This window comes from Eupeodes corollae, chromosome 3 (assembly GCF_945859685.1).
Source record: "Eupeodes corollae chromosome 3, idEupCoro1.1, whole genome shotgun sequence".
Taxonomy (NCBI): domain Eukaryota; kingdom Metazoa; phylum Arthropoda; class Insecta; order Diptera; family Syrphidae; genus Eupeodes; species Eupeodes corollae.
Window position 1 is genome coordinate 9,014,592 of NC_079149.1, and position 72,089 is coordinate 9,086,680.

At 34.8% G+C, this 72,089-nt stretch overlaps 2 protein-coding genes across 2 annotated transcripts; both read right to left on the bottom strand.

Moving 5' to 3' along the window:
- Window positions 1-8,268: 8,268 nt before the first annotated feature.
- LOC129951481 (UDP-glycosyltransferase UGT5-like) lies at window positions 8,269-15,586 on the bottom strand. The gene is made up of 3 exons (XM_056063634.1): window positions 14,819-15,586; window positions 9,065-9,233; window positions 8,269-9,008 (listed from the first exon to the last, which is right to left on the bottom strand). Exons 1-3 carry the CDS (start codon window positions 15,481-15,483, stop codon window positions 8,289-8,291), a joined length of 1,554 nt encoding a protein of 517 aa, XP_055919609.1. The 5' UTR covers window positions 15,484-15,586; the 3' UTR covers window positions 8,269-8,288.
- Window positions 15,587-28,635: 13,049 nt separating this feature from the next.
- Window positions 28,636-44,809, bottom strand: LOC129950000 (UDP-glycosyltransferase UGT5-like). Its single transcript, XM_056061758.1, has 3 exons — window positions 44,084-44,809; window positions 29,529-29,697; window positions 28,636-29,452 (listed from the first exon to the last, which is right to left on the bottom strand). Exons 1-3 carry the CDS (start codon window positions 44,755-44,757, stop codon window positions 28,727-28,729), a joined length of 1,569 nt encoding a protein of 522 aa, XP_055917733.1. The 5' UTR covers window positions 44,758-44,809; the 3' UTR covers window positions 28,636-28,726.
- Window positions 44,810-72,089: the final 27,280 nt, after the last annotated feature.

Below are 72,089 nucleotides of genomic sequence, written 5' to 3' on the forward strand. Positions count from 1 at the left end.
GGTTTTAATTTTTTGTAAAAAAAATGTTAATTCTATTTTTTCAAAATATTCCACAATGTTTCTTATAAGTTAAAATTAGTTGAAAGCCTTGATTTTAAACTTTTGAAAAGATATTTGAGTCGTAATTCAATTTTTACCAATTCTGAGTAATGGTTTTTTAGGTTTTTATTTTACCTATAGACAAAATTTTTCTTAACATCTTACCAGATGTTGAAAACGTTATTTTTCGTTGCACAAAATTGTTTTGGAGATAAAATTATTATATAATCGTAAAATTGTTGAGGTGTCAAATTTTTTTTCACTTTTTTTGAATTTTAAAAAACCCGTTGATTGGAATTTTTCCAAAAAAATATACTGGTTTGGTTTTACGTTACTTATTATATACATCTTTATTCAAGTCTCTTGCGTTTTTGGTTCATGAGATATTTAGGTTTTATTAAAATGTTCACCTTTTTTTAAACTGCTAAACCACCCACGCAATTTTCTTGACAGCCCTTTCTGCATCTTTCTGCCTTATTATCTGTAAAACAAAATTTATTTGAAATCGATATCTCTTCTGGTTTGGACGATGAAAAAAACGTCGAGAACATACGTACACACGCTCGCACAGACATCTTTCTAAAAATCTTTTATTTCGGCTCTAGGGACCTTGAAACGTCGAGAAATGTCAATATTTTCAATTTGACAAATCGGACCTATTACAATAACTTCCTATGGGAATTTTGTAAGATTTGTTGACTGAATGTCAAAATCTTGGGCTGTACGAAAAAAAAGTGTTTCAATCTTTTTTAAGTCAAAAAATTCCCTTCAAATTTTTAAAAGTCCTGTCTTCATCTTCGGTTCTCTAACTCAAAAATATAAATCATACTAAAAAGTTTTCTTGACAAAAAAGAAAGAAATTTAATTTTCTATGGAAACAACACTAAAAACTTGAAATTGCGATGAGCCGAATTTACCGAATTTCATAGTGCGGTTCCGATTTGGTTGATCGGTCGTAAGTGCAGCTGGTGGTCGATGAAAAATGGTTTTCGCGGGCCACTCTATAGTTTGCATCTGTCTTTATTTAAGAGTGCAATAATTATTTAAGCTCAGTCGTTTATTGAAGTGGTACGAAGCAACACGATTTTGTTTCTCTATCAAATACCTACAATTCAAAATGTTGAAGCGAGTAACTCGAGAAGATTCCGACTGTCCTATCTTTTAAGCAAAGTGCCTTATAAAGGGTGATTTTTTTGAGGTTAGGATTTTCATGCATTAGTATTTGACAGATCACGCGGGATTTCAGACATGGTGTCAAAGAAAAAGATGCTCAGTATGCTTTGACATTTCATCATGAATAGACTTACTAACGAGCAACGCTTGCAAATCATTGAATTTTATTACCAAAATCAGTGTTCGGTTCGAAATGTGTTTCGCGTTTTACGTCCGATTTATGGTCTACATAATCGACCAAGTGAGCAAACAATTAATGCGATTGTGACCAAGTTTCGCACTCAGTTTACTTAATTGGACATTAAACCGACCACACGAATGCGTACAGTGCGTACAGAAGAGAATATTGCGTCTGTTTCTGAGAGTGTTGCTGAAGACCGTGAAATGTCGATTCGTCGCCGTTCGCAGCAATTGGGTTTGTGTTATTCGACCACATGGAAGATTTTACGCAAAGATCTTGGTGTAAAACCGTATAAAATACAGCTCGTGCAAGAACTGAAGCCGAACGTCGAATTTTCAGTGAATGGGCCCTAGAAAAGTTGGCAGAAAATCCGCTTTTTTATCGACAAATTTTGTTCAGCGATGAGGCTCATTTCTGGTTGAATGGCTACGTAAATAAGCAAAATTGCCGCATTTGGAGTGAAGAGCAACCAGAAGCCGTTCAAGTACTAGCCATGCATCCCGAAAAATGCACTGTTTGGTGTGGTTTGTACGCTGGTGGAATCATTGGACCGTATTTTTTCAAAGATGCTGTTGGACGCAACGTTACGGTGAATGGCGATCGCTATCGTTCAATTCTAACAAACTTTTTGTTGCCAAAAATGGAAGAACTGAACTTGGTTGACATGTGGTTTCAACAAGATGGCGCTACATGCCACACAGCTCGCGATTCTATGGCCATTTTGAGGGAAAACTTCGGAGAACAATTCATCTCAAGGAATGGACCGGTAAGTTGGCCAAAAAAAAGAATACCAAGATCATGCGATTTGACGCCTTTAGACTATTTTTTGTAGGGCTACGTCAAGTTTGAAGTCTACACAAATAAGCCAGCAACTATTCCAGCTTTGGAAGACAACATTTCCGAAGAAATTCGGGCTATTCCGGACGAAATGCTCGAAAAAGTTACCCAAAATTGGACTTTCCGAATGGACCACCTAAGACGCAGCCGCGGTCAACATTTAAATGAAATTATCTTCAAAAAGTAAATGTCATGGACCAATCTAACGTTTCAAATAAAGAATTGATGAGATTTTGCAAATTGTATGCGTTTTTTTTTTTTTAAAGTTCTCAAGCTCTTAAGAAATCACCGTTTATATAAAAGAGTGCTAGCAACAATCGCTGAAGTTATAAAACACATATTTTTTTTGAGAAATAAACAAACAAATAAAAATAATGGAAAGCAGCCATCTATCACACAAAAATTTGAAAACTTAAGAATTTACATTATTGACGTAGAATACGTTATTGACGCAGAAGACTGCATCTTTTCCTTCAGTGACAATATCTATCATTAATATTTGCATTTTTTGATATACCCAAAATCGAAACAAAATGAAAACTATAAAAACAACTTACAAGACTGGAAGAATAAATCTCTTACTAAATTATTTGATATTTGTTCGTGCAAGTGCGTAAATTTAAATATTTGTGTTTCTCCAAGAGATAAGAAAGTTCCCCTACTAGAAAGTTTTTTTTTTTTTAGATCAAAGAAATTACCGAAAAATGGCTATAGGTGGGGTGGACATTTTTGAAACCAAAAAAAACTAAAAGAAAAAAGTTTGAGAAAAAAAAATCAAGTGAGAAGGTACTAACACAAGAAACTTTGTTGACATCATCAATAAGCACACAAATTAGATCAATATCTCAATGAAAATCTCCAGTTTGCCAACCTACTGATTATGATGATGACCCACAGCCAAGCACTTCTTCAAAATGCCAAGAAATTAGTGTAAGAAATCGGTTATGTCTTCTAAATTTGGCAAGAGTTGCGAGTGCAGTCTTACAGGATGTAGGATGTGCTGTGGTTACCAAGCAAATGGCGAAAACGACAAAGAGAAGTTCTCCAAACTAAAGATTGCCTTTCGAACATTGAAAGCATTTATTTTGATGGAAGAAAAGACAGGACATTGGTTTGTAAAAAGCGAGGCCAACTATTTTACAGAGTGACTAAAGTAATGGAACATATTTCACTAATAAAGGAGCCAGGATCAAACTACCTAGGACATCTTACCATATTCTGGAAAAAGCAAAACTATAGCGGATTTTATTAACTCCTTTCTTTGGACAGAGAACTGGATTTAAGTAAACTGTTTGTTGTTGGTTGCTATGGTACTGCTTCAAATACTGGTTGGATAAGTGGGGTTGAAGCTGAGGAGACCACTGCAATGGTGCATATGCCAACTACATGGATGGAACTACATTAGGACCCCAAATCTATTCAGGACACATTGGAAAGGTGCTGGAATATTGTTGTGACATTCCTGTTATTGAGTTTTTACCAATCCCAGAGAACCTACCTGCTTTGTCAAAAGAAATCCAAGATACTTTAAGTACGGATCAAAAATATTTGTTTCAAATGTGTGACGCTATAAGTGAAGGATCCTGTCCTAGAAATCTCTCCAACAGGAACCCAGGAAAAATGGCACAGTCTAGGTGGTTGACAACTGCCAATAGAATTCTAAGGCTTTATGTTGCCACACCTAATCCGAGTGAAAACTTAAAAATACTTGGAGAATACATTGTAAAGCTGTATGGCCCAGTTTGGTTCAGTGTGAAAAAAGACAGTTCTTTCCAAAATGGTCCAAGTCACGTTTTCGGATTAGTAAATTTGTCAAGATGCTTCAATTCGAGCGTAAGAAAAATAATTGACCCCGTTATTCAACGCAATTCTTATTTTGCACATCTGGAGAACATATTAATGGCAATGCTTTGTGATGAAAGACCTAACATCAGAGAACTGGGGTTAAGAAGAATTATCCAAGTTAGAAAAAAACATAGGTTTTCAGTTAGAGTCTTTAAACTACAGAAATTAAACTTCAATCCCAAAGATTATATTGACTTAATTATCTGGACCGAATCACAAATTACAGCACCCCCATTATTGGAGAAAATGAGTGATCAAGATTTAGAAGACATTCTTCAAAAAAAACTCCAATCGAGTATGTGGGTTTTAAGAAAGTGTTTCGTTCCATTTTAACCAATTACGACAGTTTCAAAAGTGACAGCTGCCAAAAGCAGTCTATAATGTCGAAATGAACATTTTTTCTTAGACATATTTAACGTCTTCATAGATGTACATTGATTTTTTAATTGATCTACAATATTATAAAAGTCAAAATTAGTGAAGTTTTAGTTCAGATGTACAAAACAAAAAATAAAACTATTTTAAAATTCTATTGTATGTCAAAAATGGCTGAAACACAAAAACGCTTCATCTTAGGTTTCAAAGTTAGTTTGAATGACGCTTCCACAAAGCGATATTTCTAAAATGGCACTTCTGTCATTAGCAGCTGTTATTTTTTCTCAAAATAAAAAAATATGAGTTTTGAAACCAATGGAAATCCCTCCACAAGCAAATGTTTTTTGTTTGTTGACTATTTTCCAGCTGTTGAGCTGTCAGACAAACCAAATGTTCAGCAAATATGAACTTCAGCTTCCGTTTGAAGTGACATTACGTAAAATTACGTTATTTCCTTACGATTGTCAAATGAAACGTAAGATCATTGAATTACTTTGGCTGAACTCTTAAACGTTAGGCGAAGCCAAAGCTGAAGCGTGTTTGGGTTTCAGCCATTAAAGTTTCAGTATTATCTAATTTTGAATTTGAACTAAAGAGTTATAACTTTATAAGGGGTCAGTTTTAAAATTGAATGAAACAGCTTAATTTTCGAAAAAGTACTGACCGATGAGGTCGCCAGCCCAAAATCCGCACTTGACTTTATATTTAGATGCATTAGCACCTCTTGTTTCGGGTGTCGATTGGTGTAGTCCAAAATTCACGTGTTTATTCACATGCCCTTTCATCCAACAATAAGCCTCATCGCAAAAGATGATTTGTTGGTCAAACTTGATATCAACTTCGAAATGCTAAAAACGTTAGTACCGAACACATGACGACGTTATTGCGTATGGTCGTTTGGTTTGAATGGTGACATGACCAAATCACTGCGACGGGCCAAGTCTTTGTGAGCTACGCAGGTGGAACTTACTGCCTTCAATTCTTTCATAAGCAGCGGCAATTGTTTCAACAGATCTTGCGATTCATTGACGTACGTTTGTTGGCTGAATGTACCGCAAGGCTCAAGTTTGGCCACCAAACATTGAAAACTTGATTTGTAAGGACAACCATTTGCCCCATTGAAATAACGCAATATGCGCACCTTTGCTACTAGAGAACACCAATTTTGATAATGAAGCATTTCTTCGAATGTGTCTGTAAAAACCATCAGGGATAATTTTACATTCACTTTTTTATTACAATGATATAACAACCCTGTTTGTTGTCACAGCACCAAAAAGTATAAGGCTTCAAGAGTGTATTGCTTAGAGCTGTTATGCTTCGCCTCGTGTTCTTGATCTACACCACATTCACATATTCTCCCCCAGGGAGTGCATCAGTTTTCGACTATACTCCCACAAAACTCCCACAAACAACAACAACGTCAAAAACTCTCCAAACAATGTTCTAGTGATGCCTCATGCCTCCACCAAGGAAAAACAGGACGAAAAAAAAAGCAAAGAAAAAAAAGATGCTAAAATTGCCTCTCACAGTCTCACACAGTGGGATATTGTTATGTTTTTAGTATGTGACGCATTTTTGGGCTCCATCCCAAGTTCAGAATTTAATGTCGAATGTTTCGCATAGTTAATTACTACACATATACATATGCGAAGCAAATGGGTAATAATTTCTATACTTGGGACTTTGTTGTGTCCTTGAAATTCTTCAATATCATCACAGCAAAGCAGAGGCCCCAGAGAGTATATTCGTACAATAGCTTGAATGTCGAGGAACGAAGGGGTTTTGGTAGGAAAGATGAAAATCCCGCATTGCAATTAATATCAATTAATTAAAACGATTTAATTGAATTAATAGGCTCATAACGAATTCATTAGGCTTTGCATGAAGTCACATTCTTGCTTGCTTGTTATATCATATATTTTAGCAGACTTTGGTAATACTCGCATATATTGTGTGTGCTGTCAAATAAGCAAGATGTCATTAAAATTGCTGTAACAACCCTCTAAAATATTGTTATAGCCTTATTCGAGTTGGTGTGTATTTTTCCTTTCAGTTTCAACATTTGGTCCTTCATCCCGGATCAGAATCATGCGACATATAGACTATTTAGCTTGGCATTTAAATGAAATTGATGCAGTTCGGGGTTAAATGGAACGAATAAATGCACGTCACCCTTTTTGAATTGGCTTCCTTTTTTTCGCTCGCCATATAGACCTACCCTACATAAAATAGTACAGTACTTGTACACTTGGAATTGCACCCAACCGACACGAGCGCCACCCTCCTCGCCAACGACAACGAAACGAAATGTTCAAATGGTTAATGTGCGAAAGAAGTTGCAACAAAAGAATCTGAAGTGTTTGACGGGGAGATTAACTCGAGTGGCTTTGGCTTATGTCCTGGAAAGAGCAAAAACAAAAAAAAGGAAGTATTTTTTTTTACTTTTTTTTATATTTTTTTGAGCGCATAACTTTCATTCCTCATCATGAATGAAATGAGGATGCTACACGGATACGGCTGCTATGGCTTGACTGGGCTACCTCTATTCAACGTTAATCTAAATGAAGTGGTCTTTCGTCGTCGTCGTGTAAATTTACTGGAAACCTTTTCTGACTGAAAACAATTCAGAGGATGTGTGCAGTGTGCCGTAATGTATATAGCCCCAAGGTACCTAATTGTATAAAGAATTATTGTAACAAGGACGAGCGTATAGAGTAAATAGGTTTTTCGCAAGGATGATAGGGATAATAATTTAGAGAGTGATTTAAGTAAAATTTACAGAGCGTGCAGTGAAATCTTTCTCTAGGGCGCAGCTTAATGAAAAATTAATAAATCACGTTGGTTTTGATAGAAGTCTTCGCCACTTTCATACAAGTTCTAAATTGGACTTTGCGAGTCAAACCTTTCTTCTAAGATGTTATGATTGTTAGAACGTCGAAAAAACTAAGGACGATGTCAAGAAGTTAAACGGCAACAGTCCGGCGAAAAGTTGGCCCTAGTGACTTACAGCTCTTAACCATTCCTGTGTGCGAGTCATATCTGGGATGGAGTGGACCTACAATTTCATATCAAATCTAAACGGCTAATTTGAGAAATAATCTTGTATGACAAGAAATTGCTTTGCAGGATTTGTCCATTCTTCACAAGAGACAATACCCGTGAAAAAAGGTGTCACAGCCAGGGATTGAACCCAAGACTTCTAGCAGTCATACGCAATACCCATCACGCCACAGTTACTACCATTTTATCGTCTTAGAGTCTCTTTAATTTTGCATTTTACTTAAGTTAAAGCTACATTCTTATTTTGTATAACTTTTGAATTTCTGACATTTCATTAAGATAGTTCCGTTTCTCAGTTTAAGGTTTGTGTGCTTTTTTCTAACAGTCATATTTAAGCAATGTGCAGTTCCTAGCCATTAAAATTCTTAGCCTTTCCATAGAGACTACTTAAAATTTTTCCTTAAAAAGGGACATTTATTAAATATCAATGGAATTTCATTTAGTATTGTATTTTTTAGTACTTGCCAAGTTATTTTTGACAGCTGTCAAAATATTACACAATAATAATAAATTTAAAGTCTACGTAACGTGTGAACTACGTTGATATTGCATTGTATTTTTTAGTCGCTGTCAAGGCTACTTATGACAACTGTCAAAATATTGCACAATGTTTTTAAACTCATCGTGTTTGGTTTGAAAGTAAGAATAATCCTTTGAACTTTAAGCCACCATCCATAGTCAGATATTGTTTTGCATTGAAATAAGGTAGCTTCAACTTGACTCCAACTTTGTTAAGAAGGTTATGATGAACAGTTTTTTTAAAAACTTCTATTTATTACTCTTTTTTATTCTTCAACTTCCTTACAAATTTTGAATAAACGAAAACTACAAAGAATTTAATAAACTTAATCACTAAATAAATAATAACGCCCAAGAATCCAACAACATCCAATGACATAAGTTGGAACTTGTTCAAATGTACTGCTGGACTCTGCATATGTGGAGCACCCCGATGTCTCAGGACATACTCAACCCAATAGACAGCTGTTTCTTTCGCACTCATCGGTCGATCTTTGTAGAGTTTGGCAAAAGTTTGAACATTTTGACGGTACTTTCCGTCTGTTAGAACATCATTGACAGCCCTGTCAAAATTCTCCTCAGTCATGGTGGTAAATTCCACCATTCGGCCGTATCCTTTTTTCTCCACGTTCACCATATTAGCGTGCTGTTCCCCGAATAAGGGCACTCCAACCATTGGAACTCCATGATACAATGACTCAACAACACTTCCCTGACCGCCATGGGTGACGAAGAGTTTGACATTTGGATGGGCTAGTACATCGTCCTGTGGCAGCCATGTTTTATAGATGACATTTGGAGCCTGACCAGGCAAATCGGTTTTTCCCCATTTCCAGAGAATTGTGAACGGAAGCTTTGATAAGACGTCGAACATAATTTTGGCTTTACTCCGGTCCAAGACATCACCTTGGATGTTGGAACCAAAACTGAAGTAAACTATTCCATTTTTGGCTTTGTCCATGATTGATTTGATATCCTGAAAGAAAAAGTTGTAGATTTTATTGATATAACTTTTTTGTAGGTTAATGTCACCTCTGGCAATGGATCAGACTTTTCTTTTATTTGAATTCCTCCAATTTCAATCAAAGCAGGAACATTTGGTCGAATAGGTCCTTGACTAAAATGATGATTTGTTAGAACCAGTGAGACATTCTTTTTCATTTCTTCCAATGAGGGGTATTTTTCTGGTGGAAAATTGTAACTGGAAAAAATTATGCATAAAATATTAATTTTTTTATAAGTGGCCTATGATTAACCTACATTCTAAACGACTTATAAGTTGTTGTTAGATAATGAGTTGATAAGAAATTATCAATCACGCAACTAAAATAATTGAACAATTAATGTCCAGAAAAAATTCAATTACGTGAAATTTTATTATTATTTGATTTTAAAATGCAACAAACAACGAATTGACGATCTTTATATTGATTGACCCTCATAGACAAACTAAGGTTAAGTGAGAAAAGGAAAAGCAACAAAGGTGTATACAGGGTCTTTCAAGAAGAGCTACGTATCTTTAAACCTAAATAAAAGAAAGCGTGTTCATGATAATATCAATAAGTATTATTTGAATAAGTGGTTTATCGATAAAATATTTTACATGAAACATTAAATTGTTAAAATGTAAAATTATCAGCAATTTATTGCAATGAAAAATCTTGTTTAAATTTTGCGGCTTTCATATATAAATATACTCGTAGGCCTATCGTTTTTTTTATCTTGATAGCTGTGGCATAAGCCCTTAACATAACTTGATAAATATTTACTTAAATATACGTTATAAAAATTTATTATTTCCCGCCAACTTTCAAATGAGTAAAATTCTGCTAATAAAATAAAATACAAAATCATTGCTCATATCTTGAAAGAGCTACACTGAAAAAAAAATAGATTTTCCTAAAAATATGAAATTCGCTTCATCAACCAAAACTTCCGTGGCTCAGAGAAAATTTTATTTTTATTTGGCAGCCAGTTAAAATAGTGTTTTCAACTCAAACCAACGAAAGTTTTATGAACAGGTGAAACGAAATACACAGGTACTTAAACCTAGAACCGAAGGCTGCATAGACTAAAGTGGAAACATCATAGCGGAACCGCAGTCAATGCTGAGGATATGCAAGGACCACTTCTGCAGACTGTATAACGGCAACGACGAACCGAATTCCGCTGTCAGGCAGGATGATCCATTCAACATAGACGACGAAAGCCAACAATCCCGTCCTCCCGACTTAGACGAAGTAAAGATTGCCATATCTAAGCTGAAGTCTAATAAAGCCGCTGGAGCGGATGGCTTGAATACCGAGCTCTTTAAAGCAGCTGGAGATAAGTTGGTTAGGAGCATCCAACAACTTTTCTGTCGGAAGAAAGCATGCCCGATGAATGGAACCTCAGTATTGTTTGCCCTGCCCGTCATGCTATGACAAAAGCTGATGAAAGCATCTTGGGTCGCTTCGAGAGAAAAAATCTTCGTGTGATATACGGTCACGTATGCATCGTAGGGGAGTGTAGGAGAAGATGGAACGACGAGCTGTACGGGCTGTACAGCGACGTAGACTTAGCCAGAAGGGTTAAAGTCCAACTACTTAGATGGCTGGGTCACGTAGAGCGCATGGAAAGCAATGTCCCTGCCCAGAAAGTCTTCGAATTCACACCCACAGGACAGCGCAGTAGAGGAAGACCGTGGATCAGGTGGCGCGCACAAGTGGAAGGTGACCTCACCCAACTTGGAGCGCGAAACTGGAGACATCTAGCTAGGGACCGAGCTAGATGGAGAAGTTTGTTGGGTGAGGCCCTAGTTCACACAGAACTGTAGTGCCACGTTAAGTAAGTAAGTAAGTAAACAAACCGAATTATTTGTCATCTCAAATACAGGCTTTTTCACCAGGGGCGCTGCAAAAGTAGAGCGACAGGGACAACAAACGACACCATATTTCTTACCACTCTTTTGAAATTTCGCTTCAGTTAGGTTTTCTTGATTTAAAAATATTGGAGCCAACAACGAGTCGAAATTTTTAAAATTTACTACCGAAATCCAGAATCAGTGGCCTCAACGTTAAGAGCGCTACGTCCAATATACGGTCGTCAAAATCGTCCTAGCAGATCAACGGTTGAGTGTCTAGTGGAGAAATTTGAATCCACTGTGTCTGTGCCGTACCAGTGAGATAACTAAGGGCCCGTAGTGTATAGAATATTACTGCCGCGAAGACTTCAGTTGCAGAAAGCCCAAATGTATCTCAAGCGTTATGCATCTCTGTGACGTCGTTGTGGCAAATTTTGCGAAAAGATCTTGGCCTACATTGTTACAAGATTAAACTGAAACTGCTTAACCACCACAAACTTCGTATGTTCAAGAATTTGGCTGAGCAACAACTTGAAACCGATTCGGATTTTGATCGAAAAATCATTTTCAGCGATGAGGCTCATTTCTGGCTGAATGACTTCCTCAATAAATAAAATATGCGGTATTGGTAAGGCAGCAATCCACACGTACTCCATGAGTCCATGCATTCAAAACAAAAATACGGTTTGGTGGCGTCATTGGACCGTATACTGCTTCCGTGATGATCAAGACCAGCACGTTACTGTGAATGGGGATCACTAGCGTTCAATGATAACCGAATATTTTTGATCCCAACATGATGATGTGGACTTGGAGGACATGTGGTTCCAACAGGACGGTGCCCCACAAGGCACACAGTGAATTTAACATCGATTTATTGGAAACCAAGTTTGGAGAACGTGTTACCTTACGAAATGGTCCATTTTATACTATTTGCTGTGGGGTACTTGAAGTCTATGGTCTGTGCCAACAATCCATCGACGATTGATGAACTTTGTACGAATACAGAAAGTGAAACTGCAGCAGTATCGGGCGATTTATGCTTTAAACCCGTCAAAACTTGTGTTGAGCATCTGGACTTCTGCAAGCGTGGCCGTGGTGGCCATGGAAAAGAACGTACTTTTACAGGAATAAAGAATTTCATTGATATCCAGTTTTTTATTTTCAATTCACTCAGCTCTTAAACCTAGTACGGTGAAGTAAATTTACAGGTGGTTTTAGTGGTCATATTTGAATTTTGGATTTGCTGAGAGAAGTGGCAACAAACCTCAATCCGTAATTTGCCCACAAAGTGTTGTCGAACAGTGCAATGTGTGCGGCAAAAACCAATCGTCACTTTGCAAACTGACTGATTTCTTCAAAACGAAGTATGCTGAACTTACTAAATCTCACACCATTATTACTTATCACTCAGAAGCAGTTAACGAAAATGTGTTGATGGCATTCTATTTGTAAAGTTTCCGAAAAGCGCAAACTGGTGAAGCCCATACCATTAGTGAAAACTTAATAAAGCCATGTGTTAAAGACATTTGTTGGGCTAAAAGGCCAACAAAATTTGTTCACACTGTACCTTTGTCAAATAACACAATATCAAGACGAATCGAAAATTTTGCGGAGAATGTAAAAGCTTCTTTACTTTAACGAATAAGTCACAAAATTTGCGCTGCAAATGGATGAATCAACAGATGTTGCAAAGTTGACTATTTCAATAGTATTTTTGCACTACCAATATCTACAATCCTTTCAAGAAGATCTGCTCTTCTGCAAGCCGCCGGCCGTAGCCAACTACTACAACTGGTGCTGGATGGAACATTTTTTTTTTTGCATGGGTTAACTGCATGGATGTATGCACGGAAGGTGCCAAGGCCATGACTGGAATAACGTCCAGTACCGTGGCAAGAATAAAGTAAAATGTTATTTTGATTGCGTTCTACACCGTCATGCGGTTTGAAATGAATGAAATACCGGTCTCGCTTAAAGACGTGTTGGACGAAAGCGTGAGAATAATTAACTTTATTATATCACGGCCAAAGAATTCAAAGCTTTTTAAAGTATCGTGTGATGACATGGGTAGTCTCGATACGTCTTTACTTCTTCACGTAGAAGCAAGATGGCTTTTTCGCGGGAAAAAAACTGACACGGGTTTTTGAAATGAGAGCTGAAGTTAGAACCTTCTTCATTGAAGACAACTTTGTTTTGGGGGCATGATGTTTAACTAGCGTTGGTTATTGGAATTTGCGTATCTGTCAGATATATTTAAAAAAAGTCAGGGACTGCTTGATACATGTAAGATGTAACTGCGAAAAATGGCATATGCGCAACGAAGTACTCTGCGTTAAATTTCTCACGCAAAAAGTGCTCCGCGACTTAAAAAGATTGGGAATCACTGACCTAGAGGTTAAATTTTCTATTACTTTTCCCAAAACTTGTGGCCTTATTTCGGGATTAACGAAACAAATGTTGTATTCCAAGAAATTTCAAACTAAACAAAAATAAATCACTTAACAGCTGACAAGATGACAGCCAGTTAAAAAAGTGTTACCAAACCAAAGTTCTGTGCCTCTTAAACTACCCGGCAACCCACCATTTTGTTTTGGTGACATCTGTCAAATCTTTTGTTGATTATTCAGTTGTGTAAAGCAAATCATCATGGCAAGTTACACGATTAAAGAGCAAAGTTCAAATGATAAACTTTATTATTAAATTTTCGTTAACGCAAACATTACGGGCATTGCTCCCGTTTGACAGTAGACGACCGGTTCAGTAAACAATTAGTAAAAGTACACCCGTACGTTCAAGGAACCCACCCTACCCTATGTATATAAACATGACACTTAATTTAGACGAATAACAGAATAATTCAATTCTACGAAAAATTACGTTTTTGACTTCTGGTAAAATTAAATAAAAATTCGATTGACAGTTTTTGCAAAAATTTCGACACAAGTATTTTGAAAACAAAAAAAAATGAGTGATTTTAAAGTAATTTCCGAATTTGCGGCTATAGAAGTTTTTCTGCTAACATTTTTTTAATATTTATGAAAATAATTTAAAAGGCCTTAAAATTAAAAATATCATTTTAAAATTTTTATTTGCCATTTATCAAAAGTTATCTGCCAATTTTCAACGTCATTTTATAAAAATGTTTCATGTTTTTTCAGAAATCAACATTTTTTTTTAACGTCATTCCACAAAAAATTCGCCTCAAACTTAATAAAAATATCAAAATAATTTTTCTTTTTGTGTTTTGTATTTTATGAATTTATTTTTGTATTTTTGTATTTATGAATTGAACACAAAATTTGGTTAGCTTTTTCTTTAGCATATAAATATTTTCATTAAATTTACGAAAAAGATTGTTACTGGACGAATGTATTTTTTAAGAATTCATGAGCATTTTATTGAATCAATCCAGAAAGAAGACTCATAACCAAATGGTCTTTTTAATGTAAATCAACGATAATGTTTAAAAGTTTGATGAATGGACAGTTGTTTCTGTGAGTTTGGTTACGGAAAAGCTGATGTAGGAAATCGAAAACCATTGAAAATTTCGTTTGATGAAGCACTTGTTTGACGTATGAAAGTAATTTCGTTAAGTCCATTAAATTTTGCAGTAACTGAACAATGTTGTTCGTTATTTTTACAAACAGTAGAATTATGCTTTATTTTTATAAACAATCTCTTGAATAAAATATTCGTTTAAAAAAAATGCAATACTCTTTAAAATTTTGCTTTGTCATCTTTAAAAGTCATTTTGTTTAACTGGCTCTCAAGAAATGTAAGCACTTTCAAGTGATTTTGATGCAAGTCATTCTAAATCAATTCAATAATGTTACACAATAAGAACATAACACAAAACAATAAAATATAATAAAACAACATCAAAACGTGTCTAACGTAACACAACAAATTTACATAAGCGTGATTGAAATTAAAATACTCACTCGTAAAATGCTTTTTGCTGATTGGTCATAAACAATCTCATCATAATCGGTTCGAAAGCCTCATTAATCAGAAAGTTCTTCAATCTCTGCCAAAAGTTCATGGGTTGTTCGTATGCACTTAACAAATTCGGCACATAAGCACCTTCCAATGGATTTCCAACAAAATGATTTATCAGCCGAACTGGTTGAACCATAAAAGATACCACAACGGGACACTTAAAATGAGCTCCCAATCCCAAATGTAGTTCATTGAAAAAGTATCCCAAAATCACCAAATCAAATCGTTCCTCAGCCATAAGCTTCCGCATTTTCGGATGTTGTAAGGTGACATTTGAACAGTCGTTTATAAATTCGGTAAGTGAGATGAATTGTCTATAGAACGGTTGAGCTTCATTGATCTTTTCAGAGAAGTAATCTTTCGGAATGGAACATCCATCGAGTAGAATGTGACGATAACGGGGATTGGTTTTTATCAATGGAACTGTTGTTACCACGGTGAGTTGGTGTCCACGTTCAGCTAGAGCATTGGTGATGGCAGTGTGAATTATAAGATGGCTTTTCACTGGGGCAGGGAAGAAGGCTAGAATTCGAGAACTTTCAACGTAATCTAGTGCTTGGAGACTGAGGACCACTAGAACCGGAAAAAACAACTTGTTGCAAAGCATTGTGCTATTCGACTTATGCCATAAACACCGTTATAAGAAAATAAGATGGAACTTCTACCGCACGTCTAACACGATCGGGCAAACGCTTTGAACTGAAATGAAAATCAAACGTTAAGAAGCTAGAAGCTACAACTGATGAGAATCTTAAGTTTGTGTGTACCTAGAAACACTTTTAGCATGAAGGTGCACCTATATAACATATTTTGTTGTTGTTGTATGGAAGCTTATTTAATTTTCTTTTATTTGAGTGTAATTAAATGAAGATAAGTTTATAATCAAGATTCAATAAGGGAACATGTGCGTCGCTCACGAAGGGGATTCAGCAGAGAGAGTCGTTGTAACCATATTTGTTTGGTTCGAACTTTTTTTGTGGGTAAAAGAGTTGAAGTATGATGTTGATTGGTATTATTTAGACAAGTTCGAAGTTCAATCGATCAAAAGTTTTAAAAAAAATATATATAAATTGTTATACAACCCGAACATGAATAAGAATACATTTTAGAAGTTATATAATAAATTTAAATATAAGAACAAACAAGAGAGTTTTAACGAGTTTTTAGGAATTTTATGAGTTTAAAAATTCGGTGATATATCAATTATGTAAAACTGACCTTAAGTCAATATAACTTTCAACACTGCTGTTTCCCAGTTCGTACAAAAACAGTCATCCCTAATGGAACACAGAGACATATTGTTTTTTGTTTGAACCTTGTAATTCGCACTCACTTTGAATTCAAATTTAATGTGGGTTTAAAACCATAAAAACTGTCAAATGTGACACTTAAAAACAACAGGGTTGCCACGTCTTAAACCAATCCGTTTAAAATAGAAGTTCTGGTAAAAACATAAAAATAAGGAAATATACTTAAGTGAAATGAAAATGAGAGCTTTCAGTGATACAAAATTTGGGGCATATGTTACAATAATGTTTATGGAGGGGAGAGGGGACATTTTTTTGTTAACGTGTTTCGAATTACAAGAAAAAATATGTGCATAGGTAAATTTCAACAATTAAAAAAAAGACAACGAAATAAGAAACAATGTATCTCAATAAATTAAAAAATATGATCGAACTTTAATATTTAAGTCGCTTATTAAAAAAGTCTTTTTGGGTCACTGTAATATTTATCCACTTTATTTTGCACTTCTTTGCAAAAGTATTTTAAGTAAAAGCTTATTTTCAATAGATAGGAACTATTAAAGTGAAATAAAGCCAAATTATTTTGAGAACTAAGACCTACTTGGGTCAATAATGGATAAAATCCAAGTTTTTTTTAAGTTCAAATAAGTCTTTTCATAACCTCACTCTTAAAACATTAATATTTACCTCCGTAAATTTCTGTCTTAAGAGAACATTGATCGTATTTGGGCTTAATCCTCTTTAAAATAAAGCCAATCGGACGATTGATTCGGTTTTAGGGCCATCAAATATACCGACGAGAAATAATACCGTAATTTCAAAATTGGCCTCATTGTACACTTTACAAAAGAAAAACAAGTTCAATTTTCAGCATTTTATCATATTGCCCTTTGGAAAAGTGAAATAAGGTCTTAATAGTTGGCTTGATTTTACTTAGCTTTATTTCACGGCGCCTTACAAGGATTTACCGTTATTTCACTTTCACAAAATTAAAAAAAGTCCAAATGATGATAAAACACGTAATTTCACTTTTGTAAAGTGCAATAAAGATGAAATTTATGCGTCGGCGTGTTTTTCTTTATCGATATTTTATGATACCGTACTTCACGGCTCCCATAAATAACACAACGTAATCACAAAATTGTAACAAATACCGATTCATGTATACGGTAATATTTTTTTTTTTTTTTGAGGACTAGACACATTTTGTGATTTCCAGAATTCGAAATTTTGTACAGTTAGAATATGTGACAAAATTTAGTACAAAAAGAATCGTCGTAAGAAAATTGTCAAAAAAAAACAGTTAAAATGTAACGTAACTATAAAAGTCCTATGGAATAAACATGAAATGTGGAAAGTATTGCATTCATAAGAAAGAGGCTAGGATGCGCCCCACACTAACAACTTCCCATCCCGTCTGTCGATTTGTCTTGCTTAAAAGTTTGTGGTTTTTCGTGTTGTGTTAAAAAAGCTGTAAGTTGAATTATTCTTAATTTTTTTTAAATTCGCAACAATATTTTTCATATCAAGAAATAGTTTAATTCGAAAATCTAGTTTTGTTAAATAGATTTTTAGTCGAAAACAAATTTTTACCAATTTTAGTAGAATTTCTTAAATATTTACAAAACTAATTTGAGATATATCAAGAACCAAACGTGAATTTTTACCAAATTTGAGTACTATTTTTTGTAGATTTTATTTTAAAAGAAAAACGGACTGTTGGACTTTTATACAAAAAAGTACTTAATGTCTAAAATAATATTTTCTGTGAAATAAAAAAGTTTGACAATATTTTAAATTTTTGAAAAGCTATTAAAATCGAAAGCTAATTTTTACTAAGGGTTGGTATTGTTTTTTTGTTCAGGATTTTTTTTTTTGTAAAAAAAAACTGTCAATTCCATTTTGCTTAAAATTTAAAAAGATAAAAGTAGTTTAAAGACAATATCTCAAAGTTTTGAAAAAAATTTTGAATCAAAAATCAATTTTTACCAAGTTTTATTCATTTTTGTAAAAGAAACCATCAATTCGATTTTTCTCACAATTTTACAGAACGTTAAAAACAATGGTTTTCATTTTTATAAAAAAAAAACTGTTAATTCGATTTTTCTCAACATTTTACCACAGCTTACAGACTTTATTTTTCGTTGCACAAATTTTTTTGAAGATAAAACCGTTTTTTATTCGTAAAATTTCCGAGGTGACAAATTATTTTTTCTTCAATTTTTTAATTTATAAAAAAACCGTTTATTGGATTTTTTTCAAAAAATATATTTGTTTGGTATCACGTTACAATATATAATATAAAATTTAATTAAAGTCTATAGCGTTTTGGGTTCGTGAGATATTGAGGGTTAATCAAAATGTCCACCTTTTTTTAAACTGCTATGGTAAAAAAAACCACCAACGTGATTTTCTTGAGAGCCCTAACTGCATCATTTTCTGTATAATAAAATGTTTTTGAAATCAAAATTTCTACCGGTTCTTGAGCTGTAGACGACGAAAAAAACGTAGAAAACGTACGAAAGTACGTACACACGCACTCTCGGATATCTTTCTAAAAATATTTTATTTCTACTCTGTGAACCTTGAAACGTCGAGAAATGTTAAAATTTTCAATTTAACAAATTGGACCCATTACAATAACTTCCCATGGGAAGTTAAAAATGTTAAACTCGAGATTAAATTCACGCATGCCATTACAAGGGTAGAGAAGTCAAAAAAGTGGGTCCTCCGATTCCGTCCGTCTGTCTGTCCTTGCCCTATGCTCTAAACCACTGGGTCCACTGACTTCAAATTAAATGCAATAAGATATTGAGGATGGAACGATTCTAGTTTGTAGTAAATATTTACACTTATGGAGCAGACATCAACGGATGTAGCCAACCTATACGCTTTGCCAAATTGGCAAGCGATTGGCAAGAGCATTAGCTAGCAGAAGACCTTTGTTCATTAAAACATTTCTTTCTCCTTTTCCAGACCAGCTTAGAACTATGAACAAGTTCTCTCAAATACGGGAGTTTCCAAAGGTGGTTGGAGCCACAGTGACTGAATTCACATAAGGATCCTAAATGGGAATTTTCGCAACGTTACATAGAGCCTACATAAAACCTTAAGGATTGTATAACTATTCATCTGTTTAGCAAATTCTATGAAATAAGACTATATTCATTTAAAAAAGAGGCTGGGATGCGACCCACACCGATAACTTCCCATGCCGTCTGTCGATTTGTCTTGCTTAAAAGTTTGTCTATAGGTACTCGTATCAATTTTTACCAAATTTTACGTACTACTTTATGTAGATTTTATTTTTTATGAAAAAACGGACTGTTGGATTTTTATTCAAAAATTACTGAATATCGAAAACAATATTTTCTGTGAAATAAAATAAGTTTGAAGCCAATATTTTTAATTTTTGAAAAGCTATTTGAGTCAAAAGTAAATTTTTACCAAGTTTTAGTATTGTTTTTTTTTTAGAGTTTTATTTTTTGTAAGAAAACTGTCAATTCGATTTTTCTCAACATTTGTCACAATATTTCTTATAAGATAAATAAGATTGAAGCCCAAATTTAAAGTTTTTGAAAAGAGATTTGAATCGATATTCAATTTTTACGAATTTTAAGAAATGCTTTTTTTAGATTTTTATTTTTTATAAAAAAAACTGTCAATTAGATTTTTCTTAAAATTTTTTTAGATGTCAAAAACATTATTCTTCGTTCCACAAAATTGTTTTAGAGATGAAATCATAATTCAGTCGTAAAATTTTAGAGGTGACAATTTTTTTCAGTTTTATTGATTTATAAAAAAAACCGTTATATTGATTTTTTTTTCAAAAAATATACCTGTTTGGTATCACGTTACAGTATATTATAGTGTTTTTGGTTCGTAAGATATTTAAGGTTAACCAAAATGTTCACCTTTTTTCAAACTGCTATGGTAAAAAAGCCATTCACGCAATTTTCTTGAGAGCCCTTTCTGCATCTTTCTGCCTTTTTATCTGTATGACAAAATTTATTTAAAATCGATATCTCTTCTGGTTCTTGACCTATGGACGACGTAAAAACGTCGCGAACGTACGGATGTACGAACGTTCGTACACACGCACGCACAGACATCTTTCTAAAAATCTTTTATTTCGACTCTAGGGACCTTGGAACGTCGAGAAATGTCAAAATTTTCACTTTGACAAATCGGACCTATTACAATAACTTCCTATGGGAAATTAAAAATGCATTTAAAAGAAACAGCTCAAACGATTTTCAAATAAAAATTTTGAAAAATTAAGTTTTTTTTCCAGAAATCAAATAACGTAGGTATACATTTTTTCATATTTTAGAAACTTCTTAGGTTCCTTTTTAAAATCTTGAGGTACATAAAATATTTTTTGAACAGACTCTTTGGATTCATGAGCAAGTTCGTGGTAAAACCTAGTTGCGAATTGTATTAGATTTAGCTTTTAAGTGTTTTATCAATAATTTACGAGATCATTGACTATTGAAAAAATTGTACTTAATAACATTACAAAAAATTAAAACAAAATTTGTTTTGTTTAAATTGTTTTCTGTCTTTTTTAGCTTTAAAATTTACAATTATTTTTGTCTCATGTGTGGATAAAATCAACATCCTTCAAAAAGTTGCTACAAAAATAGATTTCTGGCTTTGAGAAAAATTATAGTAATAATAATGTAGGTGCTGCCTTTATTTTTCAATCTTCGATTTTGTATGTCAACTCAATTTTCTGAAAAATAAACCCCCCTTCCCGCCTAAGAGGGGAAATAAAGAGACCTTATCCCATACAATTTTTTTCTTTTTTGGCCCAATTGTTAAACTCCATAGTTATGGTATACCTTATGTCAAATTGTATAGTTTTGTTTTTATTTGTAAAAAAAAAAACATATTTTAGCTAATTTTTGAACAACTGTATTTTGAAAACATTTTTAACTACAACACAAACATTGTAGTTAGCTTGTTTGGCTTATAATCGAAAAACCATGACTGTTTGAAAAAAAATCTCTTTCAGTGTGAAAAATTCCAATAAGCTAAAAAATCACAAATTTTGCGCTCAGCACTCGAGGTCGGAAACTTGGATTATTGATCAGGCCAACATCTTAAACAGTATCCAACAACTCAAAACTTCAGGATTTAACTCATGGACTGATTTATATAATTACTGGACTACTCTAAGATATTGGATTTAGTTCGAATCAAAAACGAAAATCCGTAAAGGAATTTTTGAGCTATAAGCATAGTAACTAAAGTTTCATGTAAATATGAAATATTATGATTGAGATATCATACTTTAATGGTTGTCGGCAATTTTTGAAGAAAAAAAAGAATTGATTAATTTCCGATAAGCCTAATCTCAATATGTAATTGAAAAATGTTTCTTATCGCGCATTGATACTTCCTCTCTTTGATAAAAAAAAAAACAAGTCTTATCATAAGATCATAAAGAAGAACAGATACGAAAGTACTTCCCATGGATACGTCTTTTTGCCGAAGTTAATTTGATGGTTTGAACGCTAAGTTTCGTAGAAATGAACTGACTAGTGATGCTTTTTTTTGCCTAAATTTGCTGATCTTGATAGAAGATTTTTCAGTTGCAGTTGGACTCAAGCTTATATCATTGAAGAAAGTGATAGCTGCTTTGCTGAAGTTCTGAATAAATAAATAAGAAAAACTTATACAAATGACTTCGAACTTTTCAGCTTTAAGTTTCCATTCAGCCCTCAAATATCAGCGCCACCCATTAGTCATATTCAGCATCATACAACTGAAAATAAATGATGCAAGGCAATAAGAAGAAACTTTATACCAGTTTCCTAATCATTGTGAAGAAAACCTACGAATTCATTAATTTCTCGAAAAAGGTCTTCAGCTTTCCTTTAGCCCATAACAAAAGACCTGTGTGCGTCACAAAAGGACTCACATGTTAAACAACTTGAACTTGTGGGAAGCCATATATGTATATGAAGTCCCGTCACCCCCCACATATTATGTACAATATCAATCTTCATACTTCACCCTATATTCTATACTTTAAAGAAACCACAAAGTCATTACTTCCTCCTCATCAGTCTTGGAGTTTGGTCATGCCATAAGGGGTTTCTAATGAAAGTCTGGGAGCAGAGGGGGTTTAAGCAATACAGAAACGCCTCTTCACCCTCTCGCATATGAATACTCTCCAAATGTATATATAACATACCTACTTTGTCTAATGGAAATTTTATTGATGAAAATAATGAGAAGAGGAATAATAATTACTATCCCGTTTCCCAAAAACCAAAATCCATAAATCACACTCTAGTTCCCGCAGAGAAATTAACGCCGTCGTTGTTATCGCCATTACTGTTGAATGACAATGTTGGTCGTTGTGTAGCGCCGCCGTGCGTCGTCGTTGTCCTCATACTCATGGAATGGAATGGAAGGGTGGTTCCTGAATTTTATAGCTAGGTATATGAGTTGAGTCTTTGTATTGCAAGTGCAGCCCTAACATTAAGCCTAGAGATTACATTCAGCTAGCGAGTGGATCATAAACTGGCTACAACCTAAAATACTCGAACACCATAATGTAGAGAGCAATGAAAATATTTCTGGCCTTCGTTTGTCGTTTGTCGCTTTCTCTTGTGTATAGATGTCGTGTGGTTAGGGGTGTTAATGAACCCTTAAACCGCACAAAATTACCACACTATCAAGTGAATTTTACAACCCCCATATCTGTTCGGGTTTCCTTCGCCACCATACACCGCCGATGATCGAGCTATTTGCTGGTGATGCATGTGTTGGGAATTCAGTTCTGGGTTTTTTGGAGGTGGGCGCAAATGGTATACTTACCTCCTATTTGAATGCGCCCCCCTCCTCATTCTAATTTTTTTTCTGTTGTTGTCCGCACGACTGATGAGGGTGGTTTTAGTTGTGAAAAGAATTTTTGATGGTATTTTCGAAAATTTTTGCTGGCTATTGCCGATATGGTATACGAGGACGAAAATATGTAGAAAGTATTGTGCGGTCGGTGAATGCGGCTGATATGGCAGCGCACATGTGCTCAGACCAGACTAATTTATGAAAGTGGAGTTTAATTAGCAAATTACATTGGAATTAGACTCTGGATATAATTCGGAGTTTTGATTAGGTCTTTGGAGGCGTATAAGAACATAAAACAATATTATAGAATTGCAATTTTTATTGTTGCATAAAATATTATGAAGAAAGTTTATGTGGCAACATGTGGCATGTTTTTTTGCTCATGTGACAAAATTAAATCTGGTACTTTTAGTTTCAACATTTCAAAATGTATATATTTTTTCTTCCTCGATACCTAAAGAACCAGCAGATCAATGGTAATATAAAATTGCATAAAACTAACTTTTAGAAAAAACCATTAAATACATTTTTTATGAAAGCAATTTTAGAAAAAAGTGAAAGATTGAATATATATTTTTTATAATAATTTGCAAAAACTAAAGAGGGGTTATTAGTTCACTTAACATATTTAAAGTTTAAGTTTAAGGAAGGATTTCGGATTAGATACCAGTACATATTGATCTTAACATTTTGAGTATCAAAATGAGAGCATTAAGCATTCCACATTCTCAATGTGCGGTTAAGAAAACAATCTCTATACTTATCAGTTCGTCCCAAATTAAGCTTAAAGGAAAACTGTTGAGATGTTTAAGAGGGGAATGCAACTGAAAACGGACACCTGCCAAAATGTACGAGATTTGTTCAAGTTTTGGATGTAGCCAGATAAGAAGGGTTGAGAAATTTCATGCACTGCGGCGAAATCCTGAGCATTTTTAGCAATGTCCAATATGTGATTATTGAATAAGAGGTGATATGTGATACATACAACAAGTACTGAAAATTGGCTAGTGCATCGGGAATGGGTTACGGTTTAACAACAAGACACAGATTTGAGTTTTTGAAGGATTAAATTATCCACGGTTCGTAATTCTCCATTCAACACCATCGAGATCGGAATTTAATGAGCTCAACATACGCTGCCGTTAAGTTCCTTAATCCAAAATACAGGGTTGTAAATCTACATATGAATATAAAAAGCGGAGGAAACTGTTTTCAGCAAAAGAGTTTAATGAATTAGAAGTGATGAATATAACAAAGAGGGTTGGAGACAAAATAGAGCCCTGGGAAACACCAGCATTTAATTTATGAACATCAGACCTTAATCTATCGAAAACAACTTTTATTGAACGCATTTTTGATAAGAGAGCTTGGTAAAAAAAGTCTATAAAATGTTTTTGAAATTTCAAACATTTCTCTCCTAAACCAAACAAAAACAACCCTGTGACCTCTCTGATCTCTGGTAAAATGAAGATCTTCCAACCCTTTTAATGTCAGAAATCACTGTGGACATTTTTTTTAAATGAGGTCTGACTTCTCAAACTATTAGTAAGCTCATTTCTGTTTCCGTGTTTATGTGAATAATTTGATTACGGATCCCAGACGTTCCTTCTTTTCCCTTAACATTAAAATTACTGGATACGACATCTGCCGATCATCAATCTTTAAGAACTTGACAAGAGTTTTTGTTTGATTTCTTTAAAGGTACTCTGTGCACCTGACTAACACAAATCCAAATATCAAAAGGATTATTTCTCTAATGGTACTGATGCTTTTCCTGTGATAATTAAAAGAAAATCGTGCTATAACCCTATGAAAAACTCTTTCAGAACCTTTCCCTCTTTCAATTTCTCAAGTCATCTTCCCCACATTATGGTATTTGTTTTTTAGACTCCAAACAAATTAGAGAACAAAAATGGAATGGAAGTTATTACCACATATTGAGTAAGGCCTATAATGAAATTAGTCACCATGTTATTTATATAAAGCTTAATCCTAGATTTTTCAAGCCAGTTTAGAGTTATGTTTTTGTTTTCATCTCCGATCCCACCTTTGCGAATTCGGGACTTTCTCAAGGGAGATACCTCGGTCCTTTGATATTTTTCTTAACAATTAAAGACTTTTTTTTTTTAATAATAAGCACACACTCAAGGGGATATTACTACCCTTATTATGCAGAGTCACAGTGTGATCACTAGGAAGAATAGAGAGGGTTTAAAAGGAGATGTGGGTGCACATTGGTTTTGAATTCCTGAATATTGCAAAGACTAGGAAAAACAGAGTGTGGTAAGGCATTCTACATTCACGTAGTACGGCTTAAGAACGAAACTCTGTATTTGACAGTACGGCCGAAGTTGGGTTTGAGGGTATACTGATGAGCATTCATAAAACCGAGAATATTGCGGTTGAGCTGTTTAAGGGGAGAAATGCAACTGGTTATTTCAGTAAAGCATAAACCGTTAAAATAACGGTAAAAAAAAGGCCAGACAAGAGACCTTACAACGATTTTCAAGCGAAGTAACTGAACTTATGATGATATTATCATCTATTAATTTAAATGCTCTGCGTTCAATAGTATCCTAGAGGCTTAAGTCAGTTGCAGGAGCACCAGGAGAGAGATGGTAGTTATACTCAAGCCTTGGACGCATGTAAGTCTTGTAGATAACTGCCAGATCAGAAGGGGTGAAATATTTCTTGCATCGCCTGAGGAAACTGAAACACCTTGTGGCATTTTTGGCGACATCGTGTATGTGATCGTTCCACAAGAAGTGGTTTTATGACACACATACCGAGAATATCGAGTTGTTCAGTCTCATTGATGCAAGTGCCATCCATGGATAATGACAATGGGGGTATATCTCGCTTTGACGATACAAGACAGCATTGGGTTTTCAAAGCATTAAATTCCACGCGGTTTTTTAATCCCATTGAACAATGCTGTTTAATTTGGAATTTAATGAGCCTATCATATTTTGTCGTTGCAGTTCCACATCCGAAGAAGGGGGATGTGAGTCTGAAAACGAATATGAAAAGCTAAGTGTAGTATCGTCAGCGAAACAATGTATTGGATTACGAGTAGATGTTGCAGACAGGAGATCATTAATAAAAATTAGAAAGAGTATTGGAGATAGAACAGAGCCTTGAGGCACAATAGCATTTATTTTATGGTTTTCAGACTTGAATCCAACCAATACTACTTGTATTGAACGATCCTAAAGGTAATTACTAATCCAATGAAGCAGAGAATCATGAAAACAGAAAGCACGCATTTTCAATAAGAGAGCCTGATGCCAAACCCTATCAAATACTTTTGAAATATCATGTGCAACAATCTTACTTTCTCCAAAACGCTGTAAAGATTTATTCCACTGTTCGGTAAGATGAACCATGAGATCACCAGTGAACCTATTGCTACGAAAGCGGTATTGCCGGTCATTAAGAACCTTTCGATCTTCAAGATATTTCTTGAGCTGATAATTAATCAGCGTTCCATGACCTTTGGAAGAAGGGACGTAAGTGCAATCAGTCGGTAATAAGAGGGTGAGGAAGATTCATCTTATTAGGAGATGGGCTGGACAAATGCAGTTTTCCATACGCTCGGAACGAGACCTGAGGAGTAGGATAGATGAAAAAGCTTACGCAGTAGTTTTTCCAGCGTTGAAGAACACCAGCGTTCAAGAACACCTCTCCAGGTACCATCTGGACCAGTATATTTATGTGTGTTTAGATCTCTAAGGACTCTTTCCACAGTACGAGTGCGGAAAAAGATTGGTTCCATAGAATCACTAACTCAATCAAGTACATGCGGAGTCATAACACTCACTGGCAGCGTTGAATTGGCGGCGAACTGCCTAGCAAAGAGATTTGCTTTCTCTAAAGAGCTAACAAATGGAGTGTGAAGAGTGAAGAGAAAGAATTCCTCATAGTTTTTACAAATGACCAAAAATGTTAACTGCCTTTGGGACATTGCAGTATTTTTTGCCGTAGTTTCGGTCATTTAAAATTTTGTCCGTCGAATATAGGCGTTGCAGGCCTTCCTGGCTTGTTCAAACTTTTTCCGGGTTTTCTCAGTACGGTTGGCTTTATAGCAACGGAAACTTACCTCTTTGGCCCTAATAACCTATTTACAGATCGTATCGAACAATGCGTTTTCCTTAGATCTGATGCTTTTAACGATATTCGGGATAAAAGTTCTTATTCCCAGGAGAATTAAACTTGTGATCATATCAGCGCTGGCGTCAACGTCACTATCGAGGGACCAGTTAAAGAAGTAATTATTGCGACTTTCCCAGTTGGCTTTCTCGTATTGCCAAACGGTTCTCTTAGGAGCTCTTTCTTTAACTGAACAGTTTTGACACGAGAAATTTGCTGATATAACACTATGGTCAGATGTGCCAGGAGGAGATAGAACACTAACCAATACAGATAGAGATGAGAAATAATAATAATGTCACTAATAATTCGACTCTCTTCCATCTCAACTCAAAGCAATGTTAAGTAACATTCACCCGTAAAAGATTACAACTCCCCTTCCGAACTTTAAGTCCCAAAGATGTATTAGGTAGTTCTCATGGCATGATGGTTAGTGCGTTGAACAGTCATGGAAGAGGTTTTGGGTTCAATCCCTGTCTGTGAAATCAAAAAGTGACGGATACTGCCTCTTGCGAGGAATTGACTAATCTTCCAACAGCAATTCTCCTCATGAAATTTGTTTTCTCAAATTAGCTGGTCGGATTTGGCTTAAAAACTGTAGGTCCCCTTCATCCCTGACAACATTATTCGCACACAGGAATAGTTCAGAGTTGTAAGCCACTTACTGTTGTGCCGAACAATTTATTTATTTTAGATGCAGGAGTTATTTGCAGCAGTCAGTTAAATTTTCGAGTCGATTTTGATCATCCCTTAGTTTCATCAAAACACATTCATTAGATGTCTCCTTGAGTACTCTAGCCAAGTCTAGTTTCTACATCAGAACTATTACTCTGAATTGAATGTATCAACTCAGATTTCTTTGATTTACACTCTACGCTCTTCATTGGTCTACAAATTTAATATAAGCATCTTCTAAATATTGTTCATTAAAACTTATAACTCCGCTAGTTCAAAACAATGCGAACTCGATAATATTCTCTTTCTGCATTAGCTTTTAGCAAGATCCATACACACACCATTTCTTGTTCTTCCTAGGCCCTCTTTTGTTTATTCTTATAACCCAAGATCTTCAAAGGGTCATGCTGATGTTACAAAATTTCATAAGACCATTTCATCAATACATTACTGTTCCCTTATTCAAAATGAGTTTAGCTGTTTTTCAGCTTGGTGTCTTAAAATCGACTTGGAACTTAATATTTCCACAAATCAATCATTCACTATTTCATGTAAAAGCTTAACCACTTCTCCTCGTCTCTCCCTATTGCCCTTTTAGATTAAGAATTAGTTTATTTCCAACCCAAAGGGGGATTCAAAACAAAGGAATATTTTGAAGTACTTAAACTTATTTCATCAAATACAAAATAATGTTGTTAAAATATCAATACAAAAACAACGCTTGTTATACTTAATTAGTCCCTGCCATTGACCTTTATAATCATGTGTTATCTGCAGAATTACAGATCTTATGCATGCAATGATTGAATGCAACATAAACAATCGACTTCATTCATCCATTTATTTATACAAAAATAAAGCTTACAATTTGGTTCGATACTTATTTTAAACAAATCAATAACCTAACAAAACTTAACTCTACTCCTTCTTATTTTTCTTGTCCTTCTTCGAACAACATTTCGAACACACAAACAATATTACCGTCTTCGATACCTTAAAAACTACATACAGCACAGCAATTAAAAATCCAATAACATCCAACGATGCCAATTGCCAATTATTCATGTGAACAGCTGGACTCTGCATGTGTGGTGCTCCATGATGTCTCAGGACATATTCCGTCCAGAAGACAACAGTTTGTTTGGCTGTCATTGGACGATCCTTGTACAATTGAGAAAATCGTTGAACCTTATTGCGATAGATTTTGTTCGTAAGGACTTCATGGACAGCTTTGCCAAGACTCTCAACACTGATGGTGGGAAAATCGACAGCTAGACCGAAACCAGCTTTTTCCATTGTTGCCACATTGGTGTGTTGTTCGGCAAAGAGAGGTATTCCAACCATTGGAACTCCATGATATTGGGACTCGACAACACTTCCAGCACCACCGTGAGTAATGAAGAGCTGGACATTGGGATGGGCTAGGATGTCATCTTGGGGTAACCAGGTTTTGTAGAAGATGTTGGCTGATTTGCCTGGTGGTGGGGAATCGTCCCATTTGAAGAGAACGGTTTGTTTGAGTTTCGAGAGAACGTCGAAAATTAGTTTGGCCTTTTGCTTGTCTAGGTATTTGCCTTGGACGTTTGAACCAAAACTAAAGTAAACTACTCCATTTTTAGCATTATCTAAGATGCTCTTTAAATCCTGAAATAAAGATAAAATGAAAATGTTAGGATGTGCAGAAATAGAAGAAATAGAATCAAACATTTCTGTTATTTACCTCAGGAAGTGGATCTGGTTTATCCTTAATTTGAATACCTCCAATTTCGACCATAGCCGGGACATTTGGTCGAATGGGTCCCTGACTGAAATGATGATTAGTAAACACCAACGATATATTCCTCTTCATCTCATCGAAAGAGGGATATTTTCCCGCTGGGAAATTGGCACTGAAAATTATAATTTAAAAAAAAAAACGTATTAGTATTGAGTAATACAAAATTTATCAACCAAGAAATGATTAGGTGAATAAATTGTGTGTTGTAATGAATGAAAGGTAACCAATTTAAAATTTGTCGCAGAATGTTTCAAAGTTATGGTTATTTCATATTCAAGATATTGGGGATAATTGTAAAATTAAAAAGATGCTGGGATGCGACCCACATCGATAACTTCCCATCCCGTCTGTCGATTTGTCTTGCTTAAAAGTTTGTCTATATGTACTCGTACCAATTTTTACCAAATTTGCGTACTATTTTTTGTAGATTTTATATTTTATGAAAAAACAAACTGTTGAATTTTTATATAAAAATTACTGAAAATCGAAAACAATTATTTCTGTGAAATAAAATAAGTTTAAAGTCAATATTTTAAATTCTTGAAAAGCTATTTGAGTCGAAAGTAAATTTTTACCAAGTTTTAGTATTGTTTTTTTTTTTAGAGTTTTATTTTTTTGTAAAAAGAAGCAGTCAATTCGATTTTTTTTCAAAATTTTACTGAATGTTAACAACAATATTTTTTGAACGATAAAAGTAGTTTAAAGCCAATATCTACAATTGTTTTAGAGATAAAATCATTTTATATTCGTAAAATTTTCGAGGTGGCATATTTTTTTTAAGTTTTTTTGATTTATAAAAAACCCTTCATTGGATTTTTTTCAAAAAAAATATTTGTTTGGTATCACAATATATTATGTAAAATGTTATTCAAGGTTTAAGCGTTTTTGGTTTGTAAGATATTTAAGGTTAATGTTCGCCTTTTTTTAAACTGCTATGGTAGAAATATTGTCCACGCAATTTTTTTGAGATCCTTTTCTGCACATTTCTGCCCTTTTATTTGTAAAGGTTGGTTTTTTTGAGGTTAGGATTTTCATGCATTAGTATTTGACAGATCACGCGGGATTTCAGACATGGTGTCAAAGAGAAAGATGCTCAGTATGCTTTGACATTTCATCATGAATAGACTTACTAACGAGCAACGCTTGCAAATCATTGAATTTTATTACCAAAATCAGTGTTCGGTTCGAAATGTGTTTCGCGCTTTACGTCCGATTTATGGTCTACATAATCGACCAAGTGAGCAAACAATTAATGCGATTGTGACCAAGTTTCGCACTCAGTTTACTTTATTGGACATTAAACCAACCACACGAATGCGTACAGTGCGTACAGAAGAGAATATTGCGTCTGTTTCTGAGAGTGTTGCTGAAGACCGTGAAATGTCGATTCGTCGCCGTTCGCAGCAATTGGGTTTGTGTTATTCGACCACATGGAAGATTTTACGCAAAGATCTTGGGGTTAAACTGTATAAAATACAGCTCGTGCAAGAACTGAAGCCGAACGATCTGCCACAACGTCGAATTTTCAGTGAACGGGCCCTAGAAAAAATGGCAGAAAATCCGCTTTTTTATCGACAAATTTTGTTCAGCGATGAGGCTCATTTCTGGTTGAATGGCTTCGTAAATAAGCAAAATTGCCGCATTTGGAGTGAAGATCAACCAGAAGCCGTTCAAGAACTGCCCATGCATCCCGAAAAATGCACTGTTTGGTGTGGTTTGTACGCTGGTGGAATCATTGGACCGTATTTTTTCAAAGATGCTGTTGGACGCAACGTTACGGTGAATGGCGATCGCTATCGTTCAATGCTAACAAACTTTTTGTTGCCAAAAATGGAAGAACTGAACTTGGTTGACATGTGGTTTCAACAAGATGGCGCTACATGCCACACAGCTCGCGATTCTATGGCCATTTTGGGGGAAAACTTCGGAGAACAATTCATCTCAAGGAATGGACCGGTAAGTTGGCCACCAAGATCATGCGATTTGACGCCTTTAGACTATTTTTTGTGGGGCTACGTCAAGTCTAAAGTCTACACAAATAAGCCAGCAACTATTCCAACTTCGAAAAAGTTACCCAAAATTGGACTTTCCGAATGGACCACCTAAGACGCAGCCGCGGTCAACATTTAAATGAAATTATCTTCAAAAAGTAAATGTCATGGACCAATCTAACGTTTCAAATAAAGAATCGATGAGATTTTGCAAATTTTATGCGTTTTTTTTTTTTTTTAAAGTTCTCTAGCTCTTAAAAAATCACCGTTTATAACAAAATTTATTTGAAATCGATATCTCTTCTGGTTCTTGAGCTATGGACGACGAAAGAAACGTCGCGAACGTACGGACGTACGAACGTATGTACGTACACACGCATGCACAGACATATTTCTAAAAATCTTTTATTTCGACTCTAGGGACCTTGAAACGTCGAGATATGTCAAAATTTTTAATTTGAGAAATTCTCGAATATACCTCGTCAGAAAATAATTCAAACTTAAATTTTGAATTGCATGCTTTTTTAAAATAATAATATTCAATTGTAACAACATTTTTTAGCGGACACCAATGGAATTTTATGAATGTGAGTTATGGGCCCGCCTCTTTTTAACTTCCCAAAGTCATTTTAATCATTTGAATTGAATTTGTGTATATTTCTCGACGTTCCAAAGATCTAAATCAGAGATTTTAAAGCGTGCGCTTGTGGTCCATATCTCAAGAACCAGTAAGGATATTGACTCCAAGTTTATTTTGCTAACAGATAATATTATCGAAAGATGCAGAAAGCATTTTCAAAAAAATTGAGTTGATTATTTTTGTACTGTAGCAATTAAAAAAAGGAAACATTTTAGTTGACATCAATTAAATTAAAATGAAATTTTGGAAAACAAATCTATTAACATATTAACACCAGAAAAATGTCATGCTACGAAAATTTACGTTTTTGACATCTGGTCAATTTTTTTTTTTAACTTAAAAGCCTGAATGAACAGTTCTGAAAGTTGGTAAAAATTGTTTTAGACTAAAATACTTTTTCAAAAATTAAAGATATTATTTTCAAACTAATTTTACCTTTTCAAAAATATTATTTTGCAAATTTGTTACAATTTTTAGAAGATTTTTAGACCTGTATGTTTTATTTTATATGCAAATAATAATCTACAACACATTTTGTTTTGAAAATTCAAACAATTCTGCTAAAATTGATTAATATTGGGTTTAGACTAAAAATCTCGGTAATAGAACCATATATTGCAATCAAACTTATTTTTTCATATGTTAAATGTTGTTTCTGACTTGTAATATTTTTTAGAAAAATTCAATTGCCAACATTTTTACAAAACACGAAAACCTACAAAAAACTAAAAAGAACTCAAGTATTATGAGTTATAAAATGCACTATTGGCTTGTTTCAACTTGCTCATGTATATAAAGATTATATTTTAAAATATTTACTATACTTTACGATTTAAAAATTTACCTCCGAAAAAAGAGTTCGTTTTCAAAATTTTAAACACCATTTGATTTCTAAAAAACCTTAAGTTTTCAAAATTTGTATTCTAAGCGTTTGTTTTATACATATTTTTTTTTTTGGTTTTAGCTTAAAATTATTTTTAATATGCAGTTATTTATAACTTATTAATATACGTTTTAAATTTCAATTTTGTAAAAAAATTATGACCAATTTTTAAGATATCGAATTTCAAAAAAAAAAGTTTAATATTTTTTAAAAATCAAAATTGACCTTCTATCGCAATACTAAAATATTTGTTTTATATTGAAAGAAGAAAAATGAAAAAAAATATGATTAGCAACTATTTGACAAAAAAATCTATCCGGTTGTTTTTGACAAAATATGAATCTTCGTCTTAAAAAGACATGACAACAAAATTCCATCGCGAATAAGCTAGATACCTTAATTCCCAAATTTGAAGTCAACCCTCAGAATGCTTTGAGCTGTAGAAGCCAAGAGAGACTCAGTAAATGGGGGACCCACTTTTTCGATTTCTCTACCATCCTAATGTCATATCTGATTAAAATCTCGAGTTTGAACTTTTGTACGAATGCAAAACTTGTCAAATAGTTCCCATATGTCGCAATTAAAAGGAACGATATTGACTTAAAATTGTTCATCCATTTGTGGAGTGAAGTGTTGCAACCCTAAAAAAAAGCAATTTGACAGTTAACAGTATAGGGTTATTAAAAATGGAGCGTTACACGATAGAACAACGTGTCTTCATTATTAAAGAACATTTCAAAAATAGTGAAAGCTTGGCGGCTGCAGTTCGAAAATTTCATACAAAATATAGTCGGAATAGTGTTTTAACTTCGTCTACTGTGAAGAGATTAATTGAAAAATTCATGGAGACTGGATCCGTTGGAGACGCCAAACACACTAGTCGTCCAAAACAAGCCTTTCAAATGTGAATGTCGAAGCAGTGCGTGAGAGTGTTGCTGACAATCCAGGAACCTCAATTCGACGTCGTAGACAAGAATTGCAAATTTCATGAACCTCTCTACAGCAGCGTATACTCACCAAAGATCTGTGTCTTCATGCTTACAAAATTCAATTAACACAACAATTGAAGCCTAATGACCATGGACATAGAAGAGAGTTCGTTGAATGGATTATTGAACATCAACAAATGGACCTGATTTTTCGAGCAAAATCATCCTAAGCGATCTTGATGGCTTTGTCAATCGCCAAAATTGCCGCATTTGGGGTTCGGAGAACCCACATGTGATTGTCGAAAAACAAATGCATCCACAACGCGTGACTGTATGGTGTGGATTTTGGGCTGGAGGCATAATTGGGCCCTATTCTTTTGAAAATGATGCTGGTCAAGCAGTGACTGTTACTGGTGCTCGATATCGCGACATGATTACACAGTTCTTTCTGCCAAAATTGGATGATATTGATGTGTCCAATATGTGGTTTCAACAAGAAGGTGCCACATGTCATACAGCCCGTGAAACAATTCAATTACTGCATGAGACATTTCCAGGTCGTGTACTCTCTCGTTTCGGTGATCAAAATTGGCCTCCTAGATCGTGTGATTTAACACCATTAGACTTCTTTTTATGGGGTTATTTGAAATCACAAGTCTATGTCAACAAGCCTACAACCACCCGTGCATTAAAGGAGGAGATTCAAAGCTGCATCAACGAAATTCAGCCACAATTATGCAGAATGGTCATGGAAAATTTCAACAAAAGAGTGCGCATGTGCATGCAAAGCCGTGGAGGCTTGTGTTATTCTATACATAACCCTATCCTATGTACTTTACGAGTCAATAAAAATATAACTATCAAAAGACTAAAAACGGCGTTTTCTATTTAATTCAAATCTTGCGTTAATTTTGGGACACCCTTTACAAAACACGGTTAACAGTATGGGTCACATCCCAGCCTCTTTTTTAACAGTTTTTTAATCGTCAGTGAAAAATTTTACAAAAGTGATATTAAAATAAAATTAAAGAATATAGTTACTTATATTCTCCGCCCTTATTAAGTAAATCATAATTTTCGACAGCTTCCAATTGCAAATTGTGTTCAAGTCCAAGTCTTACTTCAAATCTGGGACACCCTTTTATATAACCTACACGAAATCGAAATATGCCTATAGCATGTATTCACTTCAAACTTGAGACATCATTTTTAATGTACCTCATCACTGATAACTGATATCGATACATTTAAATTTCTATTTTTGATAATAATTACTTATCATTGCAAATTTAAGCTACACACATTATAACTCAATAAGAACTTTTAAAAGCTTTAATGAGTTTTTGTGTTTTTATAGGTGAACAACTTCTCACTCAATATCAATACTCTTAAATTGTTATTTGTTTATTAATGTTTTTAATTAAAAGTATGAGCACATATTTTTCCAGATGACAACAACAAATGATCCCTCAAAAGTTTGACTTCACATTTCACTCACAAGCTAAAAAAAGAGTATTTTTGAAAACAAAACAAAAACCGCAGAGACCAGCATAAAAAAAATAAGAAAAAAAAAACAAAGCCTTATCAACTTGTTTACCAACTTATTCTATTTTTAGGCCATATGCGTCTTTTCTCTCACAACCAGTTTTGAGTAAAAAACTCACCGAAAATTATAAACTCATTCCACTCACTCACTTCGCTTACTTGTAAAAAAGAGTTTGTTTCCGAGCGGCTATCAATGGCGACAGAATATCATCGAACAACGAAGTGAAGAGAAAATTCTTCAACCGCGACCAAAAGTCCATCGGCTGCTCCCCGCTTAGCATCAAATTCGGCACATACGCCATCTCCTTCGGATTGCCAACGAAATTATTTATAAACGTCACAGGCCGAGCCATAAACGACACTATCACTGGACACTTAAAATGTGCCGCCACTCCCAGCTGGAACTCGTTCATGAAATATCCCAAAATGACCAAGTCGAAGGTTTCATTTGCCATTAGGGCCTGCATTTCGGGCTGATGGAGGCTCTCATTGGCATTGGTGGTGACAATTTGTATGAGCTTTCCAAATTTCTTATAAAGTGGACCTGATTCGGCCATGAGTTTGGATTGGTAGTCAGGTGGGAAGCCGGGGACATCAAGTTTAATGTGACGGTACTTGATGATCTTTTTGAGGATGGGAGCTGTTGTGACGACGGTCACATCATGGCCCCGCTCCACTAGAGCATCAGCGATTGCTGTGTGGATGAGTAAGTGGCTTTTGGATGGTGATGTGAAGAGACCCAGGATTCTGGCGGAATCACATAGTGACGCGAGAAGAAGAAGCGATGTAAATACAACGAATACAACACTGGGCAGCTGTGCAGCCATTGGGAATACAAAAACTACGTTCGACGGTACGAAAGTCTGACGGAGAACTGAAACATGATTCTACATAGGAATAAGTTACGACCAGACCAATATATGACGAATACCTCATGCCTCGAGATGTTTACAATTGTTCGAATCAAAAATAAAAGCTCAAAAAATACTCATGCGACTCACATCTGATTAAATTTATTGTTATTCTCCAAAGGCAACAATAAAAGAACTGACGCTATTTTTAAGAATTTCCATTTTTCTACGCGCTTATATTTTTGGTGATACTGATTGTTTTGGCAATGACGACGCATATTTTTATTGAAATTAGTAAAGCGTCCACAATAATTGGGTTGTGTATGGAATGATAATTAAATTAAATTAAATTAAGCATTTTGGACTTTTTTTGGAAGAAGCAAAGCATAGCATTTACATATTAGAAGTTTTTTATTATTCAATTTAATCTTAAGGGTCTCACAATCATCATCTGTTTTATTTTGAGTCGAAATTCTAGCAGATGATTGGAATTTCGATAATTTTTGTACATACACAATATTCGGAAGCCCTATAGCAAGAGTGAAGTGATTTAACATGTGGAGTGATTTTTCAATATGATACTGAAACATTACTAAATTATGACAGCAATACAGAACTGAATATGAAAACAATACAATACTTTTTTGAAGGATTGAAATTTCCGAAATTCAAATCTAACCTTAAATTTTTTTTAACTAAATCAGGCTTTTAAAACATGCCATTTTTTGGAGCACTATAAAGTATTCAGAAATAGTATAATCTTCACTATTGATTGGACAATTAATAATTGCCATAAAATTGTAACGAACTAAATAGTTTGCTACTTATTTGAATTTAAATCTTGCGCGCAAATTATACCAGTCGCCATTTTTCCAGTATTGAATTCGCCTTGTCGTAAACAAATAAATGTTATAAAAAGAGCGACATTTTTTGTATACTTGAACTTGAATATCATCTTTCGCTTTGGTTCCACTCGCTGAGTTGTTTGTCCTATTATTTTCGCGATATTCAAATTAAGCAAATTTCGTCGTAATGTCGGTTACTTTTTGGAAATAGAATCTTTGCTACCTTCGCTTTGATCAGAGCATCAACTGAGATCTACCTAAGTCCTAATCGATTAATTAGAGATCCCGTGTTGACGGGAAAACAATTCGTGATCGTAAACCCCTTTAAAAAACAATCAAAAAAGGGGGTTGTAGGGCTAAGTTAATACGCTTACTTACTCTCTTAACAATTAATTGTTCGGTGATTTTTCAAAATATAAATCTTTATCAATTTCAATTTCTTAGTCTTAATTTGACTCTATATTAAAATTTTAAGCAAACCTTGAATTTAATACGATCATACTTTTGAAATATAATTTTTGGAGTTTTAGTTCTGTTTTCATAACCAAGCTTGAATTTTTACTATTTGCTCAAGTTTTAAAACTACCGTTTTCAACATACTTGATATAATAGAATTTTTTAGACAATAGATTTGGTATAATAATAAAACTTACTTTCAAAACCTTTTAGTTTTTCTGTTGAAACCCGTTTTAGCGTAAATGCTTTAAAGTTTAAAGAGAGAGACAAAATCTAACAAATTTTGAATATTTTAAATGAAACGAAAGAAATACTTTTACTGAATATTGAATTTATGGGATTATACGTTTTAAAAAAAAATCACGAAATTATTTAAAAAAATGTTCTTCATAAATGTCGATATCCTCAAAAACCCTTAAAAACGTGTTTTTTCGAATTTGTAAAAGTAATATCTCAAAATCCGGACGTGCTATATTAAATTTGAAGATGGATTTGAATTTAGGCAATTGAAAAAGTGTAGTGAAAAATTTTTTGTGGACCAGTTTAACAGTAGCTTTTTGATTTTCGTAAAGAAAAAATATCAATAACTTAATATTTTTTTAACATTTTTTTTTTATTTTAAACAGCAGTTTTTTAACTAAGTTTATTTGAGAAGCAATCCATTTCGTGTCTTGATTCGAACTTTAAGAATAACTCTAAGAGTTTTTGGTCATTTATTAACACAAAAAAAAACTCAACTGGGATTCCATCTAGCAGGGCTTATAATAATGTTTTGTCCGATGATATTAATACAATTTTCAAAAACTTCGCGTGGATTTTTAAATCTAATTTTATTAATCTAAAATAAGACTTTGCTAATACAATAAATTTAGATCATATGGTTGATGGTGGTAATTTGCAGTTATCTGAAGACAATGTCTTACAAGTCTTACTTTTAGTACTTTTATCTCTTGATAAAAGTTTTTCTATTTCACCAGACAATATTAAACCAATTCGTTTAAAAACTTGTGCTAATATACTTGCTACACCACCTTTTATAATATTTTACCTTTCTTTAAGTAATAGTGAGCTCTTAGATAAATGGAAATACTCTGTAATAACTCCCCTTCATAAATAACGTTCAAAAAGTTCGATTAAGGTTTTCGATGCTGTAGTAACAAACAAATTGTATTGTACGCCGACTTGGTATCTAGTGAAGACAAGAACCTAGCACCACGAAGCCTATCTAAAATTGAGCTTATATACGGTAAGGGATACGCATCCCTATCCGAATTCTTATTTAGCTTCCTATAGTCTACGCAGAATCTGAAGGTGCCATCTTTTTTTTTACTAACAATATTGGAGATGACCAAGCACTTGTCGATCTCTCAATAACTCCTACCTCTAACAGTTCTCTATCTATATAAACCTGCATTACCGGGAAAACCGGATAGTACCGTTGTTTTATCGGCTCTGCCGATAACTTTGTGTTCAACTAGTGTTGTGCAACCTAAGTCCTCAGGTATTTTCCTAAATGAATCCTCCACTAATGTTTCTTAAGCTTTTATTTCCCTATCATCCAACTCTAATCGTTCTATAATAGAACATACCGAAACAGCAATTCTCTGTTCGGCAAAATTCCACTCTCGTGACCTGACATCCGGTACAATGCCCGACAGCGTCCAAAAATCTGCGCCTAAAATCACGGTGTGCGGCAAAGTTGGTATCATTAAGTGTCCCCAACACTTCGACAGCTGACCCTTCTGCCAAACACACGCAGTGGACAGTGTCTTTCTTCAGGAATTCGGAACCATAAATACTAATTTTTAAAAATGATCCCCTATCATTCCCGTTTGCCTCCAAGGTGAACCATACAATTCACAATAATATTTCAGTTTACCAAAATGGTTTCTTAAAAGGTAGATCCACTACTATAAATTTATCAATATTTTCAAATTTTTGTCTATCACAGATGGAAATGCGTTCTCAAGTCGACACTATTTACACTGATTTTTCAAAGGCTTTCGATCGCGTTCAATATAGTGTTCTCTTAAAAAAACAAGAGATATGGATTTCACTCTCAGCTGCTAATGTGAATAAAAAGCCGTTTAGTAGATATAAAACAGGTGGTAAAAATTGATAATGGGTATGTCTGAGGAAATTATAAATTTTTCGGATGTTCCTCAGGGTAGTCACCTTGGACCACTTCTTTTATCATTTTTATTAACGACTTACCATTAAATCTTTCTTTTTCTGAATGTTTTTTTTGACGATTTGAAAATATTCAGTAAAATAAATTCACTTAACGATGTAAAAAAAGTTCAAATTGATTTAAATACTTTAATAAAATGGTGTAAGTGGGCATTATTTTAACAAATAGAAATGTAGCGTTTTGATATTTTCTAGAAATCACAGTCCATTATAACTATAAACTAGGCGTAATCTTGGATTCTAAAATGAATTTGTCAAATCACATAGACCATGCGATCTTGTTTTTCGAAATTCAAAAGATTTCGAGGACCCCTATACATCAAAAGCTCTTTATTCTAGTCTCATCCGACCACATTTAGAATATTGTACTGTTTTATGGAGCCGCTTTAGTGGGTCGATCATCTGTCGTATAGAAAAAGTTCAAAAAAGGTTCACAAAGTTTGCCTTACGAAAAATATTTGGTTATTCAAATGTTCCATGTTCCAAATGTTATGAGACGAGGTGTATTTTAATTGATCTAAAACCTCTTCCTCAGAAAAGAAACTTAAACCCAATACTTTTTGCTTTTGATGTCTTGAATTTTAATATTGACTTTTCAGTTTTTTTTATCTATGTTTTTTATTTATGCGCCTTCTAGAAAATTGCGCCCTCGTGACTGTGCTAAGTATAATCCTGTCACAAGAGCTTGTATGGATTTTAATAAATATGATTTTGCAATTGATTTTAATAAATTAGTAAAATTACGTATTTTATTTTTGTGTTATGTAACATAATTATAAGTCTAAATGGAGTGTGTAACTTTTAAGACGAGTAATTTAATTTAATAAATTAATATTTAAGGCTTTAATATTTGTTTGAATATTTTGTTATACTATCGGAAAAAAAATCAGTGATTTTTAAAGCCTAAACAAAGCTGAATTTTTAGTTTTGAAATCATGAGATGGAAAATTTTTGCAACGATATGAAACATTAAACCAATTCCGAATATTTTTATAGAAGAATTCAACTTTATTGTACATAAATAATCTATGCACTGCAGTTTAATTAATTCTTATATTTTTGAATACAGGATTTTATTTTATTTGATAAAAATGTTGTCCTAAGAAATTAAAAAGTTATTTTTAAAATTAGTTTAGCTTAAAATGAAAAAAATTATATAATATTTGACAATCTCTAAATTTAAAATACGCTTCTTTTTAAATCTTTATTTATGAACGCCCTAGTCAACAATTTTTCAAAACTTACATTTATTTTTTTATTTTTAACTTATCATAGGAAGTTATTTGTAATTGGTCCGATTTGTCAAATTAAAAATTTTGACATTTCTTGACGTTTCAAGGGCCCTAGAGTCGAAATAAAAGATTTTTTTGCTGTCCATAACTCAAGAACCAGGAGAGATATCCACTTCAAATAAATTTTTGTATACAGATAATAAGACAGAAAGATGCAGAAACGGCTTTCAAGAAAATTGCGAGGGCGGTATTTTTACCATAGCAGTTTTAAAAAAAAGTGAAAAATTTGGTTAACAATAAATATTTTACAAACCAAAAACTCTAGAGACTTGAATTTTATATATAAATTAATTGTAAATTATTCTATATTAGCTTTATATTAGCTTGATACCAAACAAATATATTCTTTGAAAAAATTCCAATTAACGTTTTTTTTTTATAACTCAAAAAAACTGAAAACAAACTATTTGTCACCTCGAAAATTTTATGAATACAAAACGATTGTATCTCCAAAACAATTTTGTGCAACGAAAAATAACGTCTGTAAAATCTGGTAAAAATTCGAGAAAAATCGAATTGACAGTTTTTTTTATAAAAAATAAAAACCTAAAAAACATAACTCAAAGTTAGTAAAAATTGAATTTCGACTCAAATATCTTTTCAAAACTTGAAGATTTTGACTTTAAACTACTTTTATCATTTAAAAAATACTGTTGTCAACACTCAGTAAATTTTGAAGGAAAATCGAATTAACAGTTTTTCTTACAAAAAAAAAAACAATACTAAAACTTGGTAAAAATTTACTTACGACTCAAAAAGCTTTTAAAAATTAAAAATAATGTTTTCAAACTTTTTATTTTACGGATATATATTGTTCTCAATATTCAGTAGTTTTTTAATAAGAATCTTACCGTCCATTTTTTCATAAAAAAATACGTATATTTGGTAAAAGTTGATATCGGTTCTTGATATCTCGCAAATTAAATGCATTCATCCAATTTGTTAAAATTTAAGAAATACTACTAAAATTTTTGAAAATTTGTTTTCGACTAAAAATCTATTTAACAAAACTAGATTTTCAACCTAAACTATTTCCTTTTAAGAATAATATTGTTGGTAATTGTAAAATTTTTAATTCAATTGACAACTTTTTTAACCCAACACGAAAACCTACAAACTTTTAAGCAAGACAAATCGACAGACGGGATGGGAAGTGATCAGTGTGGGTCGCATCCCAGCTTCTATTTTCTAAGGATTTCGAAAGATATCGAATTCAAAACTTAAGAATAATTAGATTCAGAATGCGGAAATTATGTTACTCTAAAACGTTTTTTTCAAAACCATGTCAGCATAAATATCAAAATTTATTAGAATTAAATGAAGACTCATAATCTTTTTTGAAAACTTAGAGAAATACTAAATTGATTTTAACTGCATTAAGAAGATAAATGTTTATAGTTTGCTTCAAATGATTTCCTGTTTAAAAAACTATGTCGTGTTTTAAACTTGACTTAAATCCACAATCCACAGTATTAAAGATTTTTTAAGGTTTTCAAAGAGTTTTACTTCAAAACTCGACGTTATGGAGAAATAAAAAGATCAAATTCGAATTCAGGAGAGCAAAATTCTTCTGTTAAGTATTGAATACTATTAATGGTGCTAGGTCTTTTAAATTTGAGTTTTCAAAACAAAAGTTCACATTTAGGTACAATCATAACAAAAAATTACTTGCGACAATAGGAACTCTATGGCAGATATTGCATTCGTACAAAATTTTGAACTCTAGATTCAAATCAAACATGACATTATGATGCTAGAGGAGTCAAAAACAATGGATCAACCCATCCCGTCCGTCTGTCTGCCTGTCTTGGCCCCTACAGCCCAAACCGTTGGGTCGATTGACTTAAAATTTGTCAACTAAGGTTTATAGCCAATTCGCATAAGGCCATTTTTTTTAGTTTTTCTTATACTAGAAATATCAGTAGACCCCAAACAAATTTGTTGATCAAAAGTCGAAAATTCGAATTCACTCAAAAAAAAAAAAATTTCTTTAAACTTTGTTTTCTTAATTTGCCTTCTTCCAATAAAAACAATGGGAACAAATATTTGTGTCTTGCTCCAAAAGGCACCCTCTTTTCTTTCGTTGTTTTCTCAAGAATCAATCAACCGATTTCACTAATTTTTTTCTGTCCAATAATAAATGATGATCAAAAATTTCATTGTTTTTATTTAAAAAGAAAATACTAAAGATCTGGTTTTTTAAATTCGGTATTTCGAAAAAGGGTTGTAACATTATAACGAATTTGGAATTTTAAACGTTTAAATACGCTCTAAATAACTACATACTACAAATATTTTTAAACTAAAACTAACAAATGTATACATCCAAAAAAAAAAAAAACAGCTTTAACGATTTTAAAATAAAAAACCTGAAAAACTAAAGTTGTTTGGAGAAATGAAATTAAAATTTTTGAAAACAATGTTTTTTTGGAAGTTAATTTTTAAATCTGAAATTACAGAAAATATTTGTTAACAGACTCTTTGTTACATAAGCAAGTTCTTGCGCCCTACATACCTACCCTTAAACTGAATTTACAGATAATTTATTTCATCGGTACCTAAAATAGGTACAAAACTAAGCTACTGGAATAATTTTTTTTTTAAGAAATTAATTTCCGTGAGTAACATTTTTTGCATGGAGATTTCAAATATTACTCTTTTGATTTTTAGGTTATGAAGATTTTTGTAAATGTCCAAAAATCACCGAAACAGAGAGAAAATGATCTCATAAACAAATACTTTTTATCAACAATTCTATCAGATTCTACGATGCGTAACAATTAATGCATATTTTAGAGCTTTCAGAGCTTTCCGGGTTATAATTAAAATCATTATATTCCATCTAATATGCAGATACTATAGGTTAGGTTACTTACTCATATAAAGCAGCTTGTGTACGTTCCGATATCAATGGATACGCAATTTCATCAAATACCAAGGTCGACACAAAATTTTGCACTCTCGAGAAGAATCCCGACAACTTTACGCCCCCAAAGAACAAATTCGGAACATAAGCCATTTCCTTAGGGTTGCCAACATATCCATTCAATGGAGTTATGGGTTGTGTCATAAACGATATGACCACAGGGCATTTAAAATGTGCCGCTACTCCAAGTTGAAATTCATTGAAAAAATATCCCAGAATCACCAAATCAAAAGATTCCTCCGCCATCAGCTTTTTCATGGTCGGATGATGAATACTGGAATTGGCAATTCCAGTGATGGTTGCGACAAAAGTCATAAAATCCGAATACGATGGTTTGCCATTGTTCAGGGACCTGGCCATTTGGGCAGGTGAGATGCCATCAATGTTGAGATTTATGTGTCGATAGTCGATTTTGGTCTTTGGAATGGGTCCACTGGTGACGACAGTGACATCGTGACCCCTTTCGACTATAGCATCAGCTATGGCGGTATGTATGATCATATGGCTCTTCGACGGAGCCGTGAAGAGGCCGAGTATACGACCGCCATTGGATTGGGATGTAAATATTAGAACAAGCAAAAAGACTAGGGAGAAACCACAACTTAACGAATTGATACCAGCCATATCGGGCTGGAAGCTATATAGAACGAGCTTAGCGGTTCTTGCGACGCCGAGTCTGAATGAGTACTGAATTATGAATTGACAATTTGCGAAAAAAGCTCTAGGGTGCATAGAGCTTTTGGTTGTTTTGGTCTTATGGTGTTTTTTTTTATTGCTTACCCTATCAATCTTAGGTATTTGTTATTTATTTATCGTAAAAAAAGTTTAATAAAGAATGACTTAATAGAAATGGAGCGCATATCTACTTGAAATGATCGCATTCTCGAGATCAAGCTTTTTATTCAAAATAAAGAGTAATTAAAATAAAGTTCACAACTCGGTCGTGCAGACGTGTTTGTATTACAGTACTTTTCCTTACGAACTTAAAAAAAGGCTTAAATTTAAAAAAAAAAACATATTTTTTACTAATATATTTTAAATTTCCATAGGAAGTTATTGTAATGGGTCCGATTTGTCAAAAAAATTTGTTTGACATTTCTTGACGTTTCAAGGTCCATAGCTCAAGAACCAGAAGAGATATCGATTTCAAATAAATTTTGTTATGCAGATAATAAGGCAGAAAGGGCTCTCAAGAAAATTGCATAGGTGGTTTTTTTACCATAGCAGTTTGAAAAAAGGTGAACATTTTGGTTAACCCTAAATATCTTACAAACCAAAAACACTAGAGACTTGAATTAAATTTTATATAATATATTGTAACGTTATTTCTAAAAAGTATGTTTTTTGAAAAAAAAATCCATTTTAATTTTACGACGAAAATATGATTTCATCTCGAAAACAATTTTTTGCAACAAAGAATAATGTTTTTGAAATCTGATAAAATTTTGAGAAAATTCGAATTGACAGTTTTTTTTTATAAAAAATAAAAATCTAAAAAAACATTACTCAAAGTTGGTAAAAATTGAATATCGATTCAAATATCTTTTCAAAAACCTGAAATTTAGGCTTCAAACTTATTTAATCTTATAATATTGTTTTCAACATTCTGAAAAATGTTGAGAAAAATCGAATTGACAGTTTTTTTTACAAGAAAATAAAAACCGAAAAAAATTAACAAAAGTTGGTAAAAAATTATTTTCGACTCAAATATCTTTTCAAAATTTTGAGATAATAGCTTCTTATTAATTTTTACTTATGAGAAATATTATTTTCAACATGAGGATAAATTTTGAGAAAAATCGAATTGACAGTTTTTGTACAAAAAATTAAAAACATAAAAAATATTTACATAAGTTGTTAAAAATTGATTTTCGACTCAAATATCTTTTCAAAAATTTGAAATATTGGCTTTACACTTATTTTATCTTATAAGAAATATTGTTTTCAACATTGGATAAAATTTAAAAAAAAATTGAATTGACAGTTTTTTTTAAATTAAACTCTAAAAAAAAACAATACTAAAACTTGGTAAAAATTTGCATTCGACTCATATAGCTTTTCAAAACTTAAAAATATTGGCTTCAAACTTATTCTAATTCACAGAAAATATTGTTTTCGATATTCAGTAGTTTTTATATAAAAATCCAACAGTCCGTTTTTTCATAAAAATAAAATCTAAAAAAAATGGTACGCAAATTTGGTAAACATTGATACGAGTACATATAGACAAACTTTGAAGCAAGACAAATCGACAGACGGGATGGGAAGTTATCAGTGTGGGTCGCATCCCAGCGTTTTTTTTAACTTTAACAAAATATTAATTACAATATTTTGTGTGAGATAAACAATTTGAAGCCAATATTTGTTTCTTCGTTATCATTATACTTGAGTCTGGTTTTGAGTTTTTTCGTTCTTGTAGATTTTCGTGCATTGTTAAAAAAGTTTTCATATTTTTCCAAAACATGAACTAAAATTCATCAACAAAAAATAAGTTTGATTTCAATATCCGTTGTTATTCCCAACATTTTTAGTCGAAAACCACTTTTTATCCATCTTATCAGTATTTTTTGAAAGTTTTTATTTTGTGTATCAACTTTTCCATAGAATTATATAATTTTGAATTCAATACCCGCATCAATTATCGAAATGTTCGAAACGAATATCAATGTTTACCAATTTTACGATGATTCTTTTTTTATAAAAAAAAATTACAGTTGGATTTTTCTAAAGATTTAACTAAGTGTTGAAAACAATGTTTTTCATTAGAGTAAATAAGTTTATACATATATCTTTAACTTTTGAAAAGGCATTCGAGTCCAAAATCATTTCTTACCAACTTTTAAGGTTTTAATTTTGTTGTAGAAAAAATCGTACTTAATATTGTCTAAAATTTTACAAGATTTCAAAAACTTTATTCCTTATCGTTTATTTTTCGTTCTTTTTCAGTTTTGTTGATTTATAAGAAAACCAGTCAATTGCCTTTTTAAATTAAATTAATGTCACTTTTTTAAACAATTGATTAAGTTGAAACAAACTCAATTTGTTTGAAAGACCTTTCTAAATCATTCAATGTTGTTATGTTATGTATTAAATGAATATTTTATGAAGTCGATATTTCTACTGGTTTTTGAAATGTGGAGTTCAAAAAGTAAATATTACCCCGAACTTACGAACGTATGAACGCACGTACATGCACACACAGGCATCTCTCTAAAAATGTTTGATTAAGATTCTAGAGATCTTGAAACGTTGAGGAATGTCAAAATGTTCAAATTGACAAAAAGGACCGATTACAATAACTCTTTTTAAGCTGTGCAAAAATATACTTTTAATATAAATATAAATAAATAAGCAAGTTTAAAAAAAAATCGTATAGAAAATTTCAAACACTCTATCGGGTCACTTTTGAGAAAATTCGAATTTTTGACCAAAATTATTGTTTGTGAACTGCTGTTTTTCTTTATGTTAAAAATAGGAAAGAGCTTAACACGACCCAATAGAGGACCGACAGTCAGACGAAAGGGATCGTCGAACCCACTTTTTACAATTCTTCTACCATCGGAATGAAATATTTTTGAAATCTCGAGTGCGGAATTTTTTGATGAATGCAAATGCGTTTAAAAAACTGTCACTTAAAACATTTAAAGATTAGTTTTCATGTCTCGTGTAATTTGTATAAAAATCAAATTTATGGTATTTCTTTCAAAAAATAAAAACTTTTAGAAGGATACTACCAACAAATTAGTAGAAACTGATTTGCAGCTAAACTTTCTTAAGAACAAAAACAAATTGAATTTCAACTTATTTGATTTCTTTGTTCTTAAAATTTCAGAAAAATAATAATAATAAATTGACAGTTCAAAAAAAAAGTAATCAATTTCAACTAAAAATGGGAAACTTTCGTCCCGAATTTCTGGGCAAATAAAAGCTTAAACTTAAATAACATAATTCTTCCTTTTCCTAAATTAACAATTTGGTTCAAGGAAAACTAACTATTGTAAAAGGTGTTAATGTGATGTTAACAGAGTTACCAAAGCATCTAGTCAACTTTTTATAATTTAAACTCAAAAATCGAGGTTATATCAAATTATGAAAAACATAACCTTTATATTTTATTGTCAAAAGCTTATATTATTTTGTTTTAGACATTGACCAAAAATACTAATTTTTTCCACTCACACTCAAAAATTTAGTTTACAAAACGATAATGAAGCCTAACGATTTGTTTACGATAACATTCAATAAGTAACAGATAAGATTATGCCCAATCGTGTTCAATAAATAATCAGTGATTAAAAATAAAAAAAATAATCTCTAGTATCAATAACATTTTTGTAAAGATTATCTTATGTACAAAATACATTTGCTCGAAATACTTACTCATATAAGAAACGTTGTTTACGATCTCCTACCAACGGTGTTACGACCTCATCCAGAAGTGTTCCCAACACCGTATTTTTAACTCTTTCCAAAAATCCCAACGGCTGCTTGCCTCCCACAAACAAATTCGGCACATACGCCACTTCACTGGGATTACCGACCATTTTATTGGTCAGAGAAAAAGGTTGATTCATAAATGATATTATCACGGGACACTTAAAATGTGCAGCGACTCCAAGTTGAAATTCATTAAAGAAATATCCCAAAATAACCACATCAAATGATTCAGTAGCCATGAGTTCCCTCAAGGCTGGATGATGAAGACTTGCATTGGCACTGGTTGTGACTTTGTCAATGAGGTTGCTGAAACGTTTGTAAATTGGACCCGCTGTATCGGATATAAGTTTGGCATGATAGTCGGGAGCAAATCCAGTAACATTGAGATGAATGTGACGGTATTTCTTTTGTTTTTTGAAAATCGGTTCGATGGTTACAACTGTTGCATCGTGACCTTTTCAACTAGAGCATCAATCACTGAGGTATGCACAAGAAGGTGACTTTTCGATGGAGATGGGAAGAGACCAAGAATTCGCGCACTTTCACAACCATGTGATATCAGCGATACTACGAGAAGAACGAAAATTCCCGAAAACCGTACCATTATTACAAAATATAAGCGTTAGGCTTATGCAAACGTTTACACAGGAAAGAGTCCCATAGGAAACTGAGCTTTCGATGGGTAAGCTTTATATTTAATATAATTCGGCGTGTCATGATGATAAGTATAATCATTCCCTCGGCTTTTGGTATAATTCAACTAGTGAATAAATGACACTCATATCTACTGATAAAGTTTTGAAATATAAAGATTGTCATGCATACAACTTTATTTTTAGTAAAAACAAAGTGCCCTCGACAAAGTGTGAAAAAATGTTCCATCATGATTGGATGATAAGCTAAAAATTTGGCTGAAATAATTATATGCCTTTATGGGCACAGTAATATGAAAATGCTTGGTAATATCGCGTTTTTCAATAAAAGCGTTACAAAGTTTTCTTTAAATAAAACAAAAACGGTTTCGACGGTTTTCAAACATACATTGGTCGATACTGCTGCAATTTGATGTTCGATATTCTTACGAAGTTCATTAATCGTCGCTGGCTTGTTGGTATAGAACAAAGACTTGATGTGGCCCCACAGGAAATAGCGTCAAATAGCACGACCGAGGTGGCCAAGCGATTGTAAAATTTCGTGAGTAAACACGTTCTCCAAACTTGTCATGTCCTTCAAGTCCACATCATTCAATTGGGGCCAAAAATATTCTGTTAAAATTGAACGGTAGCGATCCCCACATATCACAGAAACGTGCCAGTCTTGTTCATCACGGATGAAGTACGGGCCAATTACACCCCCGTGCCATAAGCCACATCAAACCGTATTTTTTTCATGATGCAATGATGACTCATGGTTCATGGAGTACGTGTGGATTGCAGACTGACCAATACCGCATATTTTGTTTATTGACGAAGCCATTCAGCCAGAAATGATGATTTTTCGATGAAAATACCAATCATTTTCAAGTTGTTGCTTAGCCCAATTCACGAACATACGACGCTTCTGATCAAGCGCCATCAGTTCCTGCGTCAATTTAATCTTGTAAGGCCAATATCTTTTCACAAAATTCGGCACAACGACGTCACAGAGGTGCCCAACGCTTGAGAACGACGTGTAAGAAACACATTTAGGCTTTCTGGAACTGAAGCCTAAGCGGCAGCAATATTCTCGATACTACGCGCACTTCTTTGCCTCACTGGTACGGAAACATTTTGTGCTGTGCCTGTCGATACAAATTGTTTCACTAGACGCTCAATTGTTGGTCTGCTAGGAGGATTATGACGACCAATAATTGGCCGTAGCGCTCTTAACGTTAAGATCACTGACTCCAGATTTCGGTAGTAAAGTTTAATAATTTCTACTCGTTGTTGGCTCGTATATCTTTGCATCATGAAATGGCAAACCTTAATGAAGACAAACGTCAAAAGAGTGCCAGGAAATATGGCGTCGTTTGCTGTCCCTGTCACTATACTTTTGTAGCGTCCCTGTTCCTGTTAAGAAATATATAAATATATATCGTCACTCATTCTCAATTCTCAAAAGTCTACATTTGAAATGTCATACCCATGATATTTGTGCAACTTTTATTTTCTCAAGTGGATATCATCAGGGTTGTATTTTACGACCACTTCTTTTTGTTTAATGTTACTAGAAAAGTACAAATGGTAGCCATGTGAAATTAATAGGATACATACGTCTACAGATATATCTCAAAACCCACATCTGTCTATCAACTCCTAATCTCATCTAACCCCGGTGAACATCGGGTGCTAGTACCTCAAGTGGAAATCAGGGTCTAAGCACCGTGGAAAGTTGTAGTTTTATCTATAATACAGCGGAAGAATTTCCGAGAAGGAATCAACTTTGGTGTGGTTGAACTATTTAGTGAACACCCTTTAGGGCTTCTACGACCTATTGGGAGTTTTGGCCTTTAAAAAGCGGTTATACCAGCTCTCGCCCTTGGAGTTCAAATCAAGGACTTGGTCCTTTATGTTGAAGTTCATGCACCAAAGTGACTTCCTGATCAAGTAAAGAAGGTATAGTTTCGAAGCATCAATAAACAGTAGTTCTAGTGGCGTTATAATTAGTTTGTGTATGACTGTCATTCCAGAGGTCTTGGGTGCGATCCCTAACTGAGTTCACTCAAATTTTCTATCACGGAGGAATTGACATATCTCCAAGATTAATTCTTGTCATAAAAGGTGATTTCTCAAAGTAGTCGTTCGGATTGGGTTTGAAAACTGTAGGTCTCTTCCATCCCGCATAATATTACTCGCACACAGGAATTGTTGAGAGTTGTAAATCACTAGGCCCTACTTTAGGACGGACTATTCCGCCACATAATTTAACCCACGCTAACGATTTAAAGACAACGAACTTCGGATAAGCACTTTAAATGTTAATAGACCACGTGCATGAAGAACTGTGATATTTACTGCTAACGAGAAATTCAACAAGGCCTTTTTGGATGCGGCTTTGTCATCGCAGCCAGACTTAGACAATAAGTCTTGAGCTGTTAGTGAATCAACGAGCACCTGATGTCATTAGCATCAAGGCTAAATTCCGCTTAATGCGCTCAAGCCCCATAGAAAAGAAGGATGACAACCTCTTGGGTAAATCATATGACTACTATCCTAGCTACTATATTAAAATTGTCTTGAGAGATTTTAATGCCAAGCTAGGAAGTGAAGATATCTTTGGTGTAATAATCGGGAAAATTAGCCTCCACGACAACACTTCCAATAACGAATTCACGATCATCGATTTTGCTGCGGGGTGAAAAGTTATGGTAGCCAGTAGGCGTTCAATCTATCGTATGGTGACGACGCTAAACACGCTTCTAGAACCATGAATGCCCGAACTTTTCCTTGTTGTAGCCAAGGGAGAACTTCGGATCTCCAGACCGAAGTCAAAACAGGGATATGCTGGGAGAAGAAACAACTTCAAATGGCTAAAATCGCAAGAAATCGCAAAATCCTTATCCGACCAAGTAACTTCTGTCATAACAGACACACGTCCCCTTTTGCTTGTTTGAATTTAAAGGTTAAAAAAAAGCTCTTTTTGAAAGACACTCTGTAAAAACGACAGTGTTAAATTTAGATTCGATTGATTATTGAATCTGACGTCCTGTTTAAAATGAATATCCACCAACGAAATGTAAGATTGATGGTTTTGTGTTCTGTGGTAATTCAGCTGACTTGAAAATTAATCCTTGCTGAAAATGGAAAGAGTTAACCAGTTTCTAGCTCACTTCATCTATACCAAAACCAAAGTACCAAACTGACCTCCTTTGTCGCTATACATCAATGCTCGTTGCAATTTTAATCCAGCAACAAAATCTCTCTTCTTCACTACTTCGTTTTCGTTCTTATCCTATCCTGTCCTTGGTCCTGTCATCACTAGAAAATCACGGGATTTAGCTTTGGCATTGGCATTGGCACATCACATTGTTATGTACATGTATGTGTATAATGTATGTACCGCATGCACCACGTCAATATGATCCTGGGTGCAGTTGAAACGAGAGAGAGATAGAGAAAGATAAATAAGGAGCACAGGATAATCCTGGATTACATTGAATCTGGGTTTTTCAAGTAAAATGCATACAAGTGATTTTATGTAATCTTTAGAAAAGCTCAATCAGCAAGAGTGTTAGCGTTAATATATATTGTGATGTAGGGATCTGTAAAAAAAGGATAAGAGTTACTTTCGATGTTATTTCTGAAAAGCTTACACGAAGGACGAAAAAAGGACGATTTCTTTTGACGAAGAAATAATAAATCGTTTAATTCCATTTGTATTCCCATGAACATTTAGAGAAACACCTCAGGGGGTGTCTGGGGCTATGACGCTCCACCACGCCGCACAGCACCGAGCCGATGCGAAGGGTGAGACTTGTCGTCGATTTCCTTTATGATGCTTTCACTCTGGATGCTTATTCCAAACACCTTTGATTATGGCAGCGTGTCTCCTATTTTCTGCGTTTCCTGCTGAACGTTCTCCAGCACTAATTTTCTATCAACCATAATTTGTTCATTTAAATTTTTAATTAAACACGAGAGACGTTCTCATTCACGTTGTGTTGTCGTTCGTGTCGTTATCGTTCTCGTTTTCCTTCCCGGGGTCGGCGAAGTCGGTGTCGGTGTCGATGTCGGTGTCGTGCGAAAACAGAAGTGAAAACGTGGAGTTCTTCAATGAGTTTGATGGCAGCACGAAGATCTGCAATGAATTTGCCATTTTATGTACTTAAAAGTTAAACTAAGGAAGCGTAACCCTCATTCCCTTCGTCTTTGTCCTTGTTTCTCGAAAAACATCCTGACAGGATAGCTATTTTTTTCTTCTCACTTCACTTCACTTCTCTTTTCATTTGTTTGCTGCTCATCCAAAGCAAGTAATTGCTTTTCGTTGTTGCTGTTGTTGTTGTTGGCGTTGGTGTTTGTGTTTGTGGAGATTGTAAGTTTTAATTAAGTATTGAATTTTAAGGTTAAGACATAATATAGCTGCAGAACGAGAGCCAGAAGTTCCTTTTTTGGGGTTAAAAGGGAGATTTCTATACCTGTACCGGAGTACACAAAAATTCATGCCTCTAGCTGTATAAGAGAGAGTCTTTCCAAGCTCCACTTTCTTTTTCATCTACATCAGCTCAAATAAGCCACAGAGAGAATGCAAGCCTATGTGTACTTATGTTAGTTAATCAATTTTTATTCTAATCGAGCGTGTGTTGACTTTATTAGCATTTTAATGAAAATTGGCCTAATTGCCAAAAGCCATTAGGTTTTGAAAATGGGCAAAATTAAAGACTCAAGAGAGCTCTAATTGCTTTTATTTTTAATCGGAAACCAGGAGAAAGGTAATTGCAGGAGAAAGAAGCGATACGATAGGTATAAGGTTGAAGGTTGTATATACGAGCTTAAAAGTTAATTGTAGCGTTGTTGTTAAGTGTTGTTGTTTATTTTTTTTTCCATTTTCATGAAACAAATTTATGATGTGCTTAATATGGAAGATGGTTAGGTAAAGTCTACGTGAAGCTTAAGATTAAGGCATGTGAAATGTACAAGTACAGAATAAAGAAACCTGTTACAGAAATTTTATGGTCTGTAAGCAATATTGAAGATGTAAGGTCATAAAGCAACTTGACTTGCATTTTATTCGCTATAGTGAAGGGTGAAGTGAAAAAGAGATCTTGTGAAATACTACCTTGGGAAAAATAAAAGACATTTTTAGACTCCAGTAATAATTCACTTAGTGGTGGTCTTATTGCTTGTATTGCAGAATGAAAACAAAGCTGTGAAAAGAAGTGTATTTCACTCAACAAAAAAAAAAAATACAAGCTGTGGAACTATTTGTAGTAGAAATAAGTTTATTTATTTCACACAATTCGCTGTTATAAATGTTAGATAACGTTAAGAGCTTAAAGAAAATTTACTTAATTTTATAATGCCTGTGGCATGATACATTGGGTAGTTGGTGATTGCCTAAACAATGGTTTAGGCCAGCAATGCAACCTTTTTGCCATGTCGAAGTTCTTGCTTTACCTACCTACATTAGTTAGCTAAAATTGCGAGAGTGGAGTTACCTGAATATTCAGGTACGGAGATTAGCACTCTTCGTAACTGAACTCCATCCCGCTATGGAAACCGAAACTACGCCAAGGATAATGAGTAATAACTCGTGGACGACTTTTAGCTATTGTACCCGGAAAAAGATTATGGTTTCTGAAATTTGAGGACGCTTCCAGAAACGAAGGTCAGCAGAATTCCAGATTGCTTCAATTACAGAGATAATTTAGTTGGTCCTCGCTCAGAAGGTTCATGTTAAGGTCGTCCTCAGTCTCCATTAGGGATGGCTGTCTACGACTTTTGTAGAGGGTGCAGTTGCGATTGGAGAGAACAAGGGTGCATCGTCACCCTCTGTTAGGAGAGAGGACGACGTCCCAGGTTCACCAACCACTAGTTCACCTTCGGTAGTTTTTGGAGGCCCGCTTTCCGCGTTAACCTCATCTTTTTTATAAATTCGAATTTTAATGGATTCGAAGCCATAGTTTATGGAGCCCTCGTTTAGGGCTAGAGAAGCCAAAGATTCTTTATTGAGTACCACAATGGCACTCCTATAAAGACCATTCACTTCCTCTAGCTTGGCTATTTTCCAGTTATGCGTCGGAAGGGACGGGTTGCACACTTTGACCATCTCGAGAATGTCCTCGATACCAACAGGTTCGATCGGTATCCAGATGCGGGCTCTAGGTCTGCTAGGAATGTCTTCCACAGCGACAACCTCGAGCTTCGCACCTGGCCAAACTTCACCTAACCGGCTGACAGCAAGCTTGTTAAGGTCACAAGACCTCTGGTCGCCACATACCATGACATGGCCTTGATGCCAACCCCCATCGCTTATGGAAGGAAGTGGTCCTGGAAGCTCTCTCAAAATGCTTAAAAAGCCACCCGAGAGCTTAACCTCGACCAACTGCCAACGATCAGCCGATATTGTGCCATCCACATAGCTCCTGTCAATGACCGCAACCACGACTTTACCCTTCGCGACGTCACTGAAACTGGATTGTTTTCTGATGGGATTGAGGGGGGTGCTGGTGTTATGCACCCGAGGCCGTTTTGGTGTCGGTGCGGCCCCCTCAAGAGACCTTTCTCTTTTTGACGTAGAGTCCTTATTGGATCTTGTTGTAGCAAGTATGTTTTTGACCCATTCGACAGTAGCGGTTTGGTGCAGTGTCTTTTCAGCCCCCGATGATGCACCAGAGGCTTTTAAGATTTTCACCGCTTGCCGCCTTTGTCTATAAAGGCCTTTTGAGAGTTTTCCATTTCTGGAAGTATTCTCACTAGTAGTGGTAGGTCCATTTTTCACAACCCTGCCAATACTGAAATTATGTATCGCTACCTTTTTATTCTCGTTGCAGAGGAGGGTCCATGGTTAGCCACTACTCCCTTCTCTGTGTTGGCCGCAAGAGATACGACAGCAGGCTTTGACACCAAGCTGCCGCCAGGTCCTGAAGAGATACCGGTCTCACTTGTGTTTTTATTTTTGTTTTTGTTGTTAGTTTTGTTCATTTTTGATCCCACGAGACGCGAAGAAAAGAGGTCCATCTGCACAGAGATTCGCATGTGCAGATAAAGCTAGTTAATGCAGAGGTCGCCAGGTATCCGGATACTCCGTTAGAGACTGGGCTATTGGGCCCCCAGCCAGGCTGATCATCGGTATGGGTGAGAGGTGGTTGGGGGGGAAGAGAAAGGGTGACTAGTCAGTTGATGTTAATTCATCATTCTGACGTGTAAGGAAAAGATTAGGATTCGGTAACAGCAATTCAGCTAGGTTACGTGGGTGGTGGGATGGGAGTTGGTGACATAAACGTAATTTGGTATGCCTTGTTTATGTGGGAATGGATGATGATTTTGGGAAGGTAGAGGGATAAGAACGTTCTTTAGTTTTAGGACTCATCTGGAGAAAATTCTCGAGAATCATTGACCTTACTCACCTTCTACAACTCGACAAGTTCGACGTTCAGAGTAGTAGACGGTACTTTGCTAAGTTCGGGGGATAAACAAGTGAGAAGGTGGTATTAACACTTTTCCTCGGTTTAAACCGAGTGTTTGCAAACACCGTGTCACTGATGCCTTCTGAAGCGCTTGAACAAACCAATCTTCAAAGCCGCACCTTACTTCTCGTAAAGATTTGACCATTGCCGCAATTAAAGCACTTTAGAAAAAAAAAGTAGTAGGACTGCTTCTACAAGCAGCGCGTCACGTTCTGAACGATTATATTATGTTGTCAGATGATTTTGAAATCCGTAGTGGAGTCAGACAGGGCTGTATTCGGTCGCCAATATTGCTTTTGTTGGTGATAAGCGACGTACTGCGCGCAGCTTTGTTAGGAAGTGGAGTGATCCAATGGACTTTCACATCCTATTAAAAGCACTTGGGTTACGCAGACGATGTTCACTTACTCTCTCATAGGATCATGGATATCCAACAAATGACAACAAGTGTGGAGAGAGAAGCAGAAATCGTTGGTCTGAAAATAAATTCCGACAGAACAAAAATGATCAACCTTGGAACCTGACCATCCTCTCTAATAAATATTTCCTCGCAATCGATGGAAAAACTGGAGAGATTCCAATACCTTGGAAGTGTCGTCTTTATCGAAGCTGGAACCGAACAAGACGTCATTTGCCGCATCGGAAAAGAAAATCAGAGTTCGGTATGCTGTACAAAATTTGGAGAAATAACTCTATCACCTTAAGAACAAAACTAAGTGTGTTTAGCACAAATGTCGAATCTGTTCTTCTTTATGCAGGCAGCACCTGGAAGGTTACTTCAGCTATTACAAGAAAACTTCAAACCTTCGTGAATAGATGTCTTCGCAACATCTTAAGGATTTTCCGGCCAAAGCGTTTATCAAATGAGGTACTTCACAGAAAGACAGGTCAAGAACCTATAGACTCTATCATACGAAGGCATAAGTGGCAATCGATTGGACAAACGCCTTAAAAGTAAGTGAGGTGGAAACCGCAAAAACAAGCAGCAAGAAGAGCTGGACGACCGACGAATCAGCGTCAATAGGCAAGAGTTGGAGGAAGCTGAAATATGTCTCCGGAAATCGCACACGAGGCTTTATGTCCCTTAAGGGGTCCCCAACGAACTTAACAGGTATGAGGACCTAAGAAAGTAAGTAAGTATAGAATGTTATTTGAGGATTTCGAATTATCGAATTGAAAATTTTGACGTTTCTCGAAGTTTCGAGGTCCTTAATATATTTATAGAAAATGTATCGTTTTGTGGCATGTGTACGTACGTTCTCATGCTAGTAAGTCCGACAGGACACTTTTTTCGTTGGGCAGTAGAGCTATCAACTTTAAATAAATTTCGTTTCACAGATAACAACAACAAAAGATACAAAAAAAAACAAATTGAGTGAGGCCATTTTGACAGATGCATATATTTTATACTATGGCCTCTATTAACTGTCAAAGTTAAAAGATTTTTAATGAGTTATTGCTAAATATTACACCACAGCTAAGGATGTCCACTAAAAGACATAGTACGCATATATGTTAGGAAAATGCAGGTTGTCAAAATTTAAACTGTCAAGCCTTCTTCTCCGTGGTATCTGTCGTTTAACTTAGCTTTAATGTGATGTCTCAAATTGTTCGGCTACGCAATTCAATTTACCCTATTTACTATAGGGTAAATAACTTCTGTTGAAAAGTAAGTTCGAACGACATTAAGGCTGCACTTATATGGATAATCTTTTTTCATTATAAGTCTTTTATCAGACAAATGTATCGTGTGTAATTTTATTTTCATAAAATATTCTTTTCAATTGAATTAAGTTAAAAGGATTTTTGTATCGAAACAGGAAAAAAAATACAACAACAAAAACATATTCACAATACTACGAATTTTTTTTTCGTTGCTATTTGATCCTTTTTTGTTTCTTTCATTGAATCATTCAAACAGACGTCCCAATCCTTGGATTGTTTTGTTTTTTTTTTTCGTTGCAACTTTATTCTTTTCTTATTTTATTTTTTACAACAGAATATAGCAGAAAATTTTATTGAATTATATATCAAGGATAAAATCCAATATTCAAATGATGTATGTTGACACCACTCCTAAGCTGACACCCACTGGTGGCGGCGGCGGGCGTCAGACGTCAGACTCATGGCTCACACGAACGGGAATAAACAAACAAACAACCAGAAACAAAAAAGGGAAAAGGAGAGAATGAGGATGAGAGGATTCGATATGATGATTCCTCTAGCCCATCACACCGCCAGCATAGTGAAGCCATTTTCCATGCCCCATGCCTCCATGCATGGTATTATAGTTCACATAGAGTCATGCATATATTTGTCTGATGCCTTGCTTATGTACAACATTTATGTGTTCCTAGATCAAACGCTCCCATATCCAAACCTCCTTTGTCACTGCTACCGTGTGTCGCTCTTCGACGGCGTCCTCATCGTAGTCGCGTAAAGTGTCCTTATTTTTCAATAAAACATCGTTGGAGATATACAAGATTTACTCTCCCATCGATACTTGATATTTACCGAGGCTTTTGCATCAATGGATGGATGATGCGCCGGAACTGCCGCCATCACTTTTTTTTATAGATATTTCTTTTAAAGGATATAAGAATATATTTTCTATATAAATCCGTCAGACTACTGGCGATGGATGGCGGCGCGACGGGGAATCAAATCCGATTTATTTATTTCATTTTTGTTTTGTTTTATTTATCCTTTGTTCCTAACAGTTACCTTTTTATACGACTTGTCATTTCAATATTCTGTACTTGAGTTTTTGACATTAATGATATATGATACAAAAAAAGGAATAAAAGGAAAAGGAGATAAGTAATAATAGTAGTACCCGTAGCATGATGGTTAGTGCGTTGGACTGTCATGCAAGGGGTCTTGGGTTCAATCCCTACCTGTGCCACCTTAATTAAAAAAAAAAAAAAATAATTTTCGCGGGTACTGCCTCTTGCGAGGAATTGACAAATCCTTCAAGAGTAATTCTTGTCATGAAAAAGTGCTTTCTCAAAACTAGCCGTTCGGATTCGGCCTAAAATTGTAGGTCCCTTCCATTCCTGACAACAGTACTCGCACACAGGAATGGTTGAGAGTCGTAAGTCACTAGGCCCTGGTTCACAACGGACTGTTGCGCCACCCCATTTGATTTGATTTGAGATAAGTAATATGATATAAGGAAGATACGTTCGGATGTACGTCGATAAAAGGGGTATGTCTTTCATAAAAATAGTTTTTATATTTGGATAGACACAAACCTCCGTGATTTCTCTGAAAACTTTATAATGTTCTCATCTTATTTAGCAAGACAAACTGCGTTTTTTGAAAGTGCTTATGAGATATGGAAAAGATGAGAACTACGAAGTTAATATCTAAACGATTTCCTTGAAAGATTAAATTGCCAATTGGTTGATTCCGTAGAGAAGTTGTCTTTTAAGTACTCTAAGATATTTATAATTTAAGTTTAGATAATATTTGATTCGGTACATGGATTTAAAAAGACGTTTATTTTGTTCCGAAAACTGACATTTTTTCGCAAAGCCTAAATCCTATGATAGACAGACTCCATGTTAGATGTTTTCAGTTGCAATTAAAGCTTGTTGAAGTTTTATTTATTCAAAGTATGAGCGTTTTTTTTTTTTTTAAGTCGATGGCTGGTGTCCATAGTTTGATAGTTGACAATGTCAAACTGTCATAATTTACCTTCCTTAAAGTCGTCTCTATTGCCAAATCTGTGGCGAAATTGCCAAAATGGAGGCAGAGAAGCCAAATCTGATGAGGAATGACAAACAATAAGGAAGCGAAGCTGCATAGAAAGAAAGGATCCGCTGATGAAAATGTTTAGAATTAAAAATGATGTTCGAAGATTTTATGAGCAGGAAAAACGAAATTCACAAGTCCACAAACCTCGAACCAAAGGCTGCAAAGAAATATCATCTAAGTCCGGGAAAATGTGTAATAAACTCATCATTTCTAGAGAGTATCGTTTTTTAGGATCTTTTTGGCTTCTCACATGCCTTAAGAAAGAAATAAGTGGATCCGAAGAGGTTGCAAGCATTTTAAATAGGTCCTCGTTCTGCCGAATCCTTGAAACTTTACACGTATTCTGATATCGATATTCCTGGTAGTCTATAGTTTTGCATTTCTGGGCTTCTTATGATAGTTCTCCAAGTAGAAGTGATATATATTCAATGATATTTTGACTATGAACCAATATTTTGTGTAGAGTAGGTGTGAGTAGTTTTTCTGCATACTTTTGTTTTAATAGCTCTGCCATTTTCTTAGTATTCTTCTCAAATTTAACTGCATTCCCTACTTCTCTGCAATTCAAAACGTTCAATATTACTTTGAGTCTCATTGTAATTTATCCATTTACTCCAGTTATTCCAGCGGTTGTATCTGATTGTTCAAAAATTCTTCTTACAGTGTTTCCATCATTAGTGTTTCCAAACCTTTGCTTTGGTTTATCCACATCAAGGACAAGCTCATCGCGAAGACGCCTATGGATCACTTGTTTTCTTCTTTTTTTTAGCCTCCTTGGTCCCAATCGATTCATCATTACCTTTTCCTTCTTGTCGAACAGTATACGCTTCAAAATAGATTCCATGCATCTGATTCTAGCGTGCAGTGGAGACATTCCATATTCTTAATTATGTTCGTCAACAATTGATTCATCTTTATTGAAGTTCTTTTGCATATCGGACATGACCGCGTAGACTTTTTTTCGTTAATTTGTTTAATACTCTACTCCCGTCTATCATAGTCAAAAGGAACTTGTGTTTCACAGTTATATGTTTCTTGATTAAGTTTATATATTGTTTGTTGAATATCTTGTATTTGACTTTTAAAATTATCGACTGTGGTTTTTATGATGTCACTAGTCTCTTTAACATATTGGAACATAATGGCCCGACAGAAATATACTGATGATGGGCGAGGGTTCCTCCAATGTTCACCATTTGTACTATTGAGTCGAAGTGGGACAACTGATGCCATGAGTATGTGTGCGTCTGTTTCACCATCTGTTGTATTTATTTTTTACTTGTAGGCACTTGGTCCAGATGATCCATCGCAGCCCCATTTACTCTGTAAGGTTAGACTTCTTGGAAGTGCAATAATTTGATCCTCCGTGTTGCTTTCTATTAGCCGAATTGCTGTATGATCCATGATGTTTTGAAGTTTCACTCTAGCTAATATTTTCGTGACTTCGCAGTTTTCGGGGACTGCTTCTTTTTTCTCAACTGTAATCATATTGTAGGATGGCAAGACATCTATGTTGTGATGTCTTAACGAAGTTCTCAGGATTTTATATTTTTATTTTGAGAGTGCCAAATCCATAAGCAAAGCTAATGCGTTTTTATTTCTGTATTTTATGGGATTTTGTTCGGCAGTGTCAATGCTTTCCTTGACTCTTTTGACACGAAGTGGACTTGCAGCAGATATTGCCTGAATTATATCATTCTTCCCCTTTTCATGGTCCTTATTGTATCTTATACTCAAAGCTTCAGAGAGATGTTCTGTACATAATTCCTTTGTAGCTTTTTGTTTTTAGTCAATGTTGCGCACTTATTGACTGGGTTACTTGGTCTTCCTCTTGATGTATCCGGTATTGATATGCAGAAATAAGGAAAGCCATTCTGCATTCTTTTTGATGTTATTTATCTTTTGGCTGCTATCCATTTTCTATCAAGTATTCTCATTTGGAATATATATTTTAAATTGGTTTGAAAAATAAAAGCAACTGTTTGATCTGTTAATACCTTAGAGGAAATACCTGCTCTAAAGACTCTTTAATCCTTATATTAATTATACTTAAAGACAATCTTATACGTCTGTATACTTTTATACTAATATTATTTATCTATCCTTAAATCTTATCAAAAAATTCTTAATCCTTGTCAATAAAAGTACCTGATCATAATTCAAGCGTACCCGAAAACAAATACATTATTTAAAATTGTATCAGAGGATTCAAAAAATTAGCTCTAAGACTCTTGAAAATCTTAGGTAGGTAGAAATGGCGATCTCAAGGCAACCTAGCCCAATTGGCCCTGTAGTGCGCCGTTTTGATACCAAAAACTAGTTTGACCTGTGATAGAAAGGGTACAATTTATAGATAAGCTTTATAGCAATTATGTTAGAGCCTTTTTGTGGCACTGGGAAAAAAGATTAGGTCTCTAAACTTTGTCTCAGATAGCTCATCAAGTTCGTGAAAGAATGTTTTTCCAAAGTATTTCATTCTAGTGTTTGCCAGCTGAAGAGGCTGTCCAGGTTCCATCAGACTTTTTTAAAAATGAAGGATTACAATGTTCCTTCGATAAAACTTTGCTGAGCTTTGCGGAGTCTTTTATGCCTTCGATTGATTGACAGTGTTCTCTCCAGCCTTGTCTTTTGGCTGATGACAGGGCTTGCTTGTACATTTTAAGAGAGACTTTATACGGTTGGTAAAACTTATGTTTGAGGCAGATATTGAAAATTGTCCTCGTCATTTTCCTAAGACTGGTCAGTTCTTCATTCCACCAAGAAGGAAGGGTTTTACGGCTATATTTAATTAGGCAAGAGACTCGAAAAGCTTTACATATATAAGTTTCAAAGGTTTTTTTGATTCAAGGTCTCCTATCTGTTCAGTGAGATTCGGTAAGTTGCTTAGTTTGGAATTAGCAATTTGAATGAATTTCGTCCAGTCAGTTGTTTTGGGATTTCTATAAGGCGGAGGGTTTTTCGACTCGAAATACATTTGAAAAAAAAAACAATAAATTACGGTTGTTTACTAAATTAACATCAAACACATCCTCCCATCCATCATAATTTTCCGAGCCCGGAAAGACGAAAGTGGGAGTATTGGTCATATTATTTTAAATAATAAAATCAAAAAGTGACTCACCTCGTTCGTTGATCTCAGAACTTCCCCAAAGGGTATGCCGAGCATTTGCGTCGCCTCCGATCAGAAGGTTTGCCTTTTTGATGTTAGCTTCGGTTATGATTTAGCACGCCTCCTCCGGAGGTGATTAAAAAATATATATATTTTTTAATTATCGATCTAAATAATGGTAAAGCATATTGTGAAAAAAAACGAAAATCGTTTCGAAGCCTTTTTTCTAGTTGTTACATTCAAAGTTAAGAAAAAAAAATATCATCATACAAAATCTTCAACTTTGGCCTGCTCTATAAGGCAAACCAATAACCAAAATTGAATATTTTTTTCGATTATTCGAGTTCCAAATATTTGTGAATCCAGTGACCTAAAAAGTTTTACATTATAGACCCTATCGAAAAATGAATATTGCAAGCAGTTTTGCATAAACGAGCTACTGTGCGCCGGTAATCCTGAGGATATGGAAGAAGCGGTGAAGAACGTGATTCCGCTGTCAGGCAGGATAATCTATTCAATATAGACGACTTAAGTCAATAATCGCATTTTCTTAGAGTCTTAGTGTAACAAAACTGTTGTAGTAGATGATTTGAATGAAAGGCTATTCAAAGCAGCGGGAGATAATTTCTTTATTAGGATACACAAACTCATCTGTAAAATATGATCGGAAGAAATCGTGTTCGGTGAATGGGACCTTAATATTGTTTGTCCACTAATGAAAAAATTAGGATTCTTAAATCAATTTTCTTAACATCATTTACAAAATCTTCTCGGCCGTTATATGTTGACGTCGTCAGCAACCTTTTAAGACCTTTTTATTGTGGCCTTAGATCAGGGTAGTACACATTCGATGAAATATTCGCATTGCAACAAATCTTCAAAAAAGCAGAATAACATCAAATCGACCATTTTGTTCATCGATTTCAAGGCCGCACTTAACAGTATCTAAACAGACTTGATCTGCATAGAACGATGTATAGTTGTACCCAAACGACTCCGTTTCTGCAGGATGTTCATGGAGAATTTGCGCTGTGTATTTAGTGTAGAGCGTCCAAGTTGACACTAAAGGCACTTTTAAAATTCTGTACAATGATGTAGACTTAGCCAGATGGCATTAAGTCCAACGACTAAGATCGTTGGGTCACTTAGAGCGCTCGTAAAATCTTCGAATCCAAGTACACCAAACAGCGTAGTAAAGAAAGACAACGGATCAGATAGCACGTAGAGGTGTAAAGTCACCTCACCTAACTTGAAGTAGGTACGCAACTGGAGACATTTAGCTAATCGTTGAGATAGATGAAAATTTGTTGGGTTCACACAGGACTGTAGTGCCACCTTAATTGGGTAAGTAAGTAATGTCAAACTAGTAATGTACAGCTATTCTTTATTTAATGCCTTAACAACGCTTCCAAACTGTGGCAATTAAAAATGCACGACTGGGTCGTATGAACCTGGTCATGTACCGAAAGTCTGTTTAAAAATATTTCCTGTATTTCAAAATTTAAAAATGTACCTGCAGATAGTACCTGCTTTCAAAAATTAAAACGTCATTTGATTTCTCAAAAAAATCTTAATTTTTCAAAGTTTGTATTTTAAATCATTTGAGCGTTTAAAAATAAAAATTTCGAAAACAAAATGTTGAAATTTTTTTTAAATCAATAATAAAAACAATGACATTTTTGATCATCAAAAATTATTAAGACTGTTGCCCATGTTCTGCATTTCACTTCTTGTGAATACACTTTGCGAAAGCGAATTTGGGTGTTTCACAATTCGTTATTGTAAATTGGATTTTCGAACATGCAAATGGATGTTCAGTATTTCGGAAACAAAATAAAAATGGACGATCCTTCAGTTCTGACAGTTCGAAAAAATGTCGAAGTTTTCGAAATCGATCGAATTTCATTTCATGTGAAATTGAAAAGTGATTTTAATTCACTTTCGATCGAAATTCGGAACATGGGCGTGTATAAGAGTTGGTGCACAAAATATCTGAAATCGCTTGAATAGTTTCGATTTAAAAAAACTTGGTTTTAACGACGATTAAAAAAATCTATAAGTTTTTTTTTTTTTTGTTGAGAAAATTCGTATCGACCAAAAGCTGTCAGTTTTAGTCTTAGAAAAACAATGAAAAAAAGTCTAACGTGAATCGGCTCAAATTCTTAATTTCCAAATTTGAAATCAATAGACATAAAGCTATGGGTTGTAGGTGCCACAAAAGTCGGACGTTATCGCGACTTTTCGACTTTTAACTTATCGTAATGTTCGATTACAATCTCGAGTTCGAATTCTTTGAGGAATGCAATACATTTGCCATATATAGTAACCATATGTCGCAAGTAAGAATTACTGTTCGAAAAGTTCCTGCGTGCTTCGTTCGAAGTAGTAGGCTTACTGATGAAATTTATTTTTAATCAAATGGCTTCGTCAATAAGCAAGACAATCATTTCCATTACATCCATTAAAATTGACGGTTTGGTGTGATTTAGACCTTATTTCTTTCGAAATGGGGTAAAATGGGGTAAGAGCATACGTTACGGTAAATAGCGGGTGCTATCGAGTTGGCCGATTTTGTATTTAACGTCACTGTTTTGCAATATTTGAAGCCCACCGAAAATGTCACTGTATTTTTTTAAAAATCTTTTGTATGCTTTGTTTTCAATATTCTTAAGACAAAATTTATTTTAAGTCGACATCTTTGTTCTGGCCTACAAAAAATATCTTCCGGACAGTACTGGCGGATAGACGTAGGGAAGCATACATTTAGGTTTTAGAGACTGTAGAGCCGACGCACGCAAGCCTAGATTTATTGAAATGTCGAAATGTCATTCCAATGAGAATTTAAAAAATGTGCTTCAAATGTCAAAATAACAACTTTAAGAAAAACACTGTGCAGTTTAATTCAATTAAATTCATAACTTAAATTTAGGTAAAGGACCCCCGTTATTTCAGTTTGGGCATTTGGCTAGAAAATCCGAAAAAAAAGTTTACAACCAGTGTTTTTAAGGATATTTTGAGAACTGTGTCATCTTATAAAGCAATCCCCCCGAGTTAATATTTCTTAAATTTAATAAATCGACCTTTAAATCATCTAATAATTTGAAATGTATATATATATAACGTAATATATCCTTAAAATCCTGACTGATTTATTAGCCCCCTATAAATTCCCATAGAGTGCGGGTGGTTTGGTAGATTTAAGACACCACAAACCCCTATATATCCAGACCTAACCTACCAACTGTTCCATTTTGCATATATATGTAATACATTTTACCATTGTCACCTGCACGCATTTGCACTTAAGCCGCACTCATATCAATAAATCAAAGGTGAAAATAAATGACGATGGGACTGCGGTAACCCCAAATATGAGGCCACAGTACAGTTACGGTATTTTCATATGGGTATAAATATATAGATTAAAGCTTCACATATGACAGTCGCCGCAAATTTTCCCTCATTCAACTTCGCCATATCATCGCCATCGTCATCGCATCGCAAACAAGAGTGTAAAGTATCAATCGCCAAAAGAGGCTGAAATATTGTGACAAGAGGCTATAATAAGGATGATGGTATAACGGTTGCTATATAGGAGAGGCTATATATCCTCATGATGCTACCGCAAATACCGCACAGTCCTCTTTACACAGTATTTTCTCCCGCCCAACAAAACACAGGTAGTAGGTATGTTTTCCTCTTATAAAGGACGAGTGAAGATATAGCTTCGTCTAAAACCAACCGCATCCTCTTCTATACGAGGATGATGATCCCCTAATGAAACCAACATCATCCCAATTTACATTCGTAATAAAACTTCAGCCTTTTAGGAAGGAATTACTATACGATACGACTCCAGCTAAACATCCTTGTTTATGGCCACCATAATCCACTTAGGTATAGTTTGGGTTATGTTATCCTGTCGACAACTATACTCTACGAACGTATAGACGATGAGAAGCGACGCTGTCTATATGGCAATGCGATTCAGGAACAGCGACAATCCTTTGCTATCCAAATCTCTAGGACAGAAGGTAAACTTTACCCCCCTTGTAAACAATACACACAGTGCACAGTATCATCTCACACCCAAAATTCTAACTTACCATCGAATCGTGTAGGTTCGACTAACCAAAGTAGATATATCCTTGTTGTCGTTCGAGTGTCTAGGTTTGTAGTTTGTAGGTAAATGAACGGATAGAGGTCTAGGCACATGCGGTGTGCATTAGAAATTCATTTGTGGCTTACCTCGAGCCCCTTGGCAGTGACACAAAAAACTGTGAAAACCCACGAATTAAAGCACTTTATGTGCGTTCTCACTCTTAAACGTCCTTTTTCCAAAGGAACGTTCGTAGAAACGTACGAAACAGTCATCGCATAAAATAGAGGTATCATTGAAGGTGTTCAAGTGCAAGCTCCATTCATTCTTTCTCCCATCCTTAATCCAGTTGAAAAGTTACTATAAGAAAATTAGGTACCAAACGGTAATGGACAGGACACACTATAACCCTACACCTGCAGCGAGAGAGAGAGTTGCTCCTGCCACACATATAGAATTCGTATACAGAGCACCGAAGCACCAAGAAACGAAGTAGTAGAATAGTAAAATTCTTCGTGTAAAGGAGACACAGTTATTTTATGACGGTGATATAATTTGGTAATATAGAGAGATAGTTTCTCCTGGGTCCTGAATCCTGAGTACTGTACTGAATGCATTCAGCGTATTTCACTTAGGTATACCTAATATACCTTAAACTGTGGCTGTACACAGAAGGCCACATATTTATAGCTGGAGGTGAATATCAGAGCTTAGGATAAGCTCTTGTGGAAAGTAGAGCAGCATAATAGGTAAATTCCTATCTACCAGCTAATTTACATACTTTCTTTTGGTATAGTTTTTAGACGGTGCTGGAGATATGTTATCAAGCTTACACAAAGGCTGATGCCCAACTGCCTAAGTAGGGCAAATAGGGATAAAGATTTTAAATTTAAAATAAGAATTTAAGAGAAAGCATTTTTCAGTTGAATAAAAAATTCAGTTATCATTAAGAATAGTTAATTTTTGAGTACCCTAATTAGGAACCGAGAAAAGGAAAGGAAGGACCTCAAACCTAATTTCTAAGAAATTAAACCAAAAAAAGGAAAAAGAATAAAACAAAACATACAAATGCTTTAACATGTTAAATTCTGAAGAATTCCAAAACTTCATCTCAATAAATTGTATTGTCAATTCTAGAGTTCCTCAGGGAAGTGGTTTAGGACCACTTCTGTTCATATTGCGTTTGAACTTTATTTTGGAAGTTATTATAATTGGTCTGGTTTGGAAAATTGAAAAACTTGACGTTTAGTGATGGCTTAAGGTCTCTAGAATTTAAATGGGATCAATTTCGAGAAGAGCAGTCAATAGTAGCAGTCGATAACAACAAATAAGAAGAAATACGCTGGATGGTGCTCAATGCCAGCAAAGCTTTTAATCCGATGCTGTACACGACGATGATTGTGCCAATACTCACATAAGGATCCAAAACCTGTGTCCTTAGTAAGAGGTACTCCGACCTCTTTGAAGTTTTTGATAGGAAGGTCTTGCGGATAATAAGTGGCCCCTTGTGTGAGGAAGGACAGAGACGCTATAATTATAAACTGTATACAATCTACCTCTTAGCAGATACTGTACCAAAAATTAGGCTCGGTAGACTACAAAATACCCAGGTTGTATAAGCGAAGAGAAACCAGCTTGGGAATTTCTTTGGGTGCTTAACTAGATAGCGTCGGCTCGAGATCGGTATAAATGGAGAGACTTCTTGTCAAGACGATGATGATGATGATAAAAATATTTTAAGAAGTAACAGAGAAATCAGTGCCTGTAGCATGATGGTTAGCGCGTTGGACTGTCCCGCTGGCTACTGAAAAGCCATCGTATCCAAGAAGCGGCTCCTTTCTATATCTTTTGCTGTACGACACCAGACTAAATTTTACAGACAATGTGGGTAATAACCCTCGAAACTGCTTACAGACAGTCGAGTACTGCAGTTATCACTGCGGACTGGCTGCCATAATGCAGATTCCGAACCAACGCGTGGAGTTGGAGTTACAATTACAGTAAGATGCGCTGGCCTCGTTTCATCAACGCCACCAGAGAACTTTGTTCGAGCGACATAGCCCCATGAAGCAACAGAAACCTGACAAATACAGAAATTGACCAACATTTACAACAAACGGACGAAACAATAAAACGAACAATGGAACGGAAAATTCCAATGTACAAAGAACTTTACCAAATGGACGCTTACAGAATGATGTCTATTGACGCACTACGAAAGTAGAACAAGAGTGGCTTACTGACAAAACTCAAAAACTTGTACAGACGACTTACAGACCCACATGACTTGGAGGTTATGACACTGAAGTCATCAATAAAAAATGTCAATCTATTGATTAAGGAGAAGTACAGGTTATCAACTAACAAGTACTGGGTTCGAAAGATCCGGTCGGTTAATTCCAGCGACACTAGTATGTTCCCTAAAATCAACAAGATATTCAGGCAAAAGAACGATAATGACCTTCCATGTCTGAAACTCCAAAGAACTGAAGAGAACAGAGACGTACTCAGGACAGCTCAAATAGATCCAGAAGAAGCCATACTTGACGATGACTTTTTAAAATTGAAGATCTAAAGGAAAAAATGGCAGCGGTCGGTTGGATCTGCTTTCCAACAAGTGTACAAGGTGAATGTTAGAATTCGCCCTAACCACGACCTGGAAAACAGAGCCCTACTTAATCACTTTTTCCTTGGCAAATGCCATAATCACCGAGCAAACGGGACCAAGTCCCTTGCTAGTGACGAAGGTTGAGCTTCAGCTCATCTTCAATTCAATAAAAAATAAAAAGTCAGCAGGTACGATGGTATATCCAACGTTGTACTAAGACATTTACCGATAGAGGCAATTGACATTTACACCACACTCTTCAACAATGCACTGAATAATGCATATTATTCAGTGCATTGGAAGACTGCTGTGGTTCATCCTCTCCCGAAAAAGGGAAAAGACAACTCCAACCCGTCAATTCTTCGGTGGATAAGTCTTCTTCCGAGCATCAGAAAGTTTTTGAGAAGATCATCAATAGGGCTCTTACTAAATGGGCTGCAGAAAACAAAATTATTCTGGATGAACATTTCAGCTTCAAGGCGGGGTAGGACACAATTTATGCTGCGTCTAAACTCGTTTTTGATATCCAATGGAATAAATCAAAACTACAATGCACAGGTGCTATTCTGGTTGATTTGGAAAAGGCCTTTGACATCGTATGGTTAGAGGGTCTTTACCTAAAACTGAGCAGGCTTGGCATAAGCAAGCCATTGTTGTACATACTTTATATACAATTAACAGTATAAGGTTTTTTTTTTGTCAAAGGTGGATATGTAACTTCTACCACAACATTCTCAATTAAAAATGGTCTTCAACAGGGAGCGGTGAATTCGCCGATTCTCTTCAGCATTTACACCAGCGATCTGATAGGTAGTCTTACAAAAGCAATTGCGTACGTCGACGATCTAATTGTGTACAGAACGGCCCGAAAGGTTGAGGTTATTAGAATTCTCTTGCAGCGTGATTTTGACAAGATTCGACGATATTGTGACTACTGGAAACTGAAAATAAATTGGCTAGGGCCACGAGGGATACGTGCAAGAATTGACGCAAGATGGTCATCGTTGATCTTCACGGGCAGCCATTGGCGAGCAAAAGTGTAGTGAAGTACCTCGTTATCTGGTTAGATCAGTATTTATATTTCGACAGACATATAAATACTGCTCTGACTATGGCCAGAGGAGCCTTCGCTCTGACGAAACAGCTGTTTACAGTAGCCGGCTTGACCCCAGAGTGAAGGTTATTTGTTACATGGCCCTGTCCGATGATCGTTTTTGGTTGTGCTGTGTGGTTCAACGTTGCACCTTCCTAGATGGAGATGTTTTGGGTGTTCAAGCGGCAGTGTTTACGACGCTGAACCGGCTTATATTGAACAGCCGAATATTCTTTCGTGCATTACTATTCCAACGGAGTTCTATACAACGGGGCTCGAATCAACAGAATTTACAATTTCGTGATAAAACTCGTTCGAGGTCAAATTGTTAGAGCTATGTATTTGACCAACAATTTAATTTTCGGGCGTTCTATCCGAACGACGAGTATTTTGAAAGTGCACGCTTGAGCGGCTTCATTCCAATAGAGGCATTCCTCTTTTTAAATAGATGCGGTCTGATACAGGATAAATTGGCAGTTCCGTTAATCTACCACGTCAGACGACGTACCGTGGATAGGCGACTCCTGTACAATCTGGACGTCATGTCACAAGGCGGAGCAGAGCTCCTTCGGTTCAGTAGGGCAGTGTTCGAACGGGACCGAACTGATAGGTTGAAGCAGGAGCACTTGATAGTAGGTAGTCGGGATGGGGTTTTAAGCCTTGGCCAGCCTACATACATGTCTATAATTTAAGTTTTAAGTAGAATAGGCATGGTGACACAAACAATATAGTGACACGCATATAGGA

Coding starts and splice junctions, on each gene's coding strand:
- LOC129951481 (XM_056063634.1), bottom strand. CDS start 15,483: ATGCTTTGCAACAAGTTGTTTTTTCCGGTTCTAGTGGTCCTCAGTCTC. Junction 9,234..14,818: donor CAGCAAAAAGCATTTTACGA/GTGAGTATTTTA, acceptor AATTTTTTCCAG/TTACAATTTTCCACCAGAAA. Junction 9,009..9,064: donor AGTCTGATCCATTGCCAGAG/GTGACATTAACC, acceptor TTTTTCTTTCAG/GATATCAAATCAATCATGGA.
- LOC129950000 (XM_056061758.1), bottom strand. CDS start 44,757: ATGGCTGGTATCAATTCGTTAAGTTGTGGTTTCTCCCTAGTCTTTTTG. Junction 29,698..44,083: donor ACACAAGCTGCTTTATATGA/GTAAGTAACCTA, acceptor TATAATTTTCAG/TGCCAATTTCCCAGCGGGAA. Junction 29,453..29,528: donor AACCAGATCCACTTCCTGAG/GTAAATAACAGA, acceptor TCTTTATTTCAG/GATTTAAAGAGCATCTTAGA.